Source organism: Rhinopithecus roxellana, chromosome 5 (genome assembly GCF_007565055.1).
Source record: "Rhinopithecus roxellana isolate Shanxi Qingling chromosome 5, ASM756505v1, whole genome shotgun sequence".
NCBI lineage: Eukaryota > Metazoa > Chordata > Mammalia > Primates > Cercopithecidae > Rhinopithecus > Rhinopithecus roxellana.
The window spans coordinates 22,532,451-22,604,539 of NC_044553.1; the positions used below are offsets into that span (position 1 = coordinate 22,532,451).

General features: G+C 38.2%; 1 pseudogene; it reads right to left on the reverse strand.

Annotated features, from left to right (window-relative positions):
- Window positions 1-903: 903 nt before the first annotated feature.
- LOC104660847 lies at window positions 904-30,803 on the reverse strand (annotated as a pseudogene).
- Window positions 30,804-72,089: the final 41,286 nt, after the last annotated feature.

Sequence of the window (72,089 nt, forward strand, 5' to 3'; positions counted from 1 at the left end):
TGCTTTTCCTTTTTGAATAATTTTATAGTTCTGTCTTTGAAGCCATTAGATTTCACTCAGTATATCTAGATATGGATATATGTTCAATCTGATATCAGTGTCTCTATTAAATCTTGTTCATTATTTCTTAAATAGTTCCTCTTCACCATCATCTCTTTGCTGCTATTTCTAATTATTTTTCACTTATCTCAGGGTGTTTGTTATGCCTGTGAGGGAAAATCAAGAAATGGTGTTGTCGGGATTGCTATACTGGAATGATTCTGCCTCCATGAAGTCCTTCAGTCCTAAAACCATGGGGCCTAGGCTTTACCCTTCCTGGCAATGCCTGGTTCCCTAGAAATAAAAACGGGTACCCTGGGAAACAATTAAGGAAGAGTGAAAACCCAGAGAAATAAGGATAACAACACACCGAGGCACCCTTCCTGCTGCTGTAGCAGTTGAGTAGCAATTGTAAATAAGCATTTTCTCCTGTGTGCAGAGACATGGCTCAAACCAAGGCAGAATTCCCTGTGTGCAAATGAATAATGGTTGTCATTGACCAAAGTACAGGTGGTACTCGGTGTATATTTTAAGAGAAAATGATATGCTCTGGGTATGAAAAGGATTATGTAAAAGAATAAAATTTTAATCCATTTAGGCCTAGGTAGTTTTATTTTCTAAGTAATTTTTAAAACAAAAAAAACCAATTTAAAATTTATTTTGTTTGAAATTTTAAAATAATCTTTCATACCTGCTCATTGCTAGTCGTATCAACTGTATTCCCTTGCTAGTATTTTTGTTGTTGTTGTTGGAAACTCAACTTTTATTCTGAGTTAAGCCTCTAGATAAAGTTTTAAGTCTGCCAAACTAGTATTCCCCCTACCTTTTCTCTCTCCAACTATCAAGACCATTCTAGGAAGTAGGTCACTCAACCAAAAATGATTGAACTGTGTTGGGCCTGAGAAAAAGTCGGGCAAAAGGAGCTTTTCTTTTATTTTTTATTTTTATTTTTTGAGATGGAGGCTCTCTCTGTCACCCAGGCTGGAGTGCAATCTCGGCTCACTGCAAGCTCCGCCTCCCCGGTTCATGCCATTCTCCTGCCTCAGCCTTCCAAATAGCTGGGACTACAGGTGCCTGCCACCATGCCTGGCTAATTTCTTGTATTTTTAGTAGAGACGGGGTTTTGCTGTGTTAGCCAGGATGGTCTCGATCTCCTGACCTCGTGATCCACCCTCCTTGGCCTCCCAAAGTGGCTGCTGATAGTTAGGTTCATCCACCACCGCACTTGGAGCTTGACTGGAGTCACCACGGGGCGTCGTCTGTCTTTGTGTCCCCACAGTACTCACATGTTCCACTTTAGCTGTGCCACTTCATTCTGATGCCGCTGGGACTGGGGCTCCTCTAAGGATTTCTTCCACACGTCTTGGTATTCCAGCACGTGAATGCCTTGTGCTGATCGGATGAAAGATTCGTGGCGATGGATTGCCTCTCTTGGTAGACTGCACTGTGTATGACAGAGATGATGTACTAAATTCCACAGCTCGATTTTGCCAATTTCGAATTGAAAGGATGGTACTGGAACCAGGCCTCAGAAGTAGCTTGTCATCAAGATCTAGGAGCTTGTCCATTAGGGAGCTATTTCTTGCCTGTAGAGGCATCCCATGAACCAAGAGACCATTCACCTTTGGCTGATGACTGCTTGCTTCACAGAGACTCATCGGATTTGAGGTAACGGACAGTACCTTAGACTGTGGCACGCACAGTAACACCAAAGGATGTGGTTCACTCAGCACACAAGAACTCTCTGAATCGGGTCTGGTAACTGCAACATTACTCTCATCATCAGAGGCAAATCCTTCCCAGTGACTTCGTGTCAACTGCTCCATACAGCTCACAACCTTGCTCCATACATTGTCAAACACATAAACAAGGACATCTTCTTTCATGCAGTAAAATGGAGCAATGGGAGGATACCCTCATTTCTGGTTCTCTGTAGCTGCTCCTGATTTCTTCCCATGAAATCCCTCTTCCATATCTGTGTGATCAAATGCTAGGTATTCCTCAATTACTCCTTCCGAGATGATTATAGAGTCTACCTCGTCTCTTTCCATAGAACAAAAGCTGGAGGATTTGGCAATAGAAGATGCTTTATGAGCATACGAAGATGAAAAACGTAACTTCTTTCCCCTTATACCAAATATAGTAGAATCTCTTGAGACAAGGTTGTTTCATATGAAGCTGAAACAGCAGAGGGGGATCTAGGATACATTCTATAACCTTCACTGGGAGTGATTATCTGCCTACCTAGAATCCTGAGGTGAGGAAAGCTAGCTATCCACTGTTGGCACTCTTCTTGTAGACTCTTGGTATCCACACTCAACTTCTGCTCATACAAGAGTTCATCGACGGCTGTGAATATTGCCTAGGCTTTTTCAGTGGCATTTTGATCGAGTTCACCATATCCCCAGGGGAAGTCCGACCTGCCTTCAGTAGATATCCTTGCGCCTGTATAACTTGGAAAAGCAGACGGTGAATTCCCAGCGTCGGCTGATGTAAAAGGTGATTCTCTTGTGATGTCAGACTCGCTTTGGGAACTTGTGTCTTTCTCATGACTGTCACTGGCGGGAGAAATTTCCTCCAGCTTCTTGGGAGAGGGATGATGGTTAAGAGCAAGTTTTGTTATTCCTTTCAGCTCCAAGCTCTGTGACACTGCCTTCCGAGTGTATCTGGAGATCTTCTTCCTCCTCCTATTCCTCCTCCTCCTCCTCAGCCGCAGGCGGCCTGGGCCGGGGTGGGCACCGCAGGGTGAGAACCTCCAGTCCTGGCCCTCCCGCTGGCTCCGGCCTGGCCGCCTCCCACCACCTACCGGCCTCGTCTCGCCCCGTCGCCTAGTCTCCGAACACCACCTCCCCAGGGTCCCCACCTCTCCAGTCCTACGACCTCCCTGCTTTCTTCCCTTGCTAGTATTTCTAATAGCATGCCCTGATTAACTCATTTTATCTTTTGGTATAAATCAATTACAATTAAAATAGAGTTTGATAAATCTCAGTGGAGCATTGTTTCATGTTAAAAACATTTTTTTTCTCAAGAGATCAAGTGTGATTAACTTCAGTGAGAGGCTAAAAGTTCAAATTATTCTCAGTAGAGAGAAATAGTTACTTTCCTTACAGATCCTTTTTTCGATTTCTAAATGCAGAATGTCAAATCTGTAGTAGTTGAATTCCAAAGCAAATTTAAGTTTTTTCTCAGGTAACAAGCATGAACGTGAGGACTGATCCAAAGGGGCCACACAGAGGCTGCCAGCGGATTACAATCCCCGAAGCAGAAGCTCCTGAAAGAGATATGAAAGTTGAATTTTTGCAGCTCCCCTTCGCCTTTTTGGTCCCATTTTCACTTGCCACAGTGCTTTTGAGAGTGATCAGTGTTGCATGGATCGGCCATTGCTTCCTCTTTACTGCCTAATAGTATCCTATTGCTGGTATGTATGTACCATTAATTTTTCATTCACTGGTTGATAGATATCTGGTCTGTTTTCAGATTTGGTAAGTATAAAATCTGCCACACCATTCAAATATGTTTAGCCATATGGACACGTGCCTTCATTCTCCCAGGAGTGGAATTGCTAATCATGTGTTTAACTTTTTTTTTTTTTTTTTTTTTTTTGAGACGGAGTCTCCTTCTGTCCCCAGGCTGGAGTACACTGGCGCTATCTCAGCTCACTGCAACCTCAGCCTCCTTGGTTCAAGAGATTCTCCTGCCTCAGCTTCCGTAATAGCTGGGATTACAGGCACACACCACCACGCCCACTAATTTTTGTATTTTTAGTAGAGACGGGTTTCACCATGTTGGTCAGGCTGGTCTTGAACTCCTGACCTCGTGATCCACCCACCTCGGCCTTCCGAAGTGCTGGTGTCACAGACATGAGCTACCATGCCCAGTGTGTTTAACTTTTTAGGAACTGCCCTTTTCATCAGCAAAGGTGGTGGAAAAGACAGTATCTAAGAAAATTGCATTACAATGATAATATAAATATAAAAATTTATGAGTGTCATTGTTTAGCTCCTTGCCAACACTTAGTATTTATTACCAGAGTTTTTGTTGTTGTTTTAGTTTAATCTTTCCAATAGATGTGTAATGGTAGTTTGGCATGGATTTAATCTGTTTTTTGATAACTAATAATAATCTTGAGCAACTTTTCATGTGCATATGTGCTATCCCTGCTCTTCTTTGGTATAGAGAAAACATCAGTAAAGTTTCTGTTCAAATCTTTTGTCCAATTGTCATTAGGGATTTTGTTTTCCATTTATTGAGTTTTAAGAGCTTTTTAAATATACACAGAATATGTCTTTTAGCAGATATGTATTTGCAAATATATTTTTCCCAGTCTATGATGTGGCTTTCCATTCTCATAGCAGTGTACTTTGAAGAGCAAAAGCTTTGAACATAATAAACTCTAATTTGTCAGTTTTTTTTCCATTATTCATGCATTTGGTGTTGTACTTAAGAATCGTTGCCTAGTGAATTACAAAGATTTTCTTCCATATTTTCTAGCATAGATTTTATAGTTTGAGGTTTTACATTTAGGGATAAATTTATTTTGAGCTGATTTTTGTGTATGGTGTGGAGTATCAGTCAGCATTCATGTATTTACACATGATATCCAATTTCTAGCACCTTTCTTAAAATGACTATCCTTTCTCCATTATATTATATTGGCCCTCTTGTTGAAAAGAGTAGGTGTAGGTTATTTTGAACTCTTTGTTTTCATTGATTTTATTAATCCTTTCATCAATACTTACCTTGTCTTAATTATCGTAGCTTTATAGTAAGTCTTGAAATCAGGCAGTATGTTAGTTCCCTGAATTTATTTTTCTTTTTCAAAAATATTTTGATACTATTGGCCCTTTGTTCTTTTCATTGAAATTTTTAAAGACAATTTGTCAATTTATTTAAGAAGAAGCTTGCTGAAATATTGATTTGGAGGCCTTTGAATCTGTATATAAATCAGTTTGGGGAGAATTGACATCTTAACAAAATTGAGACTTCTGATGGATAAAAATGGTATATCTTTCCATTTTGGTCTCTTTTGATTTTTCTCTTCAGTGGTTTACGCTTTTCAGCCTACAAATTCTGGGTATATTTTATTAGATTTGTTCCTAAGAATTTAGTGTTTTGTAAAATTCTGTTATAATGGTCCTAGTCTTTAAGTTTTGATTTCTACTTGTTTCCTGTTAGTTTGTGGAAATGCAGTGGATTCTTGTATATTGACCTTTTATCTTGAGAATTATCTAAAATTATTGTTTCAGTAGCTTATTTATGCATACCTTAGGGATTTCATGTCAGTCTGTGAGTAAAAACAGTTTTATTTCTTCTCTTTTCAATCCGTTTGCTTTTACTGTTTTCTTCCTTTTTGTCTTAGTGCACTGTTTAGGACCTCTAGTAGTAATGTTGAATTGGAGTGATGAGACGATACATCCGGCTGAGGATACATCCGGCTGTCTTTTCTATCTTAGGGGGAAAGCATTCATTCACCATTAAGTATGATGCTAGCTGTATGAGTTTTTATGGATGTCCTTTATCATGTTGAGGAAGTTTCTGTTGAATATTGGGGTACTGAAAGTTTTTATTATGAAAGGATGCTGCATTTTTCAAGGCTTTTTTGCATCCATTAAAATAATAATGTAGTGTTCTTTTAGTCTATTGATATGGTTCATTTGCATTGATTGATTTTTGAATGCTGAATAAACTATACATTGCTGGCATAAACCCCGCTTGGTCACGACGCATTACACTTTTATGTTACTAGATTTATTATGCTAATAATAGTATATTTGTCTCAATTTTTCAAGTTTTGTAAGGTAAAAGCTCAGATTGTTGATCTAAAAACTTTTCTCCAACATAAGCCTTCAGTTCTAGAAATTCACCTGTAAATATTCTTTGATTGCATACCACAATTGTTTAATGAGTATTTTTGTAGCAATTTTGAATCTACAGAAAAATTGACTGCAAAAGTTTCCATATACTTTCTCACCCCTTCTCCTCATTTTCCCCTATTTTTGAATTATTGTGCTAGTGAGGAACATTTGTTACAATTTATGAGGCAATAATAATATGTTATTATTAACTGAAGTCCATAGTTTACATTATGGCTCACTCTTTGTGCTCTGCCTTCTGTGGATTTTGACAAATGTATAATGACATGTATCCATCATTACAGTATCACATAAAATAGATTCACTGTCCTAGAAATTTTCTGTGCTCCACCTATGTAGCCTTCTTTTCCACCCTCCCCTTGAACTTTTGGCAACCACTGATCATTTTACTGTATCATAGTTTTGCCTTTCCAGAATGTCATGTAGTGGGAATCATACAGCATGTGACCTTTTCAGATTAGCTCATTTACCTTAGCAATATGCAATGCATTTAAGATTTTAAAATTCCTTTATGATAACTTATTGTTTATTATTATTATTATTATTGTTATTTTTAAGACAGAGTATATGTTGTTATGTGGTTCAGACTGGACTCAAACTACTGAGCTCAAGTGATCCTCTCACCTCAGCTTTCTGAGTAGCTGGGATTGTAAGCATTTACCACTATGCCTGGCTTTCATTGCTTTTTAATCACTGAATAATATTCTACTGTGTGGATCATCACTGTTTGTTTATCCAGTCACCTATCAAGAATAACTTGGTGGCTTCCAAGTTCTGACAATAATGAATAAAGCAAATGAAGAAATAAAGCATAATGAATAAACATTTGTGTGCAGGGTTTTGTATGAACATATGTCTTTTTGGTTTGTTTGTTTTTTCAGATGAAGTCTCACTCTGTTGCCCAGGCTGGAGTGCAGTGGTGCAGTCTCGGCTCACTGCAACCTTGCCTCCCAGGTTCAAACCATTCTCCTGCCTCAGCCTCTGGAGTAGCTGGGATTACAGGCACACACTATCACATCCGGCTAAGTTTTGTATTTTTAGTAGAGATGGGTTTTCACCATGTTGGTCAGGCTGGTCTCAAACTCCTGACCTCGTGATCTGTCTGCCTCGGCCCTGCAAAAGTGCTAGGATTACAGGTGCGAGCCACCACGCCAGGCCAAACATATGTTTTTAACTTACCAAGGAGCCTGATTACTGGATCATGTAACAGGAGTGTGTTTAGTTTTGTAACATATTGCCTGGTATGGTTTGGATCTGTGTCCCTACCAGTCCTCATGTTGAAATATAATCCCCAATGTTGGAGGTGGGGCCTGATGGGAGGTGACTCACTGGGACAGATTTTCTCCTTGGTACTGTTGTCATGATAGTGAGTAAATTCAGGCTTGAGCCACCGTGCCCGGCATTTCTTGACTTTTTAGTAATCGTGATTCTGACTGGCCTGAGATGGTATCTCATTGTGGTTTTGATTTGCATTTCTCTAATGATCAGTGATGATGAAGTTTTTTTTTCATGTTGTTTGGTACTGTTGTCATGATAGTGAGTAAATTCTGCCATCTGGTTGTTTATAAGTTTTGGCACCTCCCCGATCTCTCTCTTCCTCCTTCTCCAACAGTGTGAAGTGCTGATTCCCTCTTCACCTTCTGACATGATTGTAGGTGTCCTGAGGCCTCCCGGAAGCCAAGCAGATGACAGCATCTTGCTTCCTATACAACCTGCAGAACTGTGAGCCGATTAAACCTCTTTTCTTTGTAAATTACGCAGTCTCAGTTATTTAAACAATCAGAGAATGAACTAATACACTTCCAAACTATTTTCCAAAGTGACTGTACCATTTTGCATTCCCACTCACAATGAATGAGAGTTCTTGTTGCCCCACATTCTCACCAGCATTTGGTGTTGTCATTATTTGGAGTTTTACCATTCTCTTGGGTGTGTAGCCGCATCTCTCTCACCTTAAAATTTGTAATTCCTTAATGACATATGAAGTTGAGTATCTTATGTTTATTTGCCCTTTATATATCTTCTTTGGTAAGATGTCTGCTCAGATTTTTTTGTCCTTTTAAAATTAGATTGTTTCCTTCATTTTCATCCAAAATGTTACCTATTTTTCCTTGTTACTCCCTTTTCCAGGTATTGGTTATTTCTAAGCATATCATTTAATTATTTGGATATTTTTTCACACAGTTGTCTTTTTTCTTTTTTGAGAAAGTGTCTTGTTCTGTTGCCCAGGCTAGAGTACAGTGCTATGATCATAGCTCACTCTAACCTTGAACTCCTAGGCTCAGGTTATCCTCTTGCCTCAGCCTCCCGTGTAGCTGGGACTACAAGTATGTGCCATCATACCTAGTAAATTTTAAAATATATATATTTTATAGGATGGGATCTCACTATTTTGCACAGGCTGGTCTCAAACTCCCAGCCTCAAGTTATCCTCCTACCTTGGGCGCCCAAAGGACTGGGATTACATGACATCTTCCTATTACTGATTTCTCATTTATAGTCAGGAAAAATACTTAAACAAATTTAAAATAATTAGAATTATGCAAAGTTTGTTTTATGGTCCAGAATATATTTCTCCTGTCATTTCTATAAATTTTCGTGTTATGTATTTTGAAGGTCTTTTTTTAGGTATGCTATGTTTTCTTGATAAGTTAATGCCCTTCTGATTATATAAATTTCTCTTTTCTTTCTGGAAGTATTTTATTTTATTTTACTTTAAGTTCCGGGATACATGTGCAGCTTTGTTACATAAGTATACATGTGCCATGGTGGTTTGCTGCACCTATCAATCCATCATCTAGGGTTCGAGCCCCGCGTGCATTAGGTATTTGTCCTAATGCTCTCCCCCACCTTACCCGTACCCCTCAACAGGCCCTGGTGTGTGATGTTCCCTTGCTTGTGTCCACATGTTCTCATTATTTAACTCTCACTTATGAGTGAGAACATGTGATGTTGGTTTTCTGTTCCTGTGTTGGTATGCTGAGGATGATGACTTCCAGCTTCATCCATGGTCCTGCAAAGAACATGGTCTCTTTTTTTTTTTTTATGGCTCCATGGTATTCCATGGTGTATATGTAACACATTTTCTTTATCCAGTCTATCATTTATGGGCATTGGGGTTAGTTCCATGTCTTTGCTAAGTGTGCATGTGTCTTTATAGTGGAATGATTTCTATTCCTTTGGGTATACACCCGGTAATGGGATTGCTGAGTCAAATGGTATTTCTGGTTTTAGATCCTTGAGGAATTACCACATTGTCTTCTACAATGGTTGAACTAATTTACCCCCGCCAACAGTGTAAAAGCAATTTTTCCACAGCCTCACCACCATCTGTTGTTTCTTGACTTTTTTCTTTTTTTTTTTTTTTTTTTTTGAGACGGAGTCTTGTTCTGTCGCGGGGGCTGGAGTGCAGTGGCCGGATCTCAGCTCACTGCAAGCTCCGCCTCCCGGGTTTATGCCATTCTCCTGCCTCAGCATCCAGAGTAGCTGGGACTACAGGCGCCCGCCACCTCGCCCGGCTAGTTTTTTTTTTTGTATTTTTTAGTAGAGACGGGGTTTCACCGTGTTAGCCAGGATGGTCTCGATCTCCTGACCTCGTGATCCGCCCGTCTCGGCCTCCCAAAGTGCTGGGATTACAGGCTTGAGCCACCGCGCCCAGCGTTTCTTGACTTTTTAATAATCGTGATTCTGACTGGCCTGAGATGGTATCTCATTGTGGTTTTGATTTGCATTTCTCTAATGATCAGTGATGATGAGGTTTTTTTTTTTCATGTTGTTTGTCTACATACATGTCTTCTTTTGAGAACTATCTTTTCATATCCTTTGCCCACTTTTTGATGGGGTTGTTTGTTCTTTTCTTGTAAATTTATTTAAGTTCTTTGTAAATTCTGGATATTAGACTTTGTCAGATGGGTAGATTGCAAAAATTTTCTCCCATTCTGAAGGTGGCCTGTTCACTCTGATGCTAGTTTCTTTTGCTGTGCAGAAGCTCTTTAGTTTAATTAGATGCTGTTTGTCAATTTTGGCTTTGTTGCAATAGGTTTTGGTGTTTTTGTCATGAAGTCTTTGCCCATGACTATGTCCCGAATGGTTGGTATTGCCTAGGTTTTTTTCTAGGGATTTTATGGTGTTAGGTCTTACATTTAAGTCTTTAATCCATCTTGAGTTAATTTTTGTTTTGTATAAGGTGTAAGGAAGGGTCCAGTTTTAGTTTTTTGCATATGGCTAGCCAATTTTCCCAGCCAGCACCATTTATTAAATAAGGAATCCTCTCCCCATTGCTTGTTTTTGTCAGGTTTGTCAAAGATCAGATGATTATAGATGTGTAGTGTTACTTCTGAGGTCTCTGTTCCGTTCCTTTGGTCTATATGTCTGTTTTGATACCAGTACCACGCTGTTTTGGTTACTGTAGCCTTGTAGAATAGTTTGAAATCAGGTAACATGATGCCTCCAGCTTTGTTCTTTTTGCTTAGGATTGCCTTGGCTATACAGTGTGGCCATTTTCATGATATTGATTCTTCCTATCCATGAAGATGGAATGTTTTTCCATTTGTTTGTGTCTTCTCTTATTTTCCTGAGCAGTAGTTTGTAGTTCTCCTTGAAGAGGTTCTTCACTTCCCCTGTTAGCTGTATTCCTAGGTATTTTATTCTCTTTGTAGCAATAGTGAATGGGAGTTCATTAATGATTTGGCTCTCTGCTTGTGTACTGTTGATGTATAGGACCGCTTGCGACTTTTGCACATTGATTTTGTATCCTGAGACTTTGCTGAAGTTGCTTATCAAGCTTAAAGAGTTTTGGGGCTGAGACGATGGGGTTTTTCTAAATATAGAATTATGTCATCTGCAAACAGAGACAATTTGAATTCCTCTCTCCCTGTTTAAATACCCTTTATTTCTTTCTCTTGCCTGATTTCCCTGGCCAGAACTTCCAATACTATGGTGAATAGGAGTGGTGTATACTTTACCTGATATTAGCATACTTACTCCAGCTTTCTCTTCATGAGTATTTGCTTTATTTTCCCAGCTTTTTATTTTTAAACTATGTCTATTTATTTATTTATTTATTTATTTATTTATTTATTTTTAAATCAAATCATCTTATTTTAATCAAACAAAAATTTTCTAGGAGATTATTTAATTTCAATTAGCATCAGTTATATAATTCATACAATACACTACAAGACTTTTCTAAGGATTATCATATATATTTTTATTTAATTTTCACAACAACTGAGGTATGCAGGACTTTCAGAAATTTATTTATATTTTTATTTTTTTAATTTTTCCATAAGTTATTGGGGTACAGGTGGTATTTGGTTACATGAGTAAGTTCTTTAGTGGTGATTTGTGGGCTTTTGGTGTGCCCATCACCTAAGCAGTATACACTGCACCATATTTGTAGTCTTCTATCCCTCACCCCCATCTCACTCTTCCCCACAAGTCCCCAAAGTCCACTGCATCATTTTTATATCTTTGCATTCTCATAGCTTAGCTCCCACATATCAGTGAGAACATAAGATGTTTGGTTTTCCATTCCTGAGTTACTTCACTTAGAGTAATAGTCTCCAATCTCATTCCGCTCCCTGCAAATGCTGTTAATTCATTCCTTTTTATGGCTGCATAGTATTCCATCATATATATATGTATATACCACAGTTTCTTTATCCACTCGTTGATTGATAGGCATTTGGGTTGGTTCCACGATTTTGCAATTGTGAAATGTACTGTTATAAACATGCATGTGCAAATATCTTTTTTGAATAATGACTTTCCCTCTGGGTAGAAACCCAGGAGTGGGATTGCTGGATCAAATGGTAGTTCTACTTTTAGTTCTTTAAGAAATGTCCACACTCTTCTCCATAGCAGCTGTACTAGTTTACATTCCCACCAGCAGTGTAGAACTGTTCCCTGTTCACTGCATCCACACCAGCATCTACTGTTTTTGGATTTTTTGATTATGGCCATTCTTGCAGGAGTGAGGTGGTATCACATTGTGGTTTTGATTTGCATTTCCCTGATCATTAGTAATGTTGAGCATTTTTTCACATTTGTTGGCCACTTGTATATCTTCTTTTGAGAATTGTCTATTCATGTCCGTAGCTCACTTTTCAATGGGATTGTTTTTCTCTTACTGATTTGTTTGAGTTCGTTGTAGATTCTGGATATTAGTCCTTGATCAGATGTGTAGATTGTGAAGATATTCTCCCACTCTGTGTGTTGTCTGTTTACTCTGCTGACTGTTCCTTTTGCTGTGCAAAAGCTCGTTAGTTTAATTTGGTCTCAGCTACTTATCTTTTTTTTTTTATTGTATTTGCTTTTGGTTTCTTGGTCATGAAATCTTTGCCTAAGCTTCTGTCTAGAAGGGTTTTTCCAACGTTATCTTTTAGAATTTTTATAGTTTCAGGTCTTAGGTTTAAGTCCTTAATCTATCTTGAGTTGATTTTTGTATAAGGTGAGTGATGCAGATCCAGTTTCATTCTCCTACATGTGTCTAGCCAACTACCCCAGCACCATTTGTTGAAAAGGGTGTCCTTTCTCCACTTTATGTTTTTGTTTGCTTTGTCAAAGATCAGCTGGCTATAAGTATTTGGGTTTATTTCTGGTTTCTCTATTCTGTTCCGTTGATCTATGTGCCTATTTTTGCACTAGTACCATGCATTTTGGTGACTATGGCCTTATAGTTTAGTTTGAAATCAGGTAATACGATGTCTCCAGGTTTGTTTTTTGCTTAGCCTTGCTTTGGCTATATGAGCTGTTTTTTTTTTTTTTTTTGGTTCCATATGAATTTTAGAATTGTTTTTTCTAACTCTGTGAAGAATGATGGTGGTATTTTGATGGGGCTTACATTGGATTTGTGTATTGCTTTTGGCAGTATGTTCATTTTCACAATATTGATTCTACCCAATCATGAGCATGGGATGTGTTTCCATTTGTTCGTGTCATCTATGATTTCTTTCAGCAGTGTTTTGTGGATTTTCTTGTAGAGGTCTTTCAACTCCTTGGTTACATATATTCCTAAGTATTTTGTTTTATTATATTTTTTGCAGCTATTTTAAAAAGGGTTGAGTTCTCGATTCAGTTCTCCACTTGGTCACTGATGGTATATAGAAGAGTCACTGATTTGTGTACATTAATCTTGTATCCAGAAACGTCACTGAATTATTTTATCAGTTCTAAGAGCTTTCTGGAGGAGTCCTTAGTGTTTTCAAGGTAAATGATCATATCTTCAGCAAACAGTGACAGTTTGACTTCCTCTTTACCAATTTGGATGCCCTTTATTTCTTTCTCTGGTCTGATTTCCTTGGCTAGGACTTCTAGTATTATGTTGAAGAGAGTGGCGAGAGTGAGCATCCTTGTCTTGTTTTAGTTTTCAGAGGGAATACTTTCAAATTTTCCTCATTCAATATTATGTTGGCTGTGGGTTTGTCATAGATGGCTTTTATTAAATTAAGGTATATTCCCTGTATGCCAATTTTGCTAGGAGGTTTTGGGGGTTTTTTGTTTTTTTGTTTTGTTTTGTTTTGTTTTTTGAGTCAGAGTTTCTCCCTGACACCCAGGCTGGAGTGCAGTGGCCAATCTCGGCTCACCCCACAACCTGCACCTCCTTGGTTCAAGCAATTCTCCCACCTCAGCCTCCTGAGTAGCTGGGATTACAGGTGTACAGCACCATACTGAGCTAATTTTTGTATTTTTAGTAGAGACCAGGTTTCACCATGTTGGGCAGACTGGTCTTGAACTCCTGACCTCAAGTGATCCACCTACCTTGGCCTCCCAAAGCGCTGGGATTACAGGCATGAGCTACTGCACCTGGCCCAGGAGTTTTAATCATAAAGGGATGCTGGATTTTGTAGAATGCTTTTTCTGCATCTATTGAGATGATCATGTGGTTTTTGTTTTTAATTCTGTTTATGTGGTGTATCACATTTATTGACTTGTGTATGTTAAACCATGTCTGCATCCCTGGTATGAAACCCACTTAATCATGGTGGATTATCTTTTTGACATGTTGTTGGATTTCGTTAGCAAGAATTTTAGCATCCATGTTCATCAAGGACATCTGTCTGTTTTACTTATGTCCTTTCCTGGTTTTGGTATTAGCTTGAGGCTGGCTTCGTAGACTGAACTGGGGAGGGTTCCTTCTTTCTCTGTCTTGTGGAATAGTGTCAAAAGGATTGGTGTCAATTCATTTTTGAATGTCTGGTAGAATTCTGCTGTGAATCCGTCTGGTCCTGGACATTTTTTTTATTAGTAATTTTTAAATTACCATTTCAGTCTCGCTGCTTGTTATTTGTCTGTTCAGAGTATCTTAATTCTTTCTGATTTAAGCTAGGAGGGTTGTCTTTTTTCCCAGGAATTTATCCATCTCTTCTAGGTTTTCTAATTTATGTGCATAAAGGTGTTTATAGCAGTCTTTAATGATCATTTGTATTTCAGTGGTGTCAGTTGTAATATCTCCTGTTTTGTTTCTTAGTGAGGTTATTTGGATTTTCTCTCTTCTTGGTTAATCTTGCCAATGGTCTATTAATTTTATTTATCTTTTCAAAGAAAGAGCTTTTTGATTCATTTTTCTTTTATATTGTTGTTTCTTTGTTTCAATTTCATTTAGTTCTGCTCTGACCTTAGTTATTTCCTTTCTTCTGCTCGGTTTGTGTTTAGTTTGTACTGATTTCTCTAATTCCTTGAGTTGTGACCTTAGAGTGTCAGTTTGTGCTCTTTCAGTCTTTTTGATGTAGGTGTTTAGGGCCATGAACTTTCCTCTTAGCACTGCCTTTGCTGTATCCCAGAGGTTTTGATAGGTTGTGCCATTACTGTCGTTCAGTTCGAAGAATTTTTTAATTTCCATCTTGATTTTGTTTTTGACCCAATGCTCATTCAGCTGCAGGTTATTTAAGTTCCATGTATTTGCAGGGCTTTGAAGGTCCGTTTTGGAGTTGATTTCCAGTTTTATTCCACTGTAGTCTGAGAGAGTGCTTGATATAATTTCATTTACTTAAATTTATTGATTCTTGTTTTATGGCCTATCATATCTACCTTGGAGAAAGTTCCACGGGCTGTTGAATAGAATGTGTATTCTGCGGTTGTCAGATGAAATCTTCTGTATATATCTGTTAAGGCCATTTGTTCCAAGGTATAGTTTAAATCCATTGTTTATTTGCTGACTCTCTGTCTTGATGACCTGTCTAGTGCTGTCAGTGGAATATTAAAGTCCCCCACTATTATTGTGCTGCTGCCTATCTCATTTATTAGGTCTGTTAATAATTGTTGTATACATTTGGGAGCTCCAGTGTTAAGTGCATATATGTTTAGAATTGTGATACTTTCCTATTGAACAAGACCTTTTACCATTATATAATGTCCCTCTTTGTCTCTTTTAACTGCTGTTGCTTTAAAGTTTGTTTTGTCTGATATAAGAGTAGGTACTCCTGCTGGCTTTTGTTGTCCACTTGCATGAAATGCCTTTTTCTACCCCTTTACTTTAAGTAAAGTCTTAAGTCTTTTAAGTGTTAGGTGAGTTTCCTGAAGGCAGTAGATGGTTGGTTGATGAGTTCTTACCCATTGTGTAGTTCTCCATCTTTTAAGAGGAGCATTTAGGCCTTAACATTTACATTCAATGTTAGTATTGAAATGTGAGGTACCATTGCATTCATCATGCTCTTTGTTGCCTGTGTACTTTGTTTTTTTGTTTGTTTGTTTTTGCTTTTAACTTGCGTTTTTTTTAATAGGCCTATGTGATTTACATGCTTTAAAGACGTTCTGTTTCGATATGTTTCAGAATTTGTTTTAAGATTTAGAGTTTCTTTTAGCAGTTCTTGTAGTGGTGTCTGGGTAATGGCGAATTCTCTCAGCATTTGTTTGTCTGAAAAAGACTGTATCTTACCTTCATATATGATGCTTAGTTTCACTGGATACAAATTCTTGGCTGGTAATCGTTTTGTGTAAGGAGGCTGAAGATAGGGCCCCAATCCCTTCTAGATTGTAGGGTTTCTGCTGAGAAATCTGCTGTTAACCTGATAGGTTTTCCTCTATGGGTTACCTGGTGCTTTTGTCTCACAGCTCTTTAGATTCTTTCCTTCATCTTAACTTGAAATGGTTTTCTTTTAATCTACCTAATCTTTTCAGTTGTACTTACTAACATGTTAGCCATTCTCCCCGTTCAACTCTTTTTCTGCCTCTTTTTGGATTAATATAGTAATTTTTACTTTATTTTTCTTCCTCTACTGCCTTTTCTCTAGTGGTTGTCCTAAGAGTTACCATATCTAACTTTAATATAATTTAGTTTACCTTCAAATAACTTTACGAGAATCAAACCACAATATTCTTCTAATTTCTCTCTCATTTTTGTACGATTTTTGTTATGAATTTTGTTTTACATACAATAAAATGATAATAGTTTTTAGACAGTCAACTAACTCAAACTCTTTATTTGGATATAATTATAGATTTAGATACAATTGTAAGAAATAATAAAGATCATGTGTGTGCACATTACAGTTTCTCCCATTGGTAGCATATTGCAAAAGTACGGTAGAAAATTTTAACCAGAATATCAATCTTGATACAGTCAAAAGACAAAACACCTCCATCACCACATTGATCCCTCATGTTGCCTTTTTGTAGCTACAACCACTTATATTCCTGCACCAAACCCCTCGATAACCCCTGACAATCACTAATCTGTTTTCCATGTCTATCATTTTATTATTTCAAGAATGTTATATAAATGGAGCAATATATGTAACCAGCTGGGATTGGCTTTCTCCCTTTAGAATAATTCTCTGAAGATTCATTCAGATTGTCACATTCATTAGTAGTTTGCTCCTTTTGATTGCTGAGTCGTATTCTGTGGTATGGACGTACAACAGTTCATTTAACATTTGCCAAATGAAGGAAACCTTGGTTGCTCAGTTTTGGGGCTATTACAAATAAAAGTTTTATAAACATTCATCTACAGGTTTTTGTGTGAAAATAATCTTTGTTTCTCCAGAATAAATGCCCAAGAGTGCAGTCTGTTGGTGGGTCTTGTGGTAGTTGCATGTCTAGATTTTTAAGAAAGTGACAAACTCTTTTCCAGAGTGGCGGCCATACCATTTTACATTCTCACCATCAATGTATGAGTGATTTTGTTTTTCTTCATCATGTTTGGTGCCTTAGGACTATATTTTATTTTAGCCATTCAGATAGCAGTATAGCGTATCTCATTGTGGTTTCAGGTTTTAATTTATAGTTCTTTAACTGCTAATGTTGAACATCATTTTTATGCACTCATTTGTCATATATGTATCTATTCTCTCTGGTGAAAAGTCTCTCTGTATCTATTGTCCATATTCTAATTGGGCAGTTTGCTTTTATTACTGTTAAGTTTTGAGAGTTCCTTATATATCCTAGATACTAGCCCACTGTAAGGTATGTATTTGGTAAATATTTACTCCCAGTTTGTAGCTTGTCTTTCCAGACTTTTAGTAAAATCTTTAGCAGAGAAGTCTTTGTTTGAAGCTCCATTTATCATTTTTCCTTACAGAGATTGTGCTTTTCGTGTCAGTTCTAAGATCCCAATGCCTAACCTTATATATCAAAGATTTTCTCCTATATTTTTTCCTCTAGAGGTTTTATACTTATGTATTTTACGTTTAAGTCTGTGAACCCTTTTAAGTTAATTTTTGAGTAGGGTATAAGACTCAGCTAAGAAAGGTTTTTTCTTTTGTTGGTTTTTCATCTTCAGTTTTGCTCATGAGTTTTCACTCTCTCCAGAACCATTTGTTGTGAAGATTCTCTTCTCTTCGTGGAACCGCTTTTGGACTTTTATCAAAAATAAGTTGGGCAAATTTGTGTGGGTTTATTTTTGCTCCCTCTATTCTTTTTCATTAATTTGTCTTGTATGCATAATATTTATAAATATATTAATATATGAGAAAAAAATGTTATAATTTTAAATGTTGTCAAAACATGATTGTTTTCTGCTGCTATTATAAAGACTTACTTCTAACCTAAGATCCAATATTCACCTACATTTTTCTTTATTTTCTTTTATGTTTTATAATTAATTTAGATAATTTTTAACTTGGTAGTTTTTTAATTATATGAGTAATATATTTCTGTTAATAAACATAACATCTAATTCAAAAGATGCTTTCATGCCTATATTCTCATATATTCTGAAAAACTAATTTATACTGTTATGTATAGCATAAACATACTAAAAGAAAAATAATTGGCTAATGTAGACTAAAAACAAAACCATATGTGTATATATATTTGTGTGATGGGGTGAGGGAGTGCATGCATTTTTTGACACACTGCAACATCCATAAGCTTAACCTCTGATCTCATGCATACAAATAGGTTGCTTAGGTCTATGCCCATTCCTTCACTAATTCATTTACCAGTGTATTTCATATCTATTATTTTGCTTAATAAATATTGCCTCAAGTGGCTCCTTTGTTCCATATCCAGAGAATATAGCAATGAACCCAGTGTGTACCACTAAACACTGACTTTGCTCTTGTATAGTTATCATGTTGAGAAAGACTCCATTCTACCCTTTTGTTCTGTGGTTTATAAATGGCAGACGTACAAAATGCTGATGCCACTTGCAATTTCTACTGGGTTGTCACTTAAGATATTAAGAACATGTATTATAAAAGCATCTTAATTCTTTTCTCTCCCTAGTTTCTCAAATGGACTAGGGATATTAGACCTGCACAGGATAGGCAATGTCTAAATTGGATATTGAAGAGTAACTAGAATTGTAGTAGATAGACATTGAAGTTAAAGATTTCCCAGGCACAGGCAGCAACATTAAAGGCATAAGACTTTGGACTTTGGTGGTGCTTCCGTGAAAGACAGGGTTGTGCAGTGAGAGCCTGTGGCCAACAGGAGGTGGGGCAGAGGAGATGGAGACTTCTGTCAGCACCGAAGATTCAAAATGCAGAGTCAGAATATACAGTATGAACTTGGCAAGGATTGTGAACAATTTTCTGAAGCAACAGTAACAAGCCCTCTTGCAAAAGATCCTTTTTGTATTCATTTAGAACTAAATAAGAAAAGCAATATTTTTTTGAATCTAGAATAGCCTTGATTTAAATAACTGACAAAATGACACAGAAAAGCAAATTAAGGACCAGTCTCACAAATAATGAGAAAAACAATACAAATTAAAAATGTAATAAAGTTAAACAAAATTTAAAAAAGAATAACCCTGAGCAATCAAGTCTAGAGTATAGACTTGAGGAGTACCTTAAGAGATCAAAGGATAAAAACTATGTGAAGACCTAAATAAATGCAAAAAGAAACGGGCGTGGTGGCTTACGCCTGTAATCCCAGCACTTTGGGAGGCTGAGACTGGCAGATCACGAGGTCAGGAGATCGAGACCATCCTGGCTAACATGGTGAAACCCCGTCTCTACTAAAAAATACAAAAAAATTCGTCAGTTGTGGGGGCACGCAACTGTAATCCTAGCTACTTGGGAGGCTGAGGCAGGAGAATCGCTTGAACCCAGGAGACGACGGTTACAGTGAGCCGACATCATCATGCCACTGTACTCCAACCTGGGTGACAGAGCGAGACTCTGTCTCAAAAAACAACAACAAAAACAAGACAAAACAAAACAATAAAAACCTGAGATTTCTTTCTGATTTAAAACAAAGGAATAACACTTGATAGAAAAGGAAAAAGCAAATATTCCACAGCAATATTATGTGTGTGTGTGTGTTTGTGTGTGTGTATAAATGTATGTATTTAATATATAGACTGGCCAAAGTCAAGGCTGAAGGTTGATGTCACCAACAGAAAAGAGACTAAAGGCTTATAGAATAATTATGAAGAGTTATTTTAAAATGTTTATTTTTTAATTAAAGTCTATTGTCACATTTTAAGTATGACTTCACGTTGTAGGGGCAGTAATTTCCAGGACTCTCCGCAGCCAGATCACACTTGTGGCCACAACACCGGATACTTGCAGTACCATGCAGGCTTTTGCGCCTGAGGTCATTAGAGATATTTGGGGCAGTATCTTGATTTCTCTAAACTTTTTTCCTTCCTTTATGCTCTTATGTCTGGAATTTACATGATTCATTATGGGTGCTATTGTACATAATTTTGACATTGATTTTGATTTTTCTTTCCTGTGAAATTTTGAATGAGCAAAGTTGACATTCTGCTTTTAATGCATCCTAATAAGAAGTCACAAATTCTCTAAATATACTTTTATTTGGAGGATGCCTGTTCTAAATGAATTTAAATAGCTAAAGATAAATACAGTTCCAAAAGTTTACTTTGGCTAATATAAATGTTAGCACAAAAGAATTTTATGAAGTTTGGAATTATGATATGCTTTTATTGTTTCAGTTGCATTTCAAAAGAATTTACAGTTCTTGGTCTAAAAATGGTCTAACTAATCCACTCTTCATATTTATAAAAACTATCTATTTTATTAATCATGGGCAAGCTTTTAATAATTACTTTTTCGCATAAAAATAACTCATACTCATTAATTATTGCACCATTTAAAAACTATAGTCAAAAATACTGTATCGTATACTTGAAATATGCTAAGAGAGTTGCTCCTAAGTGTTTTGTGTCTCATCAGGCACAAAAAATTTGTAACTATATGTGAGGAGATATGTTAATTAGCTTGATTCTGGTAATCATTTCACAATGTATATGTATGTCAAAATATCAGGTTGTATACCTTAAATGTATACAATTTTTGCTTCTTAATTATACCTCAGTAAAGCTGGAAAAATACCTTACTATTTTATATGTGACCAGTAGCAGATCAACGTACAAAATATAAAACAAAAAATAAAGCATTTGTTCAAAATAATGTGGAATGCTTATCCTTACAGAAAGTGAATATTAAAAGATATTGCAGCATATTCAAAAGATACATCTTGTTTGTATTATGACACTGTTTTGGTTGTTAGATATCATAGTAGCCTACATGATCATTTGACCACTGATTACACACTAAGGCCAGAAAGCAGCCACTCAGATATTCATTCAGCTTTCCAAAGGCCCCAGGTCAAGACAAAACCAAATTGTCAATATGGGCAGAATATCAGAATCATGGCTGAACATTTGTAATGTTCAGCCCTAATGTATATATAATGTGCAACCCTAATGTAAATGCACATGTGTTCGTATGTGTGTATACATGTGGCCACAGATAGATGATAGGTAGGTTAAAAGACAAACTGCATCATCTCTTAAAGCTAGTAACAATTTAATGTTGTCGTTTTCTTCTTTGAACATCTTGCTTAAATGTTTAATTAGAGTTATATTTAAACAAAAGTCAACATCATGTTCAATAATAAAATGCTAGGATCCCAAATAAACTCAGGACCCATTTAAAGAGGTCCACTCACCATTGTTGTTTAACCAGTCACATTATCTATAAAATAAATCACATTATTTCCACAGAAAGGAAAGTAATGTCTGGTCAGGGCCAAGCTAGTCAAGGGCCTGCCTGGGTAATTCTATGTTGCATGGTCTCTGGGAGCTGAGGGTGTTTGGTCCATTATGGCTGTCAGGACAGCCCATGCTCACTAAGCTAATGGAAACCAAAGTCTCATAAAAGAAAATGTAACACTTCAACATTTTCTTATATTTGTTTGTTTATTGTTTTAGTTTTTATCTCTCTGTTACACAAGAAATGGAGCTTTAAGTTCACATTAAGTATGAAATACATAGAGCAAAATTCTTGCTACACCCATTTTGTAAAATAATGATCAATATTTGTACCAAATGCTTCTCTTACTTATTCCTCACAAAAAAAATTACATGCAACGTGAACTAGTAAGTTACATTTCATAGATAAGGAAATCAAAGCTACAATTTGCCCAACATCTCACCATAGTTAAACACAGACCATCATACTTCAAATCTGCATCTTCCCTACTCTTCCCTGATGCCCGTTGGTCATAATAGCACCTGTTTTCCTTGGCACAAGGTCTGCATAGCTTAGTAGAGCAATGAGGTCCCTGAAAGCCAGAGGATTTGCTGGGGTTTATGCCAGAGCAAAGTTCCATGCATTTCTTAAGACACTTGCTCGGTGCAGCACCTGACTTTATCCTAGAGCAGAGGCTATCACTCTGGCAGCCCAGCAACCACACTAAGTTCAGCCTCTGCACAGCCCTGGACTTCTTCCACCCTCTCTTCATTTCTGTAATTACCTCTAAATTTAACACACGGTCATTAATGATGGTGCCTATGAGAATGTGATAATATTTTCCTTCCTTTATTGGATAAATCCGTCTGCCTGTCTTTCCCTACATTTTTAACAAGTGCAGCCTTAGATAGCAAACCATGTTTTTTTTGTTTTTTGTTTTTTTTTTTTCCTGACCCCAGCTTCCATGCAAAGCTTCTGGCTTTCTCTATTCTAAAGTTCACTGAAGTATTTTTCTGCTTTCCTGCAGTTTTTAAGTAGATAATAAGTTCCAAAATTCACCAGCCTTTCGCTGAAAGAAGCTTGTCACGGTGGTTGGTAGCTAATGAAGGCCCCTTTAGTTTATCTTCATCAATTGTCAAATATTTGAGTCCGTGAAGTGGTGTGATGAGGTACAAAGACAGATATTTGAAGGGATTTTAACTCATTTGAGCAATTACATGCTTAACTGCCCTGCAATAATCTGTCAGTCTGAGTCTTTTCTACACAGCACAAGTGGGGAGCATTAGAATAGCTGGATTTAGAACATAAAGGCTTAGTCTGAATAGAAGAAAGGCACCAGAGAGATTAATTGCCAGTAACAAACAGCAGGGCTGCTTGCAAGTTATATATCACATAGTTACCTACCAGCAGTGATGGGGGCCAGCTCACAGAGAGCAGCCCGAGTTGGGACAAAACAACCTCTGCACAGAATCCTGAGCACTGCCACCAATTTGCAGGGAGGTAGAGAATTCCATTTCTACAAAGTATATACTTGCATGTAACATACACATACATTCACACATGCAATAAAAGCATATTATTGAAAAGTAGCAGCTTTTGTGGACAAACTCATGAATTCAGAGGCTCCTCCTAGGGTTGTTCATCTAATAGTCAACTGAGATGACTAACCCATCATTCCCACATAACAGTGTGATGTATTCAAGTATTACAAATTAAAATAAATTGTAATGACCAGAAAGCCAAAAATGATTTTGAAAAAGAACAAATCACTAGCTGATTTAAAAAGTTACCATAAGCCACAGTCATCAAGACAGTGTCGTGTTGATATAACTATAGACATGCAGACCAATGGAACAGAATAAAATCTCTACATAAAATAAATAATTTCATGAACAAATTTCCAGGCTAAAATAACAAATATTAGGGAAATGGGCTTTTGTTGTTGTTGTTGCAGTTGTTACTAAATGTTGATTTATTTTTTGCTACCCTTTCTGGACTCCTGTTTGCTGTGTTGTCTTTCCAGCAGGAGACATCTAAAACAATGCCATGCTCATTATATTTATAGACTATGATGTAGGATGAGATATTCTTCCACTTACTCATGTGTCCATTCACTAATTCACGTATCCATTGACCTAATATTGCCTAAGTATCCCCTGAAGCTCATTTAGAGGAGATAAAGAATGTGCCTAGGATGGGGTTCTGGGGACCATGTGTAAAGAAGGTGACATCTAAGGGGTCTTTGAAGACTGGCAAAATACCTAGGGAAGTGAGGAGGGACAGGCATTTCATGTGGAGCAAAAAGCATGAGCAAAACATGGTAAAAAGAACACTATGGCTTAGATATAAGGAGTATCTACCTTGGGAGGCCAAGCTGTGGAAACATGATTAGAAAGGCAGGTTAGAGGCAGAGCATAAAGGGTCTTTAGTGGCACATCAAAGAGGTTGTACTTAACCTGTCGCTGAGGATCCAGCATGGGAAGGTTTGGGGGTAACAACTATGCTTTAAGAAGGTCTACCTGAAAGAAATTATGTGAGGAGAAAAAAACTAAACCAGTAAAATAGCTTTATTGGTATCCCAAGCAAACACATAATGATAGAGTTGTACGTTAGGAAAGGAGGGATAGAGAGAAGGAAGGATAGTTGGAATTAACAGGACTTGTCCTCTGCTTGGATATGGTGAATGATAAAGAGGAAGGCATAGAAGATGGCTCCAGGTTTTGAGTCAGGTTGTTAGAGAGGGGAATTGGTGCCATAAAAAAGGAGGACTCAGGGGAGAGGGATGAAGGGCAGATCTAAACAAGAAGATGACTGTGTTCTTTCAGACAAATAGTGTCCATGGTAGCTGTTCTGGTCCACAGTAGATTAGAAGGCAGAGTTAAGACTCTAAACAGTGCTCATGGCCCAGGACACAGGTCTCACATTGTCTGCATCAGCATCGTGGTTGAAACCTGGAGCCTGGGTGAGATGGTCAGGGGCAAGCACAGAACAGGGAGTTCCATGGGGACCCACTGCCTGAGGGAAGAGAGTGGCACACTGATCGTTGGCAACTCTTTCCTCTGTGCAAACCTTGAACTGAGGGCTTGGAAATGCATTCCATTATCTCATGTAAAATCCACTGCCACTCTGCAAGACTCACCATTATTCCTATGTGGTCAGTATGTGTCATAACCAGGTCTGGCCTGACTTTAAAGGATGAAGAGGCAGGTAAAAAGGAGAGTGAGAGAGAAAATAAGAGGAAAGCTCATCTGTGGAAAACTTGGTAGAGTTTCATATATGAAGCTGTTTTCCTTCTGTGTGCTTCAGTTTCCTCCTCTCAAAACATGTGACAGCCTCACAGATGAGAATGGGTCACATTCACCAGTAAGGAGCTACTCAGTCCATTTCTAGAGAATATTGCAGAACAGATGTGCAACATGAGAAAATTGTCATCCTGAGTTATGCACTTTTTACTGCCATTCTTGAGTCATCTAAATTTTCAAGATTCTATTTGTGTACCTGTTGGTTAGCATATAGTTGTTGCTCAGTACATCTTTATTAAATGAATCAGTTGAAACACAGAAGGCTCAACAACCATATCTATATGCCTTTGGGCTTAAAGTGTGGATTAAGACCAGGAAGAGATTAAGATCGGTAATAAAAGTGCACCATGGACAGTTTCTTGGCTGTCTCCATAGGAGGTGGCAGGATGAGTGGTGGTAGATGGCCAGGGATTTGCTGTTTCTAAGGAAGAAGTGAAAGGTCTACATTAGAAGAAAAAGCCCTAGAGAGGAATTTAATCATATAAGAAGGTAGAGAAGCATCATTTTTTTTCAGCCAGGAAGTGTATATAATGAATCAAACCATTCCCAAGGTATTCATTCAATGGTATTTGATCCCTGTTATTTGAGAGACAATGGGACATCCAATAGCATACTTCTGGATTTGCTTACCCACTGGAGAGATAAATCTTTGCTTTTCCACCCATGATTCGCACCCAGTCCCATTTGGGGGCAATGTATTTGGAGCCAGCTTGCCAGCATTAGGAAGGAATTTCTAACACTGGAACTTACTAGACAAGTGGTCCATCTAGACATTGCCTGGATGACAGGTTTTTCCTAACTAGCCATGTGTTCCATATACAATGTAGTAACGACTACACAAAAAGCACTAGTGTAATCATTCTCTTCTCTCCTTCCTCCATCCCTCCCACAAGCAAGTATTAAGCAACCAATTCCTGCTCCCAGAGCTATGGAAGAACTCCCAACAACAAACGGCATGGATGAAGACCTCCCTTTCCCCAGCTAGGTTTAAGGATTTTTAGTCCAAAGCAGCCCAATCCAAGCTAAAATTTTTCAGAAGTGCCAACTTCACCCTAGCATGCCATTAAATATCACATGGTGCTCTTCAATATATTCATCCATTTTAATAGAAAAATGCTTGGTTTCCAAAATATTTGCATGAAATGGTGCTCTCACTTTGCCATACAACTTGGCACCACACATTCCTAGACTGGCTGCACCCCAATTTGAGAAGCACGTTCTTGTGAAAGAGATGGAAAGTAAGATGACCGCCCTCAAGCCCCATAGTCAAGTGGGGATGACAAATGGAGAAGCAACAGTACAGCATGATAAAACTTATGAAAGTAGCACACACAGGGTCTTTGGGATGGTGACAAGTGCTGCACTTTTCCCATATAGTTTTGTCTGACAATCAGGATAAATGGCCTAACTGAGCACTTCCCAGAGAAGTTGAAACTGACAAGCTAAGGAAAGTCATTGATCTATAATGAATATATCCACATCATTTCAGAAAGTTGTACTTATGACACTTAGTTCTAAACATCATAGTACTGCTCAGGACCATTTCCAGATGCAGTTTGCCATCTGCCTCCAGCCAGAGTGTGATTGCCCACACCCCCAGACTGGCACAGAGTCAGGCAATATGTGCTGTTCATTCATCTCTGCATCATCAAGGCAAGTCTGTGTCCACAGCACAACTAACCAGCAGCTTGGCTCTCCCTTTCCACATGGAAATGGCTATTCCACCACCTCCAGCTCATCCCAGCCACGGGATTGCTCCACCAACCGGCTACCATGTCTCAGGATCCCTGTGCTTCTAGACAGAGCTCACCTGTCCTGCTACCGTCACTTCTGGTGTGATCTTTCGTTTGAAACAGACAGCTCAAACTGAATTTCAAAGTGCTCTAGTAACAGTAACGATATTCCCAGGCACTCTTTGGAGCCTGACTGATTCTGTTGGCAGCGCACACAAACTCTACATAATCTGTTTATTCCTATTGTCCAAGTGGCAGCATGTGGTGATGGCAGAGAGCACACCTATGTACCAATGTGACCTGCTGTCATTGGCAGTCATATGATACACCCTGGTAGCTGCATACGGGTGCAATGTGGCACACTGAATGCCACAGCAGTCAGAAAAACGACACGCGCCCCTCCTATATGTAACCAAACCCTCCTAAGTCATAAGACACGCACTGCACTGATGCCTGACTGCTAACTCAGAGATAAGATTTTCTTCATGTCTTTAGCACAGCTTGCCTTTGAAGGGCCCTACATTTCAACAATTGTAGAAAGACTCCTCTCTAAAGGCAAACTGATGGGTAACTTCTCTGCTTAATGTCTTCAAGCCTCCTCTGTTTCATAAATGTGAAAGACTGAACTCATGGTATGAACCGATGCGTGAGTCATCTCCCTGCCCACCCTCTATAGGGAGCTACTTATCAATCCCCAAACATGTTATTCTCTCATGCCCCACTATGGTTCTGCTCACAATATTTCTTCTCCCTGGAATGCCATTCCTTTTCCTTCTACATAGGAAACTTCTGTTGGGCCTTCCAGGCTGTGCTGGGATGCTACCTTGTCTTTCAGCCCAGTGAGTCACCCCTCCTTTGGTCCCCAGAGCATGTGTGCATGCTTCTTTTGCAGCAAGCTTCAGCTACTCCATCCTTATTTATCTGTATATGTGATTCTCAATTTGCTCTGATTCTCCTGAGAAAAGGGTTACATCTTTGTAAGCTTTGTCCTGGTCCTTAGTGGGGTATGTGAAAGGTAGTAGATATTCTATCTTCCTTTTGCAAACTTTAGATTCATTTAGATCTATAAAACACAGGCATATCTAGGACTTCCTTCAGAATCAAAGTCAAAGTCAAACACAAACTCAAGTACATCCAGGAGCCAAGTGAGTAGCAGAAAAGAAATGAATAATGTGCACCCAGTGGAAACTTTGATAAGCTGAAGCACTCATGACCTGGTCACAGCGAAGGGGCAGCACTCAGCTCCAGCCAGCCACGGCCAGACAGGGCTGTAGGGTCAGTACGGCCAGGTCTTTAGATTGCCATCTACTCTCACCATCACTCCACTGAGAGACTCCAGAAATCCACATTTTTGTTTAATTTTTTTCTGACTTTTAGGTGAGAGAAACTAACCTTAAAACTTCTAGGATAATGTTTACAAGAAGCATAACAAATCTGAGAGTCAGATATAACCAAAAAATTGCCAAATTTGAATCCCAATTTTACCTAACCTCTTCTCGTCATGTTCCAGGAAAAGCTAAGTCTTCCTCACCCCCAACCAGATACCTCTAAAAATGTAGAGATGAGTGTAGCTGATTAATTATGAGTGTTAATAGCCTGATGCTTTGAGGCTGTGTTGAGAGGAAGTTATGCCATCAAGGAGGTAGTTTAATATACTAGTATAAACATTACCTTTTCTCTACCCTCATGCACCCTCAAATTGTCACCTCCAAATATTGAAACATGAATGTGCTTGAAATTTATAGTACTGAATACAGTGGAACAAGGTCAAGCCATAAGTCTAACATTTCATATATTTGACTTTCATATCTGACATCCCCATTCCCTTGGGGCACAACTTTTTAATTATTATTTGTAGATCATCTTTTTCTTAACCATCTGAGAAGTGCAATTATCACCCTGAAATGCAGTGTATGAGGTCTCTTGTTTTTTTCTGAAATGGAAATCTTATATCAAATTAGAGACTTAAGCATACAATTTATTGCTATAGAATCCCTGACAGCCAGTCAGAAATATGTGTGTCCACAATGTGAAAACCAGTTCATAATTACAGCGAAACTTAGATCATTTTAGAAAGAAAGAAAGAAAGAAAAAAACAGATGCAATCTCTATTGTTTTTTCATAAGATTACTATTTTTCTCCTATCACCATATTTATTCATATCATGGATACCAATTTTTGCCCCTTCTACCATCTTGATCCTGATCATGAAGTACAGGAATAAGTAGTTTTTAAATGAAATTTCATGAATGCACATTTGTTCTCCATTCCACATTTGCTGACTGAATACACTCCAGCATGCTGGCACATTACCAAAACAGACCACCATGGCATGAATGAAACTCCAGCTAACATCTGAAGGGAGCAGAGCTCCCAGTGGGTTTTAAATCCAAGAGCTCAGAACCACCAATTGAAACACGTAAGATCCATCCTCTTTTCCCTCAGATGAAAGCAAATGTTCAAGTGAGTAGCATGTGTCTGCAGTAACAACACTGGAAGTTTAAAGGGATGATGTTAGGGGAGGGAATGGAGCAGAAGTGTGTGGAAGGAGGAAAAGCAGCCCTTGCCAGAACTCTGATGGCCAAGACCTGGCCAAAAGACAAGACTCTACGTGAAGTTTTGCAATCTCTTAGTTCCAGCTGACTAGTCTATGAAGTATAGGCAAATTTATGCCATTTACAATGAATTTGTTTTTTGAGTAATTGACTTGAATTAAGTTATTAACTGGCACTATGTATGATTCCTACTAGACATTGCTCTTGGAAAATTAGAATTAAAGTTACCAATGTGCCCAGTTGCAAACTTAGTATCATCTGTTTTCACTCATAGGTTGAGACAGAACTTGCAGTTCAGCTAGTGATTCCAGCCACCTAGCTAGTGCCTAAATCCCCTATGTGACAGATCAACAAAGCGTCATCCATTTTGCAGTTCTGTACCTCCTATAATAGGGAAACTTACAAAATTTTTCCAACACTGAATCTATTCCTTTTAAGTTTACATCCATTGGCCTAAATCTAAATTATGAGAACATCTAAAACAAAATTAATTTCTTATCTGTATGGCATCTCTTGTAGCCTTTCTTCAAACAGAAACAGACAGCACTTAGGACCTTCAATGCCTTTTTTGTTCCTGGTTAAATACCCATTTTTTTTTTTTTCACTTGCTCTACATATAATGTGGCTTCTTGACCTTTGCTTGATAGAATAACTCTCCTTGGAAAGAAGTTCATAATCTCACACTAACTAGCTGTGAGCCTTGTGCAAGTCACTGCTTACTTAGTAAGTTGGGGAGCTATCTTAGCCTGCAGTTTTTCTGACTTCACTTCTACTCCTTAAAAATCATTTGTGTTTACATCTTTCCTTTCTTTGCTGCTAAGCCAAAAGAGTTACACAAATCAAAATATTCAACAGCATTTTGTTTATTCATTCACTTAACCTCTATTTGTTTAACATTTACTCTGTGTGGGCTGTTGAAATAAATTAAAATGGAAACCAGCCATGAAGAATCCCTGCAAAGATAAAGCCAGTTAGGCTTCATAAGTGACCTTAACTTTGCTAGAATTGCAAACACAAGTAAACTTAATTCGGACTATTTCTTATAAATGCCCATGTTTAAAGAAAAATGAAAGTTAAGACTCATCAATCAGAAGGTGCCAACTAACTTCAAGTTTTATAAGTAGAGAGTTTCCAGGAGCACAGACAAAATAAGGCAACAGTATGACTGTAACCAATCAAATATTTCTTCGCTTCACTCCCATGTTCACCCCATAAAAGCCTTCCTTTTGCATTTTGTTGGTACAGAACTTGAACCACTTCCGATTTGTAGCCACGCAGTTCATAAATCTCTGTTCAAATAAACTCTAAAATTTTACTGTGACTCGGTTTACCTTTTAACACAGCTCTGTGTTAGATCGGCACTGGGATTAATGGCCAATGAGAAAACAGTCTCTGCCCTTATGGAACTGTCATTTCTAGTTAGGTCATCAACCCAGACCAATTCCCTAGCCGTGTGGTCTCCCTGCCCTGGGAGTAATGAAATACTGGAGAGAGAAGCTGCTCCTTCGGAAGAGCTGTGACCCCCTCCTGGCCTAGTTTTTCCATGAGGGTATTGCTGTCATAGTGAGAGGCCCTGAACCTGTGGACATGGAAGGAACTGGAGGTTACTCTGTCAATTCCCCACACAAGTGAAACTCTTTAACCCCTTTCCACCTATCTCCCCTGCACCACTGGTGCCACTGTCAACATCTACCTCTGTTCCTCGCTTGTCAGTTTCCCTGGAATGTGACTCTCGTAACTGCAAGTATCGCTTCACCACCCTGGTGTGAATATGTTTTATGGGGAGTCTCCTTGCCACAGACCTTCCCAGAAGCCCAGAGGAACCGTCCTTTGGAATCATCCCAATAGGTGGAGCACGTTTCTCCAAATCAGTTAAGTACCTTGTGTTGGTTTCTTTATGGTTGATGTCACACATCGTATGTGTAAGGAGTTCAGGATGCCTCTTACCCCTTTCCTTTAAGTATTCTGAACAAAGGGGAATGCAAAGTGAGGTAAGTTTCACTTCATGAATACAAACAGGTCCCTACCCCTTTTCAAATGAAGGGCTTCTGATTGGAGAATGGCACTGAGGTCCTGGATTCAGCAGGATTTCTTTCCCCTAAGGCAAATCTGAATCTAACCCCAGACTACCCTTTTATGGATCCACCTCAGGCCAAAGAGGGAAGAGTGGAGCACTTGTACAAGCTGCTTGGTTGCCTTAATATCATGCAGACAGAAAGTAGAAGACTGTCCCCTTTTCTAGAGTCAATGAATGAAGCAGGAAGTAGGAAACTGACAAAAGAGTACACCGCTCATGGGTAGAGACTTTTATCAAGAAAGAGAGATCACCTGGGGAGTGAAACACCTTCCTCTGCACTTCACTGCAGGTTGCATATGTTTCTTTTCTTTTTTTTTCCTCCTTTTTTTTTTTTTTTTTTTTTTTTTTTTCAGATGGAGTCCTCTCTATCGCCCCGGCTGGCGTGCAATTGGCGTGATCTCAGCTCACTCTTTTTTTTTTTTTTTTCTTTTTTTAAGAGGGAGTCTCACTCTGTCGCCCAGGCTGGAGTGCAGTGGCTTGATCTTAGCTCACTGCAACGTCCGCCTCCTGGGTTCAAATGATTCTCCTGCCTCAGCCTCCCAAGTAGCTATGACAACAGGCATGTGCCACCACACCTAGCTAATTGTTTTGTATTTTTAGTAGACACAGGATTTCACCATGTTGGCCAGGATGGTCTCTATCTCCTGACTTTGTGATCTGCCCCCTTGGCCTCTCAAAGTTCCGGGATTACCAGCATGAGCCACTGCGCCCGTATTTCTACATGGTGCTCCTCATTTTGTAATTGTTCATTTTCCTATGAGTGCCCTGTTACACATTCAGGCTCTTGAGGGAAGTGCTGTGCTGCATTCACCCATATCTAACTAGAGAATGGCCCCCAGTAGACATTCATGGAATGTTTGCTGAACATGTGCCTTGGCTGTCATCTCTCTCTAAATAGTCAATGTCCTTCATTTCTCCATGCTGTCACTTCCTGTGGCCATTGTAGGAATTCAGGATAAGTACTTTATTTGGGGAAAAGGAAGTTCTAGAAACGAAAGTTTGCTTTTTCCTCTTCATTATCCCATTTTGATGGTTATAATTACATTGTGGTTTTTTGAAAATCATATTGGATTAACAAATAGAATAGCTCATAATTTGTGATAGGTTTCAAAAGATCATTGACATAACCTTTTAATTTTCTTTTTATTTACAAAACCATAAAATGCAAAGATGGAAATAATATATTGAAATATGTTATATAGTTTTTAAGTTCTTGATGAAGTCAGTTAATGGCTTATATTCTTATTTACATTTTAAATGAACTTTAAAAAATCAATAATGAAAGGTAGCCTTCTAATAGCTGCACTTATGAATATACAATGTATTTGATATGGCACATTGAACAAGAAAGGATAAAGATGCTTGCTGCATCTACCGACAAAATCCTATTGATACAATTGGTTCAATGAAGTTGTCAGAATTTACCAAGAAAAAACAAATGACCTTTACATTCATCACCGCTAAAGGTTCTTGCTAATTAGCATCCAGAGATATCATGTTATAGATGCTTCTTTAAGAGCTATCAGCTCTCCAACTCTGCCTAGTGACATGGTATCTATCAAAGTCTCATGGTGCCTGCAGTTCTGACAAAAGGCACTCCAAAAAACTGGCACGTACCACCATATTTGCATTTTTGCATCTCATTATGACCATAATTGCATACCAACACAGCAATTCTTCTTGACTATCTCAAAAAACATTATCAGCAATGTCTGAAATAAATGCTTAAATGTCAACTATTGACAAGCAAGAAAAGCTGACCTTTGAAGGTCTTCATTCTTCGGAGATACGCCCTGCTATGACTCACTTTTTAACTTTCTGTCTATGTTTGATAACAGAAAAGGAGCACAGTGACTCTGAGAATTGTGTTTTTGTATGACAAACCAGAAGGGAATCAAGAAATTGCAAAACCGCAATCCATTTATCATTCCTACTAGGAGTCATTTAAGATTGGTTGAATATTTGCCATGACAATTCTTAAAGCCTCTGAAACTTTAGAGAGAATGGACATCAACATGTTTACAATGGAATTTCTGCAAAATTATATAGTGATCTACATTAACAACTGAAATGAGTTTATCCATGATTAATGTTATGACAAAGAACCAAACAACCTTTCTACTACGAGCATGCAACCCATTTTACACATTGTCACAAGTAGAGTCTGAGTGTTGGACAAGTACCAGCAGCTAATCTAAAACTGCACAGAACCATTTACACCCTCTCTCCAAGAGCTCATCTTACTAGAGTGGCCTTCAGCACATAGATCTCATATTCTATCATATGCCTTTAACCCGTCACCATCCTATGCTTGGAACTACCTCAATTTGCACAGCAACTTGATACACATTTTTTTAAAAGCACTAATCAACTTTAACTCATGCTGAAATGCTGCAGATATGGCTGCCAATGTCCAAAAAATGCTAATCAGTTTTGAAAATCTACATCATGGCTTGCATCCCAGATTTTCCACCCAATCCACATCAAATGGAAATGATAGAAAATTATGTTAACATGTTCAGCCGCTTGTTTGCTTGTTTTAGCTGAGGCATTGGTCATGCTTCAATGGCAAACTAACCGCCTGTTTGGAAGCTCATCCAGTTTGCACTACTTTGGGTGACTATGTGGCAATAATGTGAAGTGGTTATCACACTTCGCTTTCAAAGGCTGGGATTTCCATATGAATCCTTTCCCTTACTTTGCTTTTGAGGAACATAGGGATTTTTTTTTTTTTTTTGTCTTAGTTGGGGGAATATGCATTGTTAATGTTTCTAATTCTCTAAAGAACATCCCCTAGTGGAAAAGCTGCTTCTTTGGTCGTCATGGAACGTAAAATCTATATTTCAGGCCCACTGAGTAAATCTAGACACTATAGAAAAGAGAGAATAGTTTAATGCACAAAGCCTATATACATAAGTCTCTCCCTGAAACAAGAAAAAAAAAAATCCTTCTCAGAATTTAGATCAGGGAGGGATCTCAGAAACCAGTAAGTCTAACCTCCCGATTGCAAGGATGGCCTCCAAAGACCTCCCAGAAAGACAGGCCTTCCAATGAGGAGAATTCTACTAGTCCCCACCAAGGGAAATTTTACTAAGAGGCAAATCCATTGATTCAAAAATTAATTCTAAATCGGGGCTCAAACTTTCTCTTTGAAATCTCTCCTGAGTGGTACTAGGCTGTTGTAAAGGTAAACAAAGTGCAAACCATTGGCCCTTTTCCTGACAGCAACCACTTGTTACTTAGTGTTTTTGGCCCAGGGGAAACAGAGTCCCATTCAGTCCTTCACTTCCCATTAGATGTAGCTCCTCAATGCCTCCTTGATTTCCTGTCAACTTTCCAAGGTCATTCCCTAATTGGTCAGTGGCCATTTTAAAACACTTAGAACCAGGACCAGACTGGACAGTCTCAGTGGCACTGCTGCTTCTGGGCCTCTGAATATCATGGTTCTATGAAAAGAAACTCAGAGTGCTTTGGCAAATTTAGCAGCAGGAACATCCTTGTTGGCGCTTAAGAAATTCACAATCAGCCTTACTCCTCACCTAAAATCAGTTGATTCACTATTTTTATTCTCATTTTTTTATGATGCTAAAGACTAAATTCCTAAGAGGTCCTTGGAGGTGAAGAGAGGGACTCTTCTTTGTTTTGGACATGAAGTGCTGGCCTGTATTCATCATCATCACAGCAGCAACAGCCAAATCCAACCCTTATTGAGCAATTAGATTTGCCGCTCAGTAGCTAAGATCTGTGGCGATTTAAGGCTGTTTACATGGTCTGTCTCACTGAGTCTTTACCGAGGGCCTGTGAAGTAGGGACAATTATTATCCCCCTTCCATAGTTGAGGAAAAGTGAGACTCAGAGAGGTTAAGTAACTTGTCTAAAATCACAGAGCTAATAAATGGTGAGTCCGACTCAAGCACTCTCATGAACTAGTGCAGAAAACAGCCTCCCCAGCAGAGGCTCAGAATCTGTATGTGGCCGTGGGCTCATCATTTCTGTTTTTTCACTTGTATGTTTTCTTACTGAACTGGAGGAAGGAGCCAACCCCTAGGGTGATGGCACTGAGGCCTCAGAGAATACCCTCTACCTTGCAATGGCAGGGAAATAGAAGTGAGACAGGTTAGGGTGAATCAAGGAGCTGCCCTCTGCTGTCAGCAGGAGACTACACCCATGTTCCCCTTGCCTTTGTATATTCCAAGGCCAGCAGTCTTTAACCAGGACCATAGCACTGCTCCCCAAACTTGAATTGCCCAGCACAACACACCGTAGAGCCCTGCCTCCAAGCTTCTAATGGTCTATACTTCATGGAACAGTCTCCTAACACAGAGAGTGAGTGACAGGGATGTCTAGGAACACAGAGGCAGGCCAGATTTCAGAGGACTGGCATCAGATTGCAGATTTTTATGTGGTCCTATGTTTCATGCTTGGATACAGTGTAGAATTCCACTACATGTTTGTATTATGTGAGGGAGAAAAGGATGGCCAGCTAGTAAAAATAGCAGAAATGAAAAGGAGTACTGCATTTAATTCCATCTAATTTACGCTGCTGTGGGTGGGAATCGAAGTTCATCTCCTAGACATTAATTAAACTAGAAATGCAGTGAAATGCCAGTCCTCCGGCTGCAAGGGCCCTTTTCAAGAAGAAGCTGGGAAAGTAGAGCTGGTATTTCCTTGCTGTCACAGGACTCACAATAGAGGAAAGCAAACTTCATGGGTCCTCAGACATTTCCTCATCACCCAATCAAGAGCCTTTCAGCAAAGGAGTGAACTCTGGGCCTGAAGCCCAGCAGCTGTATCCATGGGAATCCCCCACCGCGGGTCAAGAGAAAGATGTTGAGCAGCTAAGGGCTCTGAAGTCAGATCCGCACGTATGTTGAAGTTCCCAGTGCTCTCCCAAAAGCTGTCTTGCACACACTCACACCCTTTGCACAAACAAAAGCACTGTGATCTTCTGTTTTAATGAATTATCAATTGAAGGGAAATGGTGGCTTCAAATTAGGGCAATGAAAGGAAAAGAAGGAAAAGAAAAAAGTTTAGTCAAAGTAAGGCAACCCATTTTCCCAAATTTTGTAGACCTTGACATCTCTGGAAAAGCATGCTCGTGGGAAAGTAGGCACAATTCTGAAGGAAGGGGAAACTAATTCAAATAAATCTTTCAGGGAAAGTACAAAGTGTTTAGGCCAAATTCTATCTTGATATGGAACACAGGACCTTGCTTAAAGGCAATGTGAGATAAAGAGTAAGCATGTTGAGCCCACAGTAGGCTTTCTTTACAGAAGACATAAAATGCAGTCTACCATTTTATTCAGGAGGCGAAGGAGAAAAAAAGAACACCCAAAAGACTGTGGAGCCATGCTTCTGTGAATATCTTTCTGCCTGGACACACATGTGACCTACTTAGCAGTAATTCCAAGAAGTGGCCATCCCACGTGTAGGACTTTGCCCACATCAGCTGCTTTTTGCTACTTAATCAATAGAAACCAACCCAGGTTTATCATTAAATTGAGGTACTAGGCTTCTTAGGCCAGGAGTCGGCCAGCTTTTCCAGTAAATACGTTGGTCTTTGTGAGCCATGAATCATCTGTCTCAACTACTCAACTCTACCCAAGTAGCACAAAAGGAGCCAGGGACACTATAAGAAGGACTCAGCATGGCTGTACTCTGATAAATGTTTATTAATGGACACTGGAATTTCTATGTCATATAATGTTTACATGTCACAAAATTGTATCTTTTTTATTTTTATTTTTTTCTGATATGTGTTGCTCTCAGGCTGTCGGCAAACAAGTGGTGGGTGGTATTTGACTGTGGCCCATAATTGATGATCCCTGTCTTAGACTGAAATGATCCAGTGGAATCCTTTTGTGCCTACTTTTATAACCTGGGTGGTTATAAACTACAGCAGGTGTGATGAATTTAAAACGACAGCACGTGTGATGAGAGGGGAATTTAATTTTATTATTCTAAATACTCTGGATGGAGACGATGTTTCTTTGAGCCAGGGATTCAGGCAAAATTCAAATATGTGCAGTAATCATGGTCACTATGGATCTGCTGCCTACAACATGGCAGGAACCATGCGAAGCCATGTATACATTTTCCAAATCATACATGATGCGAAAGATAACATGTGGCCTACTGTAATTTCAGTGGAAACCGTGACAGCACAACCTACTGAATTTATACAGATTTCGACATTATCTGATGTCATCTGCACTACAGATCTGTGAGAGGGTACTATTGTTGCCACCTCCATGTCATCGATTGGAAAGCTGAGGGCCAAAAACTCACTTATTCACATAAGACTATACAACTGTAAACAGCAGAGGTGGGATTTAAACCCACACTTTCCTGCTCTCTCTCTCCTCTGGGTTCTTAACCCCCAGGGTCTTTCTCACTCAAGGTCAAGACCTCAACCAGTTATGACTGTAACCAAGCTTAGCCTGAACAAATTAATATGAGGCTATTCCTGGCCTCTCATTTCCCACATAGTTCCTAAGTTTCATTAAAAAGATATTAATGTGTACAGGCAACTGTGTGGACCTGAAGCATCTACATTCCGGGGAAAGCTCTGTGCGTAAAAAGAATACAAGCTATAAAATTATTGGCAACTCACAGGTAGTTAAAGGAATTTGTCTGTTCAACTGCCAAATATTTACATTTGAAGTCCTACCTCATGCTAAACATTCTTCTAGGCACTGAGGTTGCAGCAGTAAACAAAATAGGCAGAAATCCCGGGTCTCAGGGATTTATATTTCCCTGGGGGGAGACAGGGAGTAAACAATAAAGTAAGTAAAACATACGCTGTGTCAGATGGTGATGAGTGCTGTAAGAATAAAATACATGGAGAAAGGTGATAGGGATAGCAGAAGGGTAGGGGGACTGGGGAGCCAGAGACAGGGACCCAGGGAGAGAGTTTTGAGGAAAGACCTGAAGGAGATGAGTCCTCACTTATGTTTCCATCCAGGGAGAGGGGATTGTAGGCAGAAGAAACAGCCAGGGGAAAGTCCTGAGACACCTTTGGGGAACTGCCAGGAGATAGGGTGACTTGGGCAGAGTGAGCAAGGAGCTGACGGCCGGGAGTTGAGATGGGGTGAGGTGGGGAGGGGCAGTCAGAGCATTTAGAGATTTGGAGCCCTGTGGAAATTTTTTGAGGAAACCATTGAATTTTGAGCAAAGGAGTGACATAATCTCATCTAATGGACAATGCAAAAGGCTCCCTCCTGTAGCTGTGATAAGAAGAAATTATAGAGGACAAAGGTAGAAATTACTGAGAATTATTTAGGAAGCCTAGGTGGGACTAGGACCAAGATGGCAGCTATAATGATAGTTACCAGGGAGCAGATTTTTAAAATCATTTTTTATTATACAATTGACAATTTATAATTTTATACGTTTATGGAGTATGGAGTGATGAATACAATATGGATGCATTAAATAAAGCTAGTTAACATATCCATCACCTCATATACTTAACATTTTTGTGCGCTGAGAACATTTGAAATTTACTCTCCTCAAAATTTTGAAGTATGCCATACTCTCTTTATTAACTGTATTGACTAGGCTGTTCGATTAAATCAAAAAAAGAAATCCCACATATTCTTCCTGTCTGGGATTTTATGCCCTTTGATCATCATCTGCTTTTTACAGCCCTGAGACTCTGTCACCTGCCGTCTACTCTCTGCTTCTCTGGGTTTGATCGTCTTCAAATCCACATGTATGGGAGGACATGCAGTGTTTCACTTCCTGTGCCTGGCTTATTTCACTTAGCTTAGTATTCTCCAGTTCCATCTATGCTGCCTCAAACCACAGAATTTCTAGAAGCGATTAGACTGAAATAAAGCCAACAGGATTTGCTGATTAATGGGATTGTGAAGCATGAGAGGAAGAAAAGAGTTAAGGATGGCTCACAGGCTCTTGGCCTGAGCAACAGGAGGGATGGGGAGTGGGCAGTCACTGAGGTGGGGAAGACAGTGGCCAGAGCAGATTTGGAAGTGGTGGGCCAAAGACTGATTTTGTTTTTGGATGTGACAAGTTTGGGTTGCTTATTAAACATCAAAGCAGGGATGCCAAAGAGGCAGTTAGAGATAAGAGTTGGAAGTGCGGAAGTATAGCATGTGCTGTGGGTTTGGGGATAGTTGCTGTACTAAATCTTTTGCCTTTACTACAAGGGATACTGCCTTTACCAAAATGCTTGACATGTTGAGCTGGAGAATTTGTGCTCAATTTTATCACCCAGAAATTAGAGATTCTTTGTTATTGACACATTATAATTTTCCCCTGGTGACTAAATTCAGCACTGGTCATTTTTTTTTTTTTTTCTCGTGACAAGAGTCTCGCCCTGTTACCCAGGCTGGAGTGCAATGGCATGATCTCCACTCACTGCAACCTCCACCTCTTGGATTCAAGCTATTCTCCTGCTTCAGCCTCCCAAGTAGCTGGGATTATAGGTGTGCACCACCATTCCTGGGTAATTTTGTATTTTTAGTAGAGATGGAATTTCACCAAGTTAGTCAAGCTGGTCTCCAACTCCTGACCTTAAGTGATCCACCCGCCTTGCCCTCCCAAAGTGCTAGGATCACAGGCGTTAGCCACTACACCAGTCTCATTTTTAAATCTATATTTAAATTTTATTTAATATCACTGTGCTCAGCTTTGCACAAAGAGTACTACATATATTGATCAAATCATCCTACTATTTAAATCCTTAAAAATCAGAAGAATGCATATTTTTGGCATGATGCCCAAGTCCAATTCAGGTGGCACATTGTTTCACTTTCCCTCCCTGAGAAACATAAAATAGTGTCAGCTGTTATTATCCTATTGCATTGAATCTCCACACTGACATCCACATTTTCAAAAGGGAGTCTTTTGCATAGATGGTTATAATTTCCTTTTACTCTGACAGTATAGATATGGTGAAATCAATGTCAGCTGTTGGGACCAACTCAAACACAAACCCTTTGAGAGGCCAGCCACTAGGCAGCAAACTCCAAATGGTCATTTGCAAAATCTCATCTGGATTAACAGACACATTATCTTTTCCTGCATTCCTATCTTCTCTCCTCTGTAGAAATACAGGGAAACATTTTATAATCATATTTTACCTCTTATTCACATCTCCTAAATGTAATATGTTTTTCAAAGAAAATGTTTTTCAAAGAACCAAGATTTGGGATGAAGCTCAAGTTCCAAGAATAGCTTATGTACAGTAGGAAAAGAAGGCAAGAATATGCAACAGGCAGGTATGTATTAACCACAATTGACTGCACATTCTTTCTCTAGTCAGTTGCAAAGGTAAAGATCTCAGGATTGGGGAAGACTACTTACGGGAAAAGTGAAAGATTATCTCTAAGCAGGATTGTTCTTCAGGGAGAAGAAACTAAAGTCACAAAGGACATAATTTGTTGGTTTTTTTCTCCTTGGATTGAAGGGAACCCTTAAGTTAATAATAATAACAATAAGTAATAATGTTTTATTTGCCTGAATTTTGACTAGTGCTTTTTCACTGGCAGAGAAAACGCCGGTTGGGAAAGTCAACTTATTGGGCAATTTCCCATGCACTGGTTGAACAGGAAGCCTCTAGCTGCAAAAGGAGCAAGTGCAGAAGCAGCCAGAAAGAGCAGTCCTGGCTGGGTGAGCCCCACGCTGTGCCAGCCACCTGAGTTGAGTGCTCAGCATGTTTACGTGCCTTGATCTCGGCTTATGTGTGAGATACCATGTTAACAGTCCTGTTGCCCACTCTGCCCTGGCTTGAGATTTAAATAAAAACAAATTACAGGTCTTAACAGTGATAGATGGACTGCTTTTACATTTGTGTAGAGTATTTTTGCTCTAAGATTAAAGGCTTACGCATTTATCTGCATAAACTAGCCCCTGGAGTAGGGTACTGCTGACATTTTCCAAGAAAAATGAATATCCTAACTTATTCCAAAGAGAAGACTTGGTATTTGTATGGCCAGAGTGACCTTTGCAAGTGCCCTTTCAGATTAGGTGCACTACATGGAAAATTGTGCTCTTACAGTACTCCATAAATCATACCTACCAATTTTCTTTAAAGGGGTATGTAAATATCAGTGTACCAGGTGGGTAAACAACACTAACCTCATACAAATGGCTTGAAAATTGAAGAAAAACACCTTATTTTGCTGCTGAAATTGCTTTTGAAGCCCAACATCGGGGCTTGGGTTGTAGAATGCATGAAATGATTTGTGCACGGGAATAGAAAATGGGCTGATGATAACCACCCTCGACACAGTTCCTGTATTTCTGAGTTCTTTCCATGATCAAAGATATCACTGCTATAGGCATACTACTTTTCTTTGCACATCCCAAATGTGTGTATATTTTAAGTGACATCTTCATTATCTCCGTATTTCTAACTTGGTCAGATAGCTGTTTCAGTGATTAATATCTCTAGACAAAGTTCATGGAAGCCTTCCTGTTTTGGTCACATAACACTTTGCTTAAGAAGGGAAAATAAGATAAAACTTTATAGAAAAAATTTAAAAAGAAGCTGAAGCTGTTGAAATTTCCAAAGTCTTAGTATGAATAAGTATTATTTTTGTAAATGACTGGAATGCACTAATTGAATCTTCTCATACTAAAATAAGAATAAACAAATATTAAGAAATGGTCCTATTTAGACATTTTAATAGAATGTCTGTGGCATAATATACAGCTTTTGCTGCACCCAATTGACATGAATTTTTTGAAATCCAGTTTTGTACACTTTTCATAAAATAGAAATCTTTGACTTAGACACATTTGGGAGTTTGTGGCAAGAATCATGGTTTACTTCTGAGAACACTGGAGATAGTAAAAGATGCACATTTCTTAATCAGATGACTTTCCACAAGGCTGAGATTTTTCTATAATATAGGATAAGTAAATAACTTTTGACATTCTTGTGTATTATAAATAACTTTAAAAATTTCAAAATCTTTTTAACTCTAATTCTATATTACTATTCAGTTTGCTGGTTATTTTTAAATGTATAATTTATCATTAAAATGAAAATAGTCTATGTGAAATATTTTTTCTTTACAGTAACTATTACTCTCTATTTTGCTTTCACTGAGGAATATGTTTATAGGATGAAGGCTTTGGTTTCATAGACCTTAAACAGTGAGAAATCAGTTTCTCCATTTTATAAAGAAATGCATTAAACAAATAAAATCAGATCAGGTGCAGTGGCTCATGCCTGTAATCCTAGCACTTTGGGATGCCAAAGTGGGTGGATCACCTGAGGTCAGGAGTTTGACACCAGCCTGGCTAACATGGTGAAACCCCATCTCTACTAAAAATATAAAAATTAACCAGACGTGGTGGTGGGCACCTGTAACCCCAGTTACTTGGGAGACTGAGGCAGGAGAATCCCTTGAACCTGGGAGGCAGAGATTGCAGTAAGCCGAGATTGTGCCATTGCACTCCAGCCTGGGCAATAAGAGTGAAACTCCATCTCAAATAATAATAACAAATAAATAAAAATTAAAATAAAGTAAAAATCACAACATGGTATAAGTAACATGTGGGCATCCAAGTTGCTTTTCCAGTCCTTTCTTTCCTAATAATAGTTGCTATGTGTGAATGCCTTTTATTCCTTTATGCTTCCTAGATGTAAAGATTAAAACCTGCCCCTGGGTCAGCAGGGGTTATATCGGTGGGATGCACTGACTGTGCTGTATTCTTCCCCTTCGACACACTTTCAACTTTGGGCTCTGTTTTCCCTTTAGAATCATGCAAGGTATTTTGCAGTGCCATACTTTTCTTCTTTGGTTCATCAATTTCCTATTGGTCATAAGTATAATCTTTGATACTCCTTCCAAACAATATGTCTTAGTCTCCTGTTCAAAAGTGAAGGTTGAAAGCTTTTATTTAATATCTTCATAAATGGAGATGTTTAAAAAATAATAATGCAATTTCAAAACTTAGTCTTACTAATACTTTTCATTGTTAAGGATAGTCATACAACTCTTACGTTTCCAAAAATTGATTGTCTTTTTCAATGCAAAAATTCATACTTCAATACAGCTATTGGGTTGAATAATATATAGAACTCTGTATTAAGCATCAAGTGAAAAATGGGTAATTTGTGTTCATCTTCCCACTGTATTAAATGTTTAGAAGGGAGGTGGCAATACCTTCCCTAGTATACACCAATATATGCTGCTTATCTGGAAAAAAATGAGATAATTGGAACAAAGAATGTTTCATCAAAGGAAAAAGCTCATCTGCCTTCATTTTCATTCTGGATTTCTAGGGCACCTTACATTTCATAGACTTGTCTTCTTACATGCTCTCCTGTCTTGATTAAATGAATAAATATTTACCATTTCCACTTTGTGCCAGAGACTGTTCCAGGCCCTCAGTGTACGGAAATTAACAAAGCAAAACAACAAAACCCCTGCCCTCAAGCTGCAGAATTAGTAGCATGATAAAAAGAGATCACCCACGTTAGCATGGCATTATCTTAGCTTTTTGTCTAAGAAATTATCTTGTCTTTCATGTCATCTTAAGTTCAATGTATTTCTGAGGGTTGAAAATATCATCTCTTTTGTGTAAGAATGGAATATGTGGAAAGAATATTCAATATTTTGCACTTTACTATGTTTTAGAAAGGTTTTCAGTAATAAAACATTTTTGAGAAAAGTATTTATTTCTAAACTATTTCATTCATCTTCCTACAATGGGTAGATTATATGAACCATTAATAATCACCATTTATTAGTGTGTTTCTGTTATTCATTATGATGCGTAGTCTGGGGTCCTACATAATTTTTTTTCCAACTGCTTTATCCCAAATTGGTTGTTATCTTCTTGGTTTTCTACTGAATTTACAGTAGGTGTTACACAATTTAGCAATCACTGGCTTTCCAGTTTTAGTTCCATTGGCCTGATTGCCCTTACTATTTTGAAAGACCCTGGGAGAAGGACTAATTTCTTACACATTTATCTCCTCCAGCGGCTAGCAAGACAGACAGCACAGGAAGAGCTCAATAAACACGTTAATTTTCCACTAAGTTCTATAACAGGGCCTTTACTTTTTTTATTACTCAATTTTAGGTTTACTAAAATTGAAAAAGGATTTTCGATAATAGGTACTTTTTGTAAAGATGATAATTTTTTAAAGTAATGATTTTCACATTAAAAAAATCTATTTCAATGGGGAGTTTTGTTAAGCAAAAAAACATAATGTTCCCATGATATTCAATATATACATGCTTGAAATAAAACTCTTCTCCCTCCCTAATTAAATGCAGAAAGTAATGCTGCATTTTTCATACATTTTAAATCAACTGAGTATGGAGGTCAAAAAGGTCTCAGATAGAGAGACAGAGTTCCAGTTGAAATGTTAGATATATATTTTTTTTAATGTTATAAATTTTTCTACCTGATTTTTAAGAAGAAAAACATCAAACCAAAATTTTCAAAGTTTATGGTATATACAAGTGTTAGTAGAAAAGTTATTTTAATTTCATTTTATATTTTTCAATTTAATTTCATCTTTAGTTAATTTTACAAATAAAGCACAGGTAAGAGGGTTAGACCTAACATGGAGTACAGATGGATAAAACCATCCTTCTAATTCTACTGACATTTGTAGGTACATTCCATATATATGTTTTAGAAATAAGCAGAAGGTTATCTGCGAGCCGGTGTTGAACCCTAAAGCTGCTGTATTCATTAATAGCTTCCTACGTTTGCTAGTCCAGCACCTCTCTCTTTGGGCAGCTTCCTTTAAGTGGGCAGTGAATGCGCCATCCTGTGCTACTTGGAAAACCAGTGAAAGTGGTACAGGTCCACATTCTGCACCTCCATAGAGCTGGTCTTAGGTAAAATTCAGAAAGGAAGGGAATCCCTGTCTTCCCTTTCACGTGTGCTTTTACTCCCCACCGTGGCTTCCCCCAACCTTGTGCCCTTCACCCCAATGCCATCTACAGCCATCATTTTGCCTGTCAGTCTTCTGGAACCCTCCACTGCAGCACCTCAATGAGGCTCATCCACCCTGCAAATGCCTCAGGCTCTCGATCGTTTCTTTTTACCATGCTTCTAAACAAAACTTACTTTTCCTGTCTCCCATTTCCTTTTTCTCCTCAATCAGGTAGCCGGCAAAAATGGTTATTTAGACAAAGATTCATTTACATGAATTTCTTAATGGCTAGTAATGATTTAGTGGGTGATCTCTCCCAGGGTAACTGAATTTAAGCAGGTAGTATAGTTCTAATGACATATTTTTTTTTCAGGTCCTTCTGTAGATCAGGAACAGACAAACTTTTTCTGTAAAGGACCTGATTGTAAATATCTTAGACTTTGCAGGCCATACAGTGTCTGTTGCTTGAATCTGCCATGGTAGCTTGAAAGCAACCACAGATCATAGATTAAGAAATGAGCAGGCCATGTCCTAATAAGACTTTATGTACAAAAACAAGAAGCTGGCTAAATTTGGCCTGGAGTCCATAGTTTGCTGATACTGTCTAGATTTTAATCAAACTGGGCGGAGGAGGGAAGCAAAGAGGATTCTGAACCCCTGTGAATCCATACCACAGAGAGGTAATTGTTCTCATCAGAGAAGTTGTTCCTGAATAACTGTGGTGCCAATGGACCCAGTCAGTTTCTAGTAGCAATTATCTAGGTAATATTGAAGACACGAATTGCCTAATGTCCCTTATATAATTTGTTCCCCACCTTCTACTATTGTTGTTTTATTTTTTTTGTAGAACGGGGCCAGGGTAGTAGAAAGTCTCGCATTATGAGAGGACAGGCTTTCTTTCATTGCAGAGAGTAATCAAGCTTCTCTCTTTGCTTTGGCCATCAGGAAACTCACAGAGAAGTTTTGTGTCCTACCATGGTAGTTTTCCCCAGCTTTGACAACACATTCTCTTCTTTTCCTTTTGACTTGACATATTTTCCTTAATTTGGTGTTTGTGGCTTATCACCTTTCTGTTATGTTCCCTGTAGTCATCTCTAAACTTTTTGGAAAGTAGTAAAAGTAAAATATAGATAGAAGAGAAGTACATGAGAAACATTTCGGAAGAAAGAAGAGTGCTTTTCCTCCCTGGTGAAACTGGAGCCACTTTATAAACCAGGTCAATCAAACATACTCTTCAGACTAGCATGTTTGGACATGTTGCAAGGTTGAAAACATTTCCCTACAATTGTCTGACAGACAAAACAGTCTGTCAGTCTAGGTGCCTTATGAAAGGTGTATCCCATTATATATTTGTAAGTGATCTAACTCTGGCCACTCCTGACAGCCACTGGGTGATCACATCTGACATGCAGCCTGACCAGTATGGGTGGGTTTCTGTTGAGAAGCTGCTGCCATAAACATCAGTGGAGAATCCTACCAGTAGACTGGGGACATAGGCTTGCTGCTCCCTGGGGTCTTAAAACAAACGCTGATGACATTTTGTTGACAACCAATGAGTTGGGAGCAGGGCAGGGGAACGTTACAACATCAGGAACCATGGCTGGTCTGTCTGTCTCTCTCTCCTTCTCTCTGTCTCTCTCTCTCTCTGTGTGTGTGCGTGTGTGTGTGTGTGCGTGCGCGTGCTCCAATTTCACACATTCTTGACAATCTTACTTTTACATTTCAAGACCATGAAATAGATGCAGGCAAAATCTATGTGAAATAGATATAGGCAAAAAATCTTCTGGTGCACTGGTGAAGAACTTTTTTTTTTTTTTTTTTTTTTACCTCACTCATGGGAACTTCTCAGATCAGTTATATCTAAGTTATACATGGAGACATCAAAGCAGTTTTCCTGGTTGACAAGCAACTAAGGCCCACTCTCCTGGCCCCTGGAAAAGGTTACTGGGCAATTGTTAGAACTATTGGAGGTTTTCATTATTTATTTACATTTTATATTTATTTATTTATTTAGAAATAGGATTTTGCTCTGTTGCCCAGGCTGGAGTGCAGTGGCACAATCACAGATCACCTGCAGCCTCAAATGCCTGGGCTTAAGTGGTCCTCCCCTGAGTAGCTGGGACTACAGGCACATGCCACCATGCCCTGCTAAGTTTCTAAAAATTTTTTGTAGAGACAGATTCTCCCTATGTTGTCCAGACTGGTCTTGAACTCCTGGCTTCAAGCAATCCTCCAGCCTTGGCCTCCCAAAGTGCTGGGATTACAGGTGTGAGCGACTGTGCCTAGCCTATTTACTTTTAATTAGTACATAATATTCATATCTATTCGTAAGGTACAGAGTGATGTTTTGATACATAGAATGCATAGTGATCAGATCAGGGTAATTAGTATATCCATCACCTCAAACATTTATCATTTTTGGATATTGAATGCTCCCACCACAAAAACAATGGAGGTACCCCTTTCTAAATTATCTCCAGGTCCCAGAGGCAGCACAGCAGGCTGGGAAGAGACACAGTGTGTTGGAAGCTGAACGAGATCTAGCATGGCCTCTGTCTGTAACATGGTCATTGATTCTATCACTGTACAATCAAAAATCATTAAAAAATCTTTAACAGGCCGGGCAAGGTGGCTCACACCTGTAATCCCAGCACTTTGGGAGGCCAAGACAGGTGGATCACCTGAGCTCAGGAGTTTGAGATCAGCCTGATCAACCTGGAGAAACCCCGTCTCTACTAAAAATACAGAATTAGCCGGGAGTGGTGGCACATGCCTGTAATCCCAGCTACTTGGGAGGCTGAGGCAGGAGAACAGCTTGAACCCGGGAGGCAGAGGTTGCAGTGAGCTGAGATCGCGCCATTGCACTCCGGCCTGGGCAACAACAGCGAAACTCCATCTCAAAACACACACAGACACAAACAAACAAACAACAACAAAGAAAAAACCTTCAACAACCCCCTTCTAAAAAAGCCCACCCAGCAGTAGAGGAATATTTCCCAAGTGAATGAACTACTCTCATTCCCTTTCCCTCTCCATTCCTGTCTCCCACTTCTTGCAAATCCTAGTGGCACAGCTGAACTACCTTGCGCTTGATTCTTTGAGATAATCAAATATTGCAATGTAATACTTTTTTATTAGGCAAGTATGACCTCACTAGGGGGAAATTGTAGATACATACACCAGAATGTTTATTAAAAACTGCAGAAAAGTACATATAGTTACCAAGATCAATACACAAATGTTTGCTTAAATATTTAATAGTTTGGTCAAAATAACACACTTTATACAAACAAGTGACTAATGTCCTTAGCTTCCAATATCCAGGTAAATGCATAGGACTTCAAACTTACATTTTTGTAAAGACTTGTGTCCCTTTTCCAAACCCTTCTGTTTATACATGAGCCTCCTCCATGCAGATGCTTTGTGGTCCTTAAGACTCTTGCTTGGCTAAAGATGGAGCTGTGAAGCTCTTTGACAAGGGCAGTAAACCCCAGGGCCAATGAGGCAATAAGCGGTCCTTTTAGACACCTCCAATGCCACTGAGATCTGGCCACAATACTCAGGATCTGCTTTATACTTACGATGACAGTTATGGGTCCATGTTGCAAATGGTGTCAGCATGCCCAGCAGCTGAGCAGAGGAAATGGTAAGGTTTTGCTTTAACCCCAGAGTCACTGAAATATGCAGCATACACTCTATTATCCCAAATTTGTTATTTGTTGTTTGTATATGACACAGACAAGTTGAACATAGTTAAGCAAATAGCCTGGATTGCATTATTATGAATAAATATACAATTCCCATGATGCTTTGAAAATATGTATTATACAACTTGAAAAGTACCTTTATTATTACTTTTTCAGTCTCTAATGGTCTGGTCAGAGGAGCCCAATCTAAAAACCACAAGCCAACACAGAGCTCTTCATTAGGACACACTTTGCAACAATGTGAATGTAATTGACCAGAGTTTTTCCACAGGAAAGGGGAAGCATAAGAGGAACCTTGCCAAGCCCGGTCAGGTGCTGGACTGACAGTACAGTTCTAATGTGGTATTGTGTTGTCAGACTTGGCTTATCCTCAGATCAAAAGAGCCATCAATCTTCCCCAGATCTATACAGATCCGTCCTGGGTCAGAAGAATAATCAATAACCCTTAGTTCTCACTTCACAAAAACAAAAGAACTGTTGGTTTGTTTACCTTTCAGATTGTGTCTTGATTAGGGATCATTAGTGACCATTGTGGGAATGAAACTCTGCGTGTATTGCTAACTCAGTCGGGTTTACTTTTAGGACACTACATGTCACACAGAGGCAAACCCACACAGCATGTTCAGAAATTTCCCGGGAGCAAGGGGCACACACACCAGAGCTGGAACTGTAAGACGTAATGGAAAAACTATGGAAGATTAGAGATGAAGGGACATTAGAGATAATTTAGCCCAAACCCCACATTTTACAGACAGTGAAATTGGGTCTTAACAAGGGCAGCAACCTGCTCAAGGTCACTTGGCTGGATAAAGACAGTATGAGCTAGAGATTATATGTGTACATATGAACCCTGACTAACCTCACATCAGGAGATATATATATACACACACATATATATAAAACTATGCTAACTGCTATGGAGTGAGTTAGGGTTCATCACTATGTGCTGGGGTTCTGTATGTCCCTGGCCAGTTGTTTTGTTTTCTTAGCAAGCAGTGGGCTGTAGTGGAATGCCAATAAGCTTTTGAAACAGACAGGCTTGAGTTCAAAGCCTGATTCTGCCATGATCGAACTGTACAACCTTTGGTGAATTACTTAACTCCAAAGCCTGCCCCCTCATTGCTATACTGTGGATAATAATATCTACATCTTAAAATAGTTATAAGAGTTAAATAGAAATGATATATATAGAATTGTCTGCCATGATACATGGCACACAGTAGGGTAATAATATCTGCATTTTGAAATTGTTATAAGAATTAAACAGAAATTGTATTATAGATATATAAAATTGTCTGCCATGATACATGGCACTCAGTGGGTGTTTGATTAATATTTGTTTCCTACCCTTTCTTTCCCTTTCCTTGACTATAATACAAACAGATTCTAGCATTTGTCGAGAACTTGTCTCTATCTCTCATAGCTGCTCCTGAAAGGTGGGCAACAGAATTTCTGTTTCTCTTAAATTCTGTACAAATGATGATGATAGAAAAGTAGATAGATGGGCATAGATGGAAAATTTAGTAGGTACGCGTTTAAATAAATGTGTGCATATGTGTTATGCTTGATCAATATATTTATATACGCAAATGGTGTTTGGTCACCAACAAACAATGGTAAAGTTAAGTACTAAGACGTAACCTTTATCAATACCTCAAAATAAACTAACAGGAACAGCACAAATTATCTCAGGTAGTGAAACAAACACCCTACAAACACCATTAGGAACACAATGACAACAATAATAATAACTGCTCTAATATAACAGAATCCCATTGAATCCAAATCCATACAAAATACAATGTTCTTCAGGGTTTCATCTTGTGGTTAGTTTTTGAACCAAAGAATGGTATTATAGTTAATTTTCCTGAATATTGAAATAGAAATCTACAGGCTACTCCAAATATTCCAACTAAAGAAGTGGCCAAGAAACCGAGACAGGTGAAATGGGTTGGATGGAAGTCGGGACTCAGCTCAAGGTCATTTGTCTTTTTCACTAGTTTTCACTAGTTTTATTTTCCTGCATCCTGTTCCCCTTGGGGAGGCAGGAGGAGGAGGGTGGATCAGTCAATCAACAGAGAATGAGAGGAGGCACAAACATGCCTGTGATGATTCTCATCACAGGGCATCCTGGTCAGTGACTCTAGCAGCTTTCTCTCCCCTTCCTGCTGGGGCCACCTGTAAATGGCATCTACAGTAGCTCTCCTAAGCTTGAAAAGTGTTCTCTAGCCTCTGGGTTCTTCTCCTGGCCTCAGGGTAGCCTGCCCAGTAGTCTCTGCTTTTCCAGGTTCCTCTCCTGCTGGGTCACTCATACCTAGATTTCCAGGTCTTTGGCTGCCAGTTTAACTGGGCATGCTACCTAGCTTTGATTCCCTTGTCTCTGGAAAACACTGCCTTTGTATGGCCTCAATCAGCATCCCCAGGCTGCTCCCACCGTTGTCTTGGTCAGGCCTAGGATGCATTGTGTAGAATCCCTCTACAAGTGAACATCCTTCTACTAGCGTTTCTCCTGTTCTTTCTTACTGTTTCACCATGTGCTGCATTTGAAGGTCAACATCTCTTTTCTAGCTAAGAGCTAATTTACACTATATGTGTCCTGTTAACACTGAGACACACACACAAAAAAACTGTGTCATTGTTCAGAAGTGATGTAGAAGGGAATCTAGCCCTAGATACTGACAAACATATGACTCTGAGAAACAGCTCCCAAGAGTTGATCTCCTCTGCTTTTCTTGGGTATTCCACCTTCCATCCTCCTGGCAAGAAAGCAAGGGCAGGAACCTAATTCTCACTTTATATAGATAATGAAACTGAAGCTCGGAAAGTCAACTCCTGTACCTAAGTCATACAGACAAAGTGGTAGAGACCGGACTTGAACCCAGCTCTAACTGGCTGCAAAGGGCCAGCTTTCACCACTCCATGGTCCAGGCTCTTCTGTGAAGGGCAGCTCAGTTTGTAGAACAATCTGGGACACTGAAGAGCAAGTTTGGACTGGGCAGTTCTGAATGGTGGGGGATTTGAATTTAGGTGATATGAGAAATTGAGGAACCTGGGAAATTGGCCTAAAGAAGAGAGTATTGAAAGGAGCAGATTGGGTAACCATCACGTGAGTGCTTTAAGGGGAGTGGGGCAGGAGCAGCCTTAGCTTGGTTCTCTCTGATATACTAGACAGAATGAGGTGAAAGGGGGAAATAGATGTGCAGCATGTAAGAATACTACAAGGAGGCTTCCAACTGGGAAAACTGTGCCAAATGTTGGCCAGAGGAGCTAGGGAGGGCCTTGTCATGACATGTGTTGTAAGCAGAGGCTTTGAAAATCACTTAGTGATTTGTTAGAACGCCGCTACACGACAAAATGATAGCGAGAGTGTCTGAGTGGCTACTATTTGCCAGGTATCTTTCTGAACACTTTCCATGCATCTTCTCAATGAATCTTCCCAAAGACACCCTGGGGTGGGAATGGTACCCATTTTGAGAAAACAGACAGCTGAAAGGATTAAATGGTTTGCTCAAGATCATAGGGAATTGAGAAAAGTTTAGATTCGAACCCAGATAGTAGGACTTCAGAAACCAAACATTTATCCAAGAGACTTTCGACTACCCCTGCTAACTTTGAGATTATATGAAAGCCTCCATTCCTTTCATGATCATATTTCCTAAGATTAGAGTTAATAGCTTCTCCACCTCTCCATCCTCATAAATATTGTCCATTTTTCCTCAAATAGTGATACTAGGATTTTATTTCTTTACCATGTACAACACATTAAAATGAACAATAACTGAGAATGATGATGAGCCTCTATTAAAAGAGAACAAATTAAAGCCAGACGACACATCTTTACAAACACCTCAGCCATGCACATGACAGTTCTCTGATACTTAAGGACATATTCAAAGAAAATGGCACTTTGAACTATAAATTTATTTGCACTGAAGTAGTGAAGCATCACATGCCCTTGCGTCTATTTCATGGGAAATTCAGTGCCTGGTTTTGACAGCTAGTCCTAATAATAAAAAGGTTTTAAATGTAAGGTATAACAGCGTTCCAATCAGCGCCTAATCAGGGTTATGCTTTTCAAATTATATTGTGTCTGCTTTCACCTCCTGCCTATTATCTGCAATAAAAACAGAAGTGCTTAAGAAAATCCTTGATCTGTGCACATATATTTTTAATATTAATATGTCAGGCCAGTAGCAATAAGGATATTAGGGAAATGATGGAATTCTCCCCCAGCTGGACATGTTAATTGAGAAGCCAAGTTTCGAAGGCAAAGTTCACATTTGTGCAGATGGTGGGACAATGCCGGGTGGCGGCGCGGGTCAGTGTCAGTCCCAGTCCCAGCTCTAATGGCTTGAGTCTCTGCTTTCTATGCGTCAGCTGGTCCCTCTGGGCTGTGTAGGTTGGGGAAGTCTGTCTCTGCATTTTTTTCTGCCCTTGACTCTGGGGTAGTAATTTCTCTGGAAATGTCAATGTGCCTTCTTTAGAAAAAAAGCAAGGGTGGGAGGTGGGGGGACAAAGAGAAGAGGAAGAAAAAAAAAGTTTGTTTTTCTCATTGGAGGAAATATAAATTTCAGTTCACCCTGCCCTCTCTTCCTTCCCCCTATCAAGAATAAAAACAGTATTCACCTTATCTGTGGAATGGAGAACATTATAATCATCTCAAAGTAAGGAGTTCAGCTCTCATGGACCCAAGATAATAACGGGCCCAATGGATATTTCCTTTTTTATCTGGTTAGCTTTAGAATTTATCCACATTTATAGACAATTTTCCACCTACCACTTACTGCCTTTAATGTGATTTGTGTATTGCTACCCACCCTTCAAATACAGTGGTTGGTACTAGCAGCCTTTAATAGTTTCAGTTTCCTAAGTGATATAATTATTTATTATCTCTAATTAAAATTCAGAGTTTGGCTTTCAGCAAGAGTCTGGATGTGAAGCCCATTTTAATGAAAAGAGCAACTGTGAGCTGTAAATTTCTTTATGAAAGAGATAACTTATATAATCACTAGTAACCTTTTTCAAGAATATTATCTCACTATTTATAAAACAATGCCTCCTTTACTTTAGAAATTGTCATTTGCATATGAAAAAGACATATTTATTGATGCTTTTGACTGATGCACATTTTTCATTCAGGAATGCTCTTTTCATATCACTCATATACCTTTGAATTTCTCTTTGAAAACTCTATGTTACAATTCTTTAAAAGATTTTCATATGTATGTCTGCATAGGCATACACATAAGTAGCCATCAAGAAAGCTTTTCATTGTTAGTTTCTTTTAATAATTTCTAATTTAAAAATTCAGAACCCTTTATGCTTCCAAAGCCACTTGTGATAAACAATGACTCTCTATATTCTTTCTCTCATCCATAATCCTATAGCTAAAGTTCTTTCCTTCCAGAGAAGAAATCATGTATTTCCGTCTAACCATGATGAAAGTGAACTAAAGATTGTTCAGGCTCCTACTACGGTAATAGTGGCAGACAATTTCATTTACTTAGTTTTTTTTTTTTTTTAAGTGGCTTATCATTTTGCTAATAAACACATTTGGGGAAAACAGGAATCACTACATAATCCTGGTGTAGAAATTTGCTTTACAAAATTTTTCTCATGGAGGGAAATATGGCAGAGTTTAAGAACAAGTGCTTCAGCATGTAACTCAAAGGCCCCTCTTCAGGGTCTCGGTTTTGCTAGCCATGGGTTTACAATGAGTTGCTGTGATGAAACAAACACCATGGTTTAACTACCACCTTAAGCAAAGGGAAATGCATGGATATGACTTTTTTTTGGTTTCCTATTTTTCTCCTCTTGCTCAAGCCTTCAATAATTCCCACATCAATTATTTTTTATTGCGAAACTCAGGCCCTATAGGTTGAGCTTATGAAATAAGGTGAGAAAGCTGAAACTGTTTTCCCAGAGTTTTCTTAAAATGTATTAGAAAACCATTCTTAGCTGGGCCATCTAATCACACCCATGTGCATTCTCTTTTTAATTAAGCAAGTTAACTTATTTGGCATTTATGTTTTATGCATGAGAACTCCTAGCTTTCAGATTACTTCATTTTCAGGCCATGTAATTCAGAAGCAGAAAGATCCATAGAAACATCTTTATCCAGGTTGTGTTAGACAATATCTTTGCCAGAAGAGAAAACATACACATGCCCAAAGGATCTGCCCAAATTAATCAAGACTAAGATTTTGCATTTCTATGAGTTTTGATCAAGGAAAGCCTGATGTTTCATTAAGGGAGAGACATTTGATTAACTACATTTCTTCTATAAACCCAGATGTCAAAATAATGTGGACAGATACTTAACCATACATGATTAACGTTGGGAGGGAAATATCTATTGTTATAATTTATATATACTTTTACTGTAGTTTTATTTATTAATATGTATTTTAGATGCCTGCTCAGTGCCAGGCGCTATGCTAGTTTTATTTATTCATATATATTTTAGATGCTTGTTCAGTGCCAGACCCTATGCTAAGTGGTTGGAGAAAGTACAGATAAGTGAAGCTTAGTTTTTGGTCTCAGGAAATTACAGAGGAAACTGACATAAGCCCAGCTGAATCTATGGCAATGTCAAATAAAGTAGCATGGGAGAGGTAGAAACCAAGGTGCATGGCCTTCTAAATGGATTTAATACTCAAGTTATGAGGTAGTTGAAATAGTGGTTACAAAAAAAAGCTTTAGGGTCAGATTGTCTGAATTTAAATCTCAGCTCCACCAGTTACTAGATGAGTAACTAGGAAACTGAAGTTTCCTAGTCTGGACAGATACTTAACCATATACAATTAACACTGGGAAACTGAAGTTTCCTGGTCTGTGAATGGGAGTGGCAAATCATTTCCACCCTTCTCCAACCATTTACCATAGTGCCTGTCGCTGAGCAGGCATCTAAATATATATGAATAAATAAAACTACAATAAAAGGGTATATAAATTATAAAAATAGATATTTCTTACTCAATGTTAATAATGTGTGGTTAAGTATCTTCCCAGGTTATTTTGATGTCTGGGTTTATAGAAGAAATTTAGTTAATAAAAAGTGTCTCCCTTAATGAAATGTTGGGGTTTCCTTGTCCCAAACTCATAGAAATGCAAAAATGAAATTTCACTTATCTTCACCTTTTCCAATCACTTAGCATAGTGCCCCAGCACTGAGTAGGCATCTAAAATATATATGAATAAATAAAACTACAATAAAAGCATAAAAAATAGTAGAGTATGGATAAGAGTGGGGGGTTGTGAGAATGGCTCTACTTTATGAGACCTACTTAAGATCAGAGAAAAAGGTAAGTAACTCTCCCCAAATGACAGGGGAAATAAGACAAAATGGAGTTCTCTATGTACTAATAAAAGTACTATCAATTTTAGTGTAGAGAAAAAAATCTGGATTTGATGGCATGGTATTCTGCAGTGCTATTAATTATTTCATTGAAAGTTGTGAACATTATAGTATCATGAAAAAGGCTGCAGATATGTGATGAAGTCTGAAGTTTCTTCTCTATATCATACAATTTCATTTTGGTGTTGAGCATTTGTGAAGTCAGTCCTCTCAGAAAGCGAGAGTGTATTATTCACTTGCTAAAACAGAACTGTAAATTCATTAAAGGTTTCTAAGTAGAATAAAGGTTATGTGTCAGAAATATGTAATTTATTTATAAAATATTTAGATAAAGTAGTAGTTAAATCTTAACTCTTTGGTGTAATTGGTTTATTAAATGTACCTAATTTGATTTTGATTTATAAAGATGAGCCCTAGCAACTTACCCTAGACTAATGAAAAACAGCAAAGTAGGTATTTTTTTGAATAACACTTTCCTCTTCATAGTGAAAGACTCCCTTAGTTTTTTGTAGAAACTTTTCCTGGCGTGATTTTATGTTTTAGGAGGTTTCACCATATCAAGTGAGCCTGTTTTTACAAAATTCAGAGCAACAAAAAAGAGTCTTCTTATTTTTTTACTTAAGTATTCAGAGTACACTGTCAATGTACCATTTCTGCCTCTTTCCCACAAAGCACAAAATTTATCTCACTTGATTTCACCAAATATTCTTTTCATCTAATCATTTAAGTGATCCTTGGTACCTCTGTTAAGTGTTAATGCATTTTGCATTACTTACTGTCAATAGCAAATCTAAGGTATTCTAAACTTAATTTTAGGTTTGGTCTCTTTTAGTAATAGGGAATAAATATTGCTGCACTATTGTCAGTGTTAATGCAAATAATAGAAGCCTTAGTATATCCACTGACAATCCATTAATACTCTGGTCAACTTGATTAACATTGATTCACCATATACATGGGTTGTTAGAAAATCTATGTTGTATGTGGTCAGTAACAATATAATTACTTACTGTAAGCGTGTCCAGAGATCTGCTCTATATTTCATTATTATTACCACAGCTTATTCACATGAAATTATGGTAGATCTTCAAGTCTACAGTCTTTGACCACAGACCCAAGCAGGTGTTTGTTTAATACTTTGGTCAAAGATCAGTGAGTTAAAGGTTAGGCCAGGGAGAGTGAGAATAGAGGGGTCATCGCACTTGCAGGAGGGGGTGAGACTTGATCTTCTTGGGTCTGGAACGGTCGAACCCCAAGGTCACCCATTAGTGATCCTGCCTTTAAGGACTGTGGGATGGCAACAATAAATTCACCATGCCAGAACCTTTAACCCTCTTAATGCTGTGAACACCAGGAGCCAAGGCCAAAACCCAGAAGCAATGGACCCAGGGAGAATTATTCACACAACTGTCTGAGGGATGTGGCATTTATGTCCTTTAGGCTTGTCTCTGTTAGAGCGGACAGCTAAGAAAAAATGTTAATGTTGTTTGATGTTCAAACTTTCCAGGCAAACAATACATCCATGCATGGGGTGTAGACGTTATACAAATATGGTGCAAATAGCATTGTTGAATTGTCACAATGTCATTCTGTAAGGAGTGTATCCAAGTAACAGAGATTCTTAATGTAAGATTTGCTCCCTCTCCACATTTAGAAATAATCAATTCATTAAAGATAATGGAATTAACACGTGATGTTAGAATATTTCTTTCTTAGTAAGTACAGGATTAACATGGGGAAGACAACACATTTTAAGAAAGCCTAATGTTAAGATCTCAAACATAATTTCGCTTAACATACAAATCATTCCATCAATTAGTGAACTCCAAATTTATCGGCAAGATTTATGTAACATGGGCAAAGACAGCTTACTGTGCTCCTGTGAACATTGTTAAAGTGAGTGTGGAAGCTTCCACCAAGTGGTAGCTGTGTCATAAACTGAAACCTTCTGGGACCAATGAGCATTTCTAAATATCTTCTACATGTGTTATAATTATTTCTAAAATTAAATCATTTATCAAATATGTTACCCTATGCTTTTCTAAGTCAGCCTCCTCCCTATAGCTATCTAGACTGAATATGCTCAGATTTAGATTAGCTATGAATATCCTGTTGATACTAACCCAGCTTTTTTAACACTTAAAATGGCTATTCCATCCTCAAACACAGATTTAAGTTCAACCCACTGTTGGGAAGCAGGTTTACTTTAATATACCATTAGCCAGACTGTGGGACTGAGAAAAATAAGGAAAGTCAGTCATTACTACAAAGCAAAAGTCATGTTATGGTCCTGAAACCAGTATCCTCTTTAAAGAGAGGCAGAATCAAGTCCAAGACATGAGTGACTGGTTTGCGCTTTGGCGAATCCCTTGCTTTTTGAAATGGGTTAGAATACTGAGTAGCAACATTAATTTGTTCTTAGTCTTAGTCCCACCTCTGAGTTATAGACCACCTGGTTTTCCTGTGGTATCAGCATTTATTAAGTCCAGTATCTTTCTTGAACAGGTGTCCCAATTTAGATGATAAATTACGTGGCCACTCTACCTAAAAGTATGTTTGAGTACATCATGGTGTAAAAGCAGTGGCATACATGCTAAGTGCTGCCTGGCTCTATACAAAGAGTATAGAGATTCTGTCACTGACCTAAGGAATTTACAATACAATATATGGCAGAGATGGGACCTACCCTAAGTCAGAATGTTCTGAATGTAAAGTTCTTTAGAGAGAAAAGAGAAATTAATCCCAATCAGGGTACTTCACCAAGGTGCTGAAGCAGTAAAAAGAAAGTAGGGCTTACAAGGAAGCACATTGATTGAACTGCAATACAATGTACGTGAAGGAGAGGGAGATGGGCCAGGGCACCAACACTGGGCTATGTCGTGGGAACTCCAAACATTGATTAAGGTATTTAGACCTGTGCTATAAGGAACTAGGAGTCTAAGAGTCAAACATCTGTTTCAGGGAGATATTGCTTTCAAATATATGTATTTGAGAAGGAACTATTAGAAAATGTTTAGGAGGCTACTGTCCAGGCCAGGGAGAGAAGCCAAGGGCATTTATTTAGCAGTTTTACAGTACTAGGTTTGTCAAATATGCTATCTCATTTAATCTTCAGAACAAGTTTATGAGGCAGGTATTGTCATCATCATCATCATCATCATTGTTATAATTCCTATAATTCTTTTACAAATAGACAAACAGTATTAAGGAGGTTAAGTTACTTGCCTGGGTTCATAGTCAACCAGTGCAGAACCTGAGTTTGAATCTGATTCTGCTGTGATTCCAAAACGCTTGCACATTCTAGTATAACATTGCACTGTCTCTCTGGAACAGAAGTAGAACTTAGCGCCAGCACACATTTTGAGGTATCTAAATAGAATCCCTGTTTCATTATTTCAGGCAAACACTGCATAACACATCTGTTTTGTGCTCTATCAAATTCAACAGAAGAAATGTGTGATTTATTTTTGAGGAAATAAAGTTTACCTAGCCCCTATAAGCAGGCTTCAGAACAAAAGTAGAGCACAATCACTTGATTTTATGGGATATTTGAATTCAATGTGCTTCTGAACAAAACTTCACAAATCATGGGTATATGCAACAACTCTGGTGAGTCCAAGGAAGTTAATGAACCAAAAGTTCCAGGATGAGGTATGAAAACACACAAAGGTCAAAGTTTTTTAAAAATGGCAGCTTTCAGACCAGTAGTTAATTCCTTCTTTCTTGTCTTCATTTCCATTACATGAATCAAACAAAAAACTGATAAGCAACAACAACAAAACTCAATGTATCTGATATGGCAACCTCAACAGAAAAGAAAAGAAAAACAAGAAAACCCTTTCATCTAAGCAGATTTAGAGCCATGAACTTAACAACCAATGGCTTCTTCAAGAAAACTGGGAGGCATTCATTTCTATGTATTTCTGTCTAGGGGCATAGAGCGAAAGGGAAAAAGAGTAGGATACTTTGGGATGCTTTGACCTCTTGTGAAAATTTGATAGACATTTCAAAAATGACCCAGAATGGTAATCAATTAAACCCAGCTCCTGGTGAGGTTGAATATTTAGCTCGTCTTACAAATGGGCTGCCCGTTCTCAGGCATACGGTGAGTGACGCTGGACGCACCTGTTTATTTTGCTCTAATTACACAAGAGTATATTTTGGGTTGGAATCATTAGCTCCAACAAATGAAATCCCTATTTTTATTCAAGTAAACATAGAAATGTTTAAATGATTCTGCAAAATGAGGACATGCACCAAAGACAACAAAATTATGACAACAAATTATGTAAACTTTTAAAAAATCTTGTTATGTTTTTCCCTGAAACTAGAACATCTACAATATGTTTCCATTTTGGTAATGTGTGCATTGTTGTTGCTTTTTTCCCCCAACTTCCAACATCCTTTGCAAATAACACATTTTTTCTAAAAATAAGAAATGGCTCTTAAATGTAGAGGAAAAATATGCTTGTCTAACCATAATTTTTTTAGAGAGAAAAAAAAAGCCCCAAGCTGCTTTAAAAACTGAAAGACAAAGAAAGTATATTTCACTATAAATTATTCATTGCACTCATTTTGGATCAATATTTATAGATATTCACAGGCTTTTTATAAAGCTTGGGAGATTCTTTTAAATGTCATAATTTCCTTCTCAAAGCCAATGTCAGAAGCACAGCTTAGTGCTGACAATAAATGAACACTTGAGGTGCATGCCCTATTTTTTCCATCCTTTAGCATCAGGGCAGCTTGAAACACTGTGGGTTTCTGCCACCATTCTACCAAAACACTCCATTACTGATCTACTACATTCTGCCAAGCATGTAGAACAAATAAACGAAGAAACTGGTCATCCTTTCCCGTTGAATGAGAACAGAGATGTGGCCACTATGAGGATTCTCCATTGAGGAATTTGGGGCAATGATTTTTGCATTCAATCCCATCAACTCACATTACGTGAACAATAAAGGTTCCTAGAAAATATGGGTTGGGGAAGACCTGGTAACATCTCACAGCTTTCCGGAGAATGGCCTCTTGCTTTTACGGTCTGCTGGGGACAAGCCTGAAGATGAGGCTTAGAAGATAGAGGGGCATAAATCAGAGAATGTCCTGCCAATCAAATATTACCTGCTTCACTCCTCTGATGCCCCCAAGAACTCAGATTTCTCTACCATGAAAAAAATATCAGCACCCACAGGACTGTCTTCTCAGGCCCTCTGCCAGGAGCATTGTTACAGTGAGAGAAAAAAAGGTTTAAAAGCTGCCACAGCGAATTCACCTACCCTGTTTAAGAAGCAAAAAAATAAATAAATAAATAAAGTCTCTTTGCACCATCAGAAAAAAAATGTTTTATTTGCACCTTCTTAATTAGGACAGTAGAAATAGTTTAAAATTATTAAAATACAATATGAAAACAGAATTTTTAAAAATTATTTGCCCTTCTTAATGGGATAAGTGAGAGAATTTGTATATTCTAAGTATAATAAAAAATCAAAGAGGTCATCACAGTTAATTTTATTGACTGCACAAACACTTTTGCTTTTTATTACACTGAAGAAGTAGAGCCACTGAAATTGTGTGTTTGTTAATGGTTTTATAGGAATGAAAAAATAAAGTCTAAGAATCAAAATCGAGATCTCAGCACAACCAGGTACCCTCATCTGGGCCTTTCAATTCTGGGTCTTTCTGTGTCACGAATGGGTGCTCTCAGAACAATAGTGGGGCTTTCAAAGGGCAAGATAATTCAGCAACACAGCCAGTGTCAGTTTACATTGAATGCTACCATGAAAAGCTCTTGCGCCCTTCATTCTTGATCTTAAAATGATCACTTCATTAAAATGGTTCTTTTCAATAAATGCATTGCCTTCCCAAGTAGTAACAGCCATTCAGTCACTGACTACATTAGAGTGTGTAATCTAGAATATTTTAAAAATGATTTTAGCTGCAAAATGCCTTGGGAGTCTTCAGGTTGAAAGGCATTACATCACTAGGAACAATCATTAATGTCAAATATTACCTTTAGACAAAAAGTGCTATCTGCAAACTTGGTTGCTTATCAAAAGAGTTACAGCAGCTCTTAAGGAAAATGACTGATGGTAATCCGAGGATGACTTTCCCTGAGTGGGGCACAGGCCACACTCTAGTGAAGAATAAAGCATTTCAGTGATACTTATTTTTTCTAATCCGCAGATATGTCCCCAGTTGCAGCTGATTTTTTTCCTCTTTCTTGATCAAAAAGCACACCAACTTGGGGCCAATGCCAATAAACACCCTTTCTATTTATATTTGAACTGCCCTGCATCTCCGGAGAGCTCTGATGCAGTCCATGATCTTACTTGAAGCCTGAAGCCATTTCCTCAGAGTCTTCCTTACAAGACTCCAATGCCTCAGTGACTTTCTGCATCAGCAGTTCCATCTTGGGGGCACGAAGATTGATTTTCTTTCTCCCTGCGAGTGAAAGTCCAGAATGTGCGCCCCCTGCGTACTATCCTGAGAGACCGACAATACAACCACCAGATCAACTTGAAAAACTCATCGGGGGGGCCCTCCAACCACCTCTGCGCTTCTCACTAGGTTAAGTGCTCCATATATCAATGAAGGCAAGACCCACTCATCCCAGTTCCCACCAGAGCTGCACGCTGGAATTATATTTAGCTGAAGTTTTGTAACGCTCCACGTCTCCCACGTAGAAAATCTACACCACAGCACTTCAGTGCATGCATGAACATTCAGGATGCAATCTTGAAACTGGGGCCTGAAAATCACATACATCTTGATCCAGAGCTGAAGTAAAAATAAGGTGTTTTGCTTGATTGATTAGGAAATCATTAATGTGGTCATATATATATGTGTGTGTGTTTTACAATATTTAGGGCCATTTTAAACACTCAAACTGAGTTAAAATGTAAATGAGTCGCTTAAAAATAAGAGAATTTTTTGATTTATTTTGTATTTTAGAACTAGAAAAGTCTCCTTTTAAAGCAAGCTTGATAATTTCAGGAAAATATTTGAATTTTTAATGAAAACAGAAATCGGGAAAAGGCAACACTGATGAGCATCAACCATATATCTGTAATAGATTATTTTCTGTACTTTAAGAAAGTACTTTCTGTTTTATGCAAGAAAGATTGAGAACTAGGACAGGGTAGAGGAGGTAGGTGGAGAAATTCAGACATATAATCTGAACACACATGAAGCAGAGTAGCCAGCCTCCACAATTCAGACCTACAAACTTAAGAAACAGTGACGACATTACTTTCCTACATGCAAATTAATGTTGTTTATTGTTGGCAAGAGTATGAGAGTCATAATATGACATTCTTTCCAAGTTCTACATCTATACAAGCAAAATAAATAATAACAATTGGAACCCAAATTGGTAGAACACTCAAGCTATTTTAATCGTAGACTATAATCTTAGCTAGAAAGGGCATTTGTCATTTCCTCACTATCATTGGATTATTGAAATTTTCTAGAGGAAAATTGCAAAAAACTTCACCTCATTCTTTGAAAAACATTAAGCAAACAAATATTGCCTTGAACCAAGGCATAAAAATTGGCGATATAGCTTTTTTGACATAATCCATACAATAACCGAGATTTGATTACACTGGTATATTGCAAATTTGAAATTTGAAAATTTAAATTATTACAGTGTGTTTTGTCTTTAAAACCATCGTCTATAACACATATCTTTAGAAAAGTGACTGTTAGGTTTTCTGGTGATATATTAATATTACTTGTGCTTTGTTTTATTTGCATATGTATCTTATTTGATATTTTGTTCTCTATACTATAATCACTTTAATACTTCCTGATACAAACTGATCTGATCTATAAGTTGCCAAATAAACATTCCTTATCAGATTACATGTATAACATTCATTTCGATCTTGTTTATCAAGACATCTTTTACAAAATCCTGTACATTTTCAAAAGATCCTATTGAGATAAAATTTGAAGCAAGGATTCTTAAATGAAAGAGAGAACCTCTCCAATGTCTCAATATTTAAGCATCAAATTCCTATCAAAATGTATCATGGTTATATGAAAGCACATAGCCTTATAAAGACTAGGTACGCTTATCTTTTATCTCACACAATAAAAATAAATAAAAGACCAGAAGAGATTCACTGTCTCTCTACTACCCTCATTAGCAAAAATCTGGCAAGCAAACTAGCACAGGTAATGTTGATTTAACTATATATATATATATATATATATATATATATATATATATAATATATATATATTTTGGTGATAGGGGGTGGTGGTGAAAGGGCAGATTGAAATGATATACATCAAATATTAGTAGCCTTTTAAGAAGCCATCGCCCATGGCCCTTAACCCCTTACAGATGGCAAATAAGGTGCAGAGCAAACGAAATTAAGATGATAGTGTGTTGACAGGAGCAGGCAGATTCCAGTTTTCATCCCTACAGACAACAGGAATGACATCACATCTTTTCAAACTGACACATTAATGAATTTAGCAACACCTGAACTTTTCTGGCAAGAGACACCTTTGACACCAGCAGGTTCTTTCGTGTCAGTAATAATAGGATTCTGTATCATTCCCCTACTCCATATTTGATGGCAGAATTACCTTTTGGGCCCTAACAAGTTGACAGGGTTTCATTTTGCTTCCTCTTTTAATGACATCTTCTTTGCAGGTGAACTGGAGATGTAATGACTTCCTTTTTTGTCTTGGAGGATTCCTAAATGTCATTGAGAGACCCAAGACGTCTCAATCTCACTTAATGCAAATGGAGAATCAAGGGTTTTTAAAGGTGAAATGGATCTTGCTAATGAAGAAGTATCACTCTTTGTGGGCATGCAGCTTGTTAGTTCAAGTTAGGTGAGTGTCACAGGTTAAGGTTCAAGCATGATGTGGGGTGTGACTAAAGATGTCATCTTTTATGTATCTGGCTTTTAGAAAACATAATTGAATGGCTGGCAATAAAAACAGGGAATCCTTTCTGCATTTGTGACCCAAAGACAAAGCTAATGAGCTCTTGCCTCAAAAATTTGTGATGATGGGGTCCCAATTATAATAAAGTTAAAATATGTGAACTTTAAATATGTGAACAGTAAAACCACACTGTAAATACAGCTGCCTTATTCATGGGGACCAGAAACTGAAGTTTTCTGTTTATCTTAACTCTGCAGTGATTTTATTTTTCTCATGAATGTGACTCAGTAGTTACATAGTTATCCCTTTGTTTCATTTGCCTTCTTTTCCACAATAAAAAGGCAAGAAAAACAATACTTGTAGCTATCATTAATTTGCAAAACTGTCATGAAGCCCAAAGGAGGATGGGGAGACTCCTCTCAGACTTAAAACCTTGGCAACGTTAGAACTTCCTACACATTGAAATCATGTAGAAATTCGCTGTTTGCTGTCCTTTTTTCTGGTTTTACTCATCTGGCTGGTCACCATTTGGGGGAAATATAAGAAGGGAAAATCCAATTCACATAGTGACATAAAATCTGTTGTGGGTGAATAAAGCCATAGCTCCCCAGCAAAACCAGACTTAAATGGGGAAGTGCTTGACCAGCACAGAGAGGGTTAAAGAGACACTGTTTCAGTTGTCAGCTCACGGTCACCCTCAAATGACCAAGATATGCAGAAAATAATGTCCCATATTATTAAATGATAATATTTCCAACCAGGCTAAACTAATTAGCAGACTGTACTTGGCTTGTGACAGCATTTTGCCTTTCCTTTTTTTTTTTTTTTTTTTTTTTCTTGCCTTAAAATCTGTAATTGCAATGGCCGAAACTTTTCGGACCCAGGTTTATTTGAAAACTGCAAGATCTAACCATTTTAAGAAAGGGCCATCCTAGCAAAGTAGCTCCTCTTTTTCCTCTTTTCTAACTTTTCAAATTCATATAATTAGAAACCGTTAGGTTTACCCATCACCTTTATGAAACAAAAAATATTCATTAAAAGATGAGGATGGTTTCTCAGTGGAAACACTTATATGAACCATGGCCCCCGTGCCATTTTAGGAAAAACACGCAATTACACTTGGTTATAACAGGTAAAATAATGACTTTTTCACCTGTCAATTGCTAGCTTAAAATTCCCACACATGTAGGCCATTTCTGTTTCATCTATTCTTTGAATTTCAGCTGCTTTGCTTTTCAATGCCTCCGTTTCACTGGTGTCTCCTTTGTGTCTGAGACTCTCACACTGGGTTCTCCCTCTTTGGTGCTGGGCTTTCTTTTCACAGTGACATTTCAACATAAACAGTCAATATTCATTACCTCAAAGGAGACTTCCCTCCTATTGCTGACCAATTAAATACCAGCTGAGATAGGCAGACAAAGGTAAAAGGAGCTGTAACACAAGACAAGCTTAGAGCATAGTTTCTGCTCCCTTAAAGGAAGAAAAATTGTAATCAAAACAAAGAGAGCTGGGGATTTGGGGACTATCTCCAAGAGACACAATTCCACGGGATATTATGGTTCCCTATCTTTTCATCTGGCACACTGCAGAGTGTGGGGGTTTTGTATTATTTTTGTTGTTGTTGTTTTTAATAATTCACCACCATGCATTTTTGAGGTTTCACCGAGAAGGACAATCAGCCCTTAATTAGTTCCTGACTGTAGATGGCCATATTGGCATAGGCTGTTTACTCAGATGCTGGTGGACCTGACCTTTATTTTCTTACTCTGCTGCCTAATTTGATTTAGCTTGATTTCTGTATTTCTCCACCACACAAGAGCAACTCAGGAGGCGCCACTTAGAACATCTGTTGAGACTGAGCCCTTTCTGCTGAACTTTCCACAGTATCGGGAATTGCTGGGAATGTCTGTGAGACTCAACTGAGTCCTCTGAACTGTGCATTCACTTCAGGGAAAAATACAAAAAGGGGTTCTCATATATTTCCTTGAATCATTAAAGAGCTCAACTCCCTTCCCACCCCATCCGCCCCTCCCCCATACCCACACACTCTCCAGGAGACACAGAAAAATGTAGGACACTAATGGAGCTGTTTTCTTAGGAAACCTGGATAGGGCTTTTGTTGTTGTTGTTTTAAATTCTGCAAATTTCAAACTATTTCTTTGTTTCTTTTTAAAAATTCTGGGCAGTAGGCATGTGCCAAGCTGCAAGACTTTTTCTCCTCCTAAATGAATCGTGCAGTAAATTGGGCATTTGGATCTTTCCCTTGTGGAGCTATCTCACGAGTAAGCCACTTATTCCACCTTCACAGAACATTCCCCACTTCAGCAGCAAGGGATCACACAGGGTGCTGATTTTTATATTCAAAATGCACCCTTGATTTAAAGGGCTGTAACCCAAACTGCTATCAGGACTTCTTTCCACGAATTCCACATTTCCTTAAGGACTGATTTAGATAAAATTCTCATGTAAGGAGTGACCCTAAAGCAGAAGGTTACATATAAATAAAGCACACACAACCCATTCATTTTCATAAACTTACATATGCATTCTAGCTTTGTCAGCAATTCTAGAAGTAATGATATTATTCCTCAAACAAACAAACAAAAGTCACTCAAGACTACAATCTCTACTCAGCTTCCATTAGAAATAGAATTAAAATAGTGATCAATACTCGAAGCAATGCATAGTCCAAAATATGTGTGTCATATTAATTAGCTGTTTGAGATAAGTGATATCCCAGTTTAATTTTCTGAGAATCCCTCATGAATTATTTCTCTGCTTTATCTTTTGAAAATGAGCGTGCAGTTAATACAAGACAGTAAACTTTTATTTATCCGGGTGTCTTTTATAAAGAAAAAAAAAACTTTAGCTCATAGGAATTGCTGTCCCGTCCCCTCTATCCCAGTCCCTAAGCCAGATTAGGCGAATTTAATCATCAGAGAATTTTATTTTTCATTTGTGCTTCTAGCAGCTAGAGGGCACAAAAGAATGCTTTTACCTTGCCTTGTCTTTTTTTTTTTTTTTTTTTTTTTAAGCACTCAGTGGAACTATATAGACTCAGAAATAAACAAAAATACAGGGGAGGCTGGTGGATTTCATTGCACCTTCCTTCCTCAGATGTCAACTTTTCATATTTTCATTCCAACAGGAATACAAATTCCAAATGACAGGAATATGTGAAAGTGTATAAGAACTTCATCTTCCTAAAATAAAGAATAAACCCCCCAAGAATGAGAGACTCAAGTGAGGCAAAATTGTTCTAAGTTTGGTCCATTGTTACGTTTCTGAACTATTTTGTAAAGCTCTTTGTTCAAAAGCAATCTAAACACACATTTAACCTTTTCCATTCTAGCATCTTAAATATTAATGTTGGTTGTGATTCTGCATTAACAACATCTATTATTTTTGCACTAATAAAAGGCTTACAAGAATAAACATGAAAGGCTTGAAACAACCTTCCTGACAATTAAGAAAGTCAGTAATACTTCAAGTGAACACTTTCTGCAGATCTCAGGAACTGCAGTCAGTGTTTGAGGCTCGGACCCATGGCTATAAGTTTTGCAAACCATCTCTCACACACACTTATACCCACCCCCGCCCCATCTTGTAAAGCTAGCTACTAATACTCAATAGTAAAAGGCATTCTTTTTGGGCCATTTATTTGAAAGCATAATAGTTTGGCATTTTTCTGCAAGAAACACTAATAAACCTCAGGAGGAGTCACATCTGTTGCTGTAGTACAAAATGGGTTGGGCCTCAATAGCATAATATATATAAACACTTTTTCCCCCTAATGAACTGTACCACCCCCTTAGGCATAAATGAGTTGGATCTGGATTGAGTGCCATTTGCCAAATTGTAAATTGCCTACATTTATTTGGGGAGTGCACTAAACAGAGTGCTAATTGCCTTGTTTAGCACTTTCCTTTCTTTCATTTGCACTGGTGTAAAATCTTAGTAAATTAACTCAAGGCTTTTATTATGTAGGTAGCATTTGAACAACCAAGAATTAGTGAGGAGGCAGCATGAAAGGACTGATAAAAGAGGAGTTGGCTCTACCCATAATGCCATTTATATGTCCCTTGAATTAAAAGGATGGAATTAACTTTTAATCCTTGGGCTTTTTAAATAGCTGATGTTAACACAGAATGTATTACGCAGCCATTTTATTCAAATTTGCTCACTTAAAATGGGTAGAATGTTAACAACCATGATCGTATGGGGAAAGTGCAGCTAGCTGTATTCATATACACAAGTGTATATATTAAGATTCATTCCAAATAGCAATTTATGTAGTTGCAGTCAATTGCATAGTCAAGATTCCGGCTTATTGTCAAAGACAAAACACTCCAAAGTCATTAACATCCACTGCTGTGCAGTAGCCTATGTAAAATGAGTTGGGAGTCTCGTCGCCATTCTTAATGGACAGGTGTGTGTTTCAAAAAAGCCATTACCAGATTTAGCATAGCACAGAATGCATGCTGGTGGTTTGACTGCAGAGGATAGTGGCAAAATAGCCCCCAGGGCTGAAGGGCTTGTACTCCTACAGGTGGCCTCCTGTGAGGGGATTGTCCAGGGAGCTGTGGAATCTCACAGATGCAGGGCTCCTGGGATAAACAGAGAGTTTTCTATTCTCAGTGTGCTTGGTTCACTCTTTTCATTAGGTTTTCCAGATCCTTTCGAAACCAGGGATAAACTCTCCGTTTTTTCTTTTTGAAAGAAAAGCAAGTCTGTTGCAAATGATGATTTAAGTGGGAAGCAATAAATAAATCCATCATCTTTATTTTCTTTGTACTGTTCCGTTTAAAAATCATAAAAGTTATGTTTAGATAGAAGTCTGCCTACATGAAAAACCAAATGATAAAAAAGTATGCTTCAGTTCCTTCTTAACATTTGTATTAACCTCTCATCCATAGAGATCTGCAGGTAATTGTGAAGAAACTAGAGAAGAGTCTTTACATGATGACAAACTCTTTGGCTTTTAGGAGGCTCTTCTGGGCCTTTATGTTGGAGCATGTTAACTTTGGAAATGTTTTTCTGAAAAGGCAGATTTCATGTTGCGGGGATAGCAGGAACACATGTTTCCTTGTTCAAGATAAAGGCAATGGAAGAAAGTTTTGGGGTGGTGTCTGTATACAGAAGGGCAATCAGTATTTGCTATATTGAAGGTCATTGTAAATCCAAGTGGAAAGATAACTCAAGCCTTAACAATTTTATCAGCAGAAAAGAAAGAATATGTGTTTGGCTTTAATATTCCCTAAAATCCAAATGGTCTCAAAGTAATTTCTTGATAGGTAATATACTCATGGTAAGAAGGACTTTGAAGACAGGCAGACATATGTGGATCCCAGTCTAACCATTGAACTCTGATCTCCGGCAAGTGACTTCAGCTTTCCGTGTATCTGTTTCTTCATCTCTAAAATGGGAAGATAGTACAAATGCATATGTGCTATTGTGTGAATTATATGACAATGCATTGAAAGTGTCTAAAATGTAATATGCACTCAGTAAATGTTAATCCACCCTCTGATCCTTTTTTTATCTTTGTTCACCTCTAATCCCACCTCTTCATTTATGTAATGAAGAAAGATTCCTGCTTGGATATTAGAAGATATAGTAGTATAATTACTTTTGTTTTATTAATGCAGGGCTTAACAAAAAAGTGCTCCCCTATATAATATCTGAGGGAAGAATAAATTAATAAAAAAAGTTAATCAATGTTTTAACATTTTAACTGGAACAATACTAATAAAGGAATGATTCGGTGGGAATATGAGTTGCCAATATTACTTAATATTAATCCCCCCTCCTTCCCACTCAGACTCAAAAGGAGCTGGCAGTTTTAACTATGTATATAATTATAGAAGACATTTATTTTATATACATATGTATATATAATATAATATATATTATACTGGCAGCCTTGTGATGAAACATGCTTGTGAAATTTCCAGAACAGAATGACTTGGATTCCTACATACTTCTCTGGATGCCATGAGGTCTAGCTATCACTCAACAGCAAACTGTGGTTTTATGTAAGTTTTTCATGGAATAAGATAGGATTTAATGTATTTCCAAAGCTAATTTATTTGCCAGGGAAACAAAATGATGGCACAATGACGAAACTTTATCCAATTTCCCATTTAAATCGAAAGCATATTGACACACGACGGCTGGAGACAAACCAGATAGGAGAAGGCTGAGAGAGGGTATTTGAACTTATGTGATGTATTTTAGGTTCTTCATCATATAAAGTGTTTACTAATTCAGGGTGATTGCCATTTTTAATAGGAAGACTTAATGGTAGTTCTACAAAATAATAGTCCCATGTGAAATAATGTAGGCTTCCCTTAAGTCATATGAGGATACATTTATTGACTAATCCTTGATTAGTGCTAAACTGTGCTGAAGATGGGTCTTTAGGTTCCCCACAAGGAACTGATTCCGTAGTTATCAATGTGAACATTTACACTAATAGGAGTCTTGGCCAACCAATTCAGAAAGGGGGCATTTGGTTTTCCATGAGTCCTTCACCAAGGGCAGAAGCAAAATGCTAGTCATCTATTCTTTAATTAAACAAATGGAGAGTCTGACTAATGAGAGATGTTTCTACCATTTCCTTCCAATGTGTTTTTCTTTCTTAAACCCTTAGGCAAATTGTCTAGAATGTAATCTTTCATGCTTCAAATTATTCCTTGAACAAACCCATAATTTGTAGAGGTTTGCATTTTAGTCTGTAAAAAAGGTAAGGGTACTTCTGATTCTCCACTTCCTAGTTTTTCTCCCATTTCTTTGATCTAATCTGTGACATTTTAATCTATTATCAGGTACGGGTAAAGAGGAGCATCAGTGGAAACTATTCAAATAGATGAACCTGGGTTTTTTGTTCAAAGAAAAATGTGCTTTTTGAGGGTTATTTGCCAATTATACTGAATGTTATGATCCCTGGGTTCCCTTCTTTTTGTTTTTTGATATCCATAACTCTCGTGGTCTGCAATCCACTTCCATCTTGAACAAACTTGCCAAATGTTCAATGAGTGTGTAATTAGCTAACTGGCCTTGGCACGTGGAACTTTTTAAGGTATAAAGTGATCTCAGACATTCAAAATTTTGGAAAACTCAAATAAAACTATTTGGTTTTAAGAGGGAACTCATAAAAATTGGCAATAATGAAATTGAATACAAAAGTGTTGTGCACGACTTTTCACAATTATGCCACCTTTCTTATGAAAGATGCCACCAGTTTATCAATAAAATCTTAGTGTAAGGTTGCAGTTACCTAG